Raw genomic sequence first — 72,089 nt, 5'->3', positions numbered from 1 at the left:
TCTAAATCAATAATCTGCTTATTAACTTTCTGTACACTGATACTATAAACTGTTTTGTAAATTTAATAGTATTCTATTCCATACTCTAAGCTAGAGAAAAGATTAGAAATTTATTATTTACCATTTATTCACACCTTCTGGTTATAAATATGCTCTTTTGTTTATAAAAATTTCCCCTTAACCCTGTCACTAAATCTTTCCAAATCCCTTATTTGCAACTGTATGTAAATTGACATCATTCCTAAGATATTGCTAGATTAAGCTGCAATATCTTATGTTATCCAATTCCAATCACTCCACCTACTTGAGTTTTTCAACACCTTGATCTATCATTTTCTCATGTCATTACAGTTGCTTCTCTGGAGTGACAATGTCCCACTTCCACTTGCTTGAGATTTTTTCATAGGTTTCCTTCTATCTTCTTAACATACAGCAAGTATCTGATTGCCTTCTTATCATTCATACCCTATCTATAAATAAAAATGGAACCAATCTTCAGAAACTTTGTAGTCACTGGTTATTCTATTAATATTTAATGAAAAGGCATTGCATTCAGTTTCTTGTGTTATGAACAGGAACTGAAACTGAGTTGGGTAGAGATGCTTATTTCCCTTATGTTTCTCAAGCTACACATGATTAATTTCTAAGAGAACTTCCAGTGCCTACACACAGTTTTTTTTTTTTTTTTTTTTTTTGGACAGGCAGAGTGGACAGTGAGAGAGAGAGAGACAGAGAGAAAGGTCTTCCTTTGCCATCGGTTCACCCTCTAATGGCCGCCACGGCAGGCGCACTACGGCCGGCGCACCGTGCTGATCCGAAGGCAGGAACCAGGGGCTTCTCCTGGTCTCCCATGGGGTGCAAGGCCCAAGCACTTGGGCCATCCTCCACTGCACTCCTGGGCCACAGCAGAGAGCTGGACTGGAAGAGGGGCAACCGGGACAGAATCTGGTGCCCCAACCGGGACTAGAACCCGGTGTGCCGGCGCCGCAAGGTGGAGGATAAGCCTATTGAGCCATGGCGCCAGCACACAGTTTTTTAAAAAAAATGATTTATTCATTTATTTTGAAAGAGTTACAGAGAGAGAGGGAGACACAGAGAGATGAGATTTTTCATCCACTGGTTCGCTCCGCAAAAGGCCACAAAAGCCAGTGTTGGGCCAGGCTGAATCCATTAGCCAGCAGCTTTATTCAGGTCTCCCACATGGGTGGCAGGAGCCCAAACACTTGGGCCATCTTCTGCTGCTTTTCCCAGGACATCAACTGGGAACTGGATTGGAAGTGCAGCAGCTGAGGCAGAAGTGGTGCCCATATGGAATGTCAGCATTGCAGATGGCAGCTTTACCTACTATAGCACAACCCTGGCCCCTACATACAGTTTTTTATGGTGAAAACAAAATAGGCTATGTTTTTCTCTGAAAGTATGGTAATTTTCCACTCTTAATAGCCTACAATCAAACAAAATAGAATTAGCTAAAGTAGTTATTGCTCTGCTGTTACTGACTTCCTAATTTCATTATTGTCTATACTAATTTTTTCTGTTACTTTCATTTTGTGTAATACCATAACTTTTATTATTACTTTTTGTACATAATAATTTCCAGGAGTTGGTATGTTGCACAGCAGGTTAAGCCAACATTTTTACTGATGCTGGCATCCCATATTGGAGCACTGGTTCAAGTTCTGTATGACTTCTGTATGACCTGCTTCTGACCTAGCTCCCTGCTAATAAGCCCGAGAAAGCACTGGAATATGGCCCAAGTACTCAGGCACCTGCCACCAGTGTGGGAGGCATGGATGGAGTTCTAGCCTCCCGGCTTCAGCCTGACCCAGCCCTGGTTGTTGTATCCTTTTGGGGAGTGAACTGATCTCTATGGAAGATCTCTTTCTCTCTCTGTCATTCCCCCTCTCTCTGTCACTCTGCTTTTCAAATAAAGAAATACAATATTAAAAATTCCCAGTCAAAATAATTATATTTAATATAAAAGACAAAATAAATATAGATATAACAGGCAAGTACAGGAATAAATTACCAGCCCAGTTAGCTGCACATCTCTTTAAAAAAGCCTGAATACACAGCCTGTACATTCTTTTCATTCCTGAAATCTTGTTTTTGTTGCATTTATTCATTGATACAATTTCCAGAAAGAATTTTTATTTCTAAGTACAATTGTCCCTCTCAAACCTTATTTAACTTAACCAAAAACAAATTTGGCTCCTTTGCCATAATTGGCTTTTCCTCCTACATTTTATCTGAGTACTGTCTTCTCACTCAGATATTGCTTAAAATATTCCCTTGTCTTTATTTTCTTCATGCAGATATCATTTCATTTAAAAAAAAAAAAAAAAACTTGATCCTAAACTAACTGTTGGAGAGTTTGTCTACTGAACAATAAAATGGGACATCCCTGGTTCAACTATTCATAATCTTCCATCTGTACTATTACAATAATCCTTTAAAATGCCATCTTGTGATGGTGTTTGACATAGTGGTTAAAACACTATTTGTGATGCCAATATCCCATATCAGAGTAGTTAGCTTTGAACCCCAACTCTGCTTCTGATTCCAGTGTCCTGCTAATGTTCACTCTGGGAGGAAGAAGTGATAGCTCAACAAGTTGGATCTCTGCCATCCATGTGGGAGTCCTGACCTGGGTTGAAGCCCCTACTCTTGACTTTGGCCTGGCCCAGCCCCAACTGTTATGGGCATTTGGAGACTGAACTAGCAAATGAAAAATTCATTCCGTCTGTCTGTCTCTCTCTCTCCCCTCCCACCCTTCCTTTCTTTCAAATAAATAAAAGGAGTAAATCAAATTTTAAAAAGTCGATAAAATGCCTTCTTGCTTGTTTCCTTCTCTTTCAAATCCACTGGATATTTACTTGTTCAAAACATTCAATGGATTTTTATTTAGAAGAAAATAAATTCCAAATTTATTAGGATAATATTAAAGATTCTCTGTACTTTGAACCTGACATAACTTTACAGCCTCAACTCATCAGCTTTCCCTCCTCTATATCCCCTAACTTCTAATTATATCATTCTAATGTCTGTGCCATGAACATTTCAGTCCCTAAAAAGCCTCTGGTCTTCATTTCTGCTATTGCCACACACACACACACACACACACACACACACTTCCCTGCTGAAATCCTACTTTTTCCCAAAGATTAAGGTAAAATGTTTCTTTCTGATGCAGTTATTCATATTGTACTAGTCAGAAATTATTGCTCATATGCTTGATAATACTATGTTTGTATTTTTTTATTATTTTACTCATGAACCTCTGCTTGAAATAACTTTGCATTTGTGAAAATTTTTCTCTCCTGTAGTGTGAGTCATTTGAAGGAAAGCACTCAGTCTCTCTATGAGGGCATCTCTGGTAGGCAGCATGTATTTTTATATTGTAGAGAGGTCTCAACATATGTGTGCTGAACATTTCCTATTTCTCCTTCTTCTTAATTGATACTTTTCAAAGCTATCACATTCTCAAATAAAACATATTGACTAGAAATATAGTGGAGAATAGTTCGCCTATTGAAAACTAAAGGGTTTGACATACTTGAAAGAATCTGCAAAGAACAGACCAATATACAAGGCTCCCTTTACTGTAGGTAAGGATGGTAGGCCCATGATACAGTTTTTGAACGAGGTCTGCGGTGAGGTTCACATTTAACCATTGAATAAACATGATGCTAGCAAACAACATAGAATACAGAACACACAAATTTTGCACCCTGTAAATTGACATTTAACAGTGAGTAAAGCTTTTGAGTTAGTGGTATTTAGGGATGGTTAGGGACCACTTTCTCCTGTATTAAAAAAGAGAGTATAATTGTCATACACTCTCTTAATATATCAAAAGAAAAACACCACTTCAGCTCACCTTTACCCCTGTGTAGTTTGATTACCTCTTTACCACAAATATGGGCTCTGGTAATTTCTAGCTCCTCATAGCATCCTGGATAGAACATCATATACAAGCAAAAAAAAAAAAAATCAACTGCCCTTTACAGTAATCATTGCTGACAAATCTCATCTGGTTGCATTTCCAAACGTGCAAAGTCATTAACACCACTGCATTTGGCTCAACTCTCATTAGAGATCACATCTCACATGACACTCGACCTCAGCCAGAGAACTGATCTGGGACACTTCCAGGGATTATCTTGTCCCTTGAATATTGAGGAAGGAGACTGGGTGACCTGAGATGCTGGAACTCCTTCCCATCCTAGAGCTCAGGATCTCTAAGATTTGGGCTCAAAACCTCTGCCAGAGTGAAGTTGTGGTTCTCTGAGAGATGGGGTCATTGTTATTATTCTTCCAGTCTCCAAGGCAAAATACATCGTGTGACCAGCCATGTAGGCAGTGCCAAAAACCACCTGGAAAAGACCCACAGTTGTCACAGGGCCACAATGAAATGTGAATCACTGAAACTGCTGACCACTACAAAACCATGACAGTTTTGTTTTGTACCCTCAGCCAGAGGATGGTTAAATAAAAGGACCAAAGTGAAGGCATTTAGAGGAAGAATTCAACTTGCTAAAAGTGACATTTATTTTCTTCTGACTTACTGTGGCCCACATGATGTTATTCTAACTGACCTATTTAGAAACATTTAAGAGTAATATAACAAGCAGTTGGTGGAGGATTGGCAATTTTCTTAAGCTGGTTCATGCGTCACTCTGCTTTTGTTTGTCCAGCTGCCAGTATAAATTATGATCTGTTGAAGTGGATCTTGCTTGGCACTCTCTGAGGTTGGCCCGAACATTTGGATAGTCACATGTATCTCTTTCTGAACAAGTGCATCATTCAATGGACTAATGTAGCTCAGATGAAGTACAGATATGCTGTAAGCATGGGGGCAGTCACCATTGGTGGGAAAATGAAGCAAGAACAAAGACCAAAGGACATTTGCGTCTGTCTAGTTCTAAGTATGACTCAGTGTGCTGGGACAGTGTGACACCAAGACCTCACGTCTAGCCATCAGGGGTTTCACAGATGTTCTAACCAAATCTCTTCATTGCCTATTACTGCCTATTGACCTTACCAGTTCCTGCTTACTCCCTCCCTTTCAGTTCCCTCCCTTTCCTTTCCAATCTTACTCTTCCTCAGGACTTGGCATATGCTCCTGTGGCCGTTAGTGTGAACACCTCACACTGAAGCTGACGTGGAACCGTCGTGGGAGGCTGTGTCCATTAATTATAGATAGTCATTTCCTTTTGACCTTTATCGCTTTCATTACACTATTTTATTAATACTTTTCAAAAATATATCTCTTTATTGTATTTATGATTATTGTCTCAACCATGTACATTAAAATTTAGAAAACAATAGAATGGAATTTTTTCCTTCATCAAAAATATGGAACATTCTCCTACTTCTCCTTGTCCTCCCCTTTTCCCACTCCTGTAATTTCTTCCATCTAATCAGGGATTCTGGGTACAGGAAGAATTGCCCTAAATGTGCCATGGAATGCATATGTGTGTGTATGTCTGTGTGTGTGTGTATGGGGGGGGGACAGGTAACAATGTATTAAATACCTTCTCTAGTTACTTCTAATTCTCACAGCAACCTTGTGAGATAGATGACTATCCCTCTTTCAAAGAGATAAAAAAAAAATTCAAGATTTTGCCCCAGGGCTAGGAGGAGCCAGGATGCACACTCAAATGTGGCTGTGTTTGCAAAAGGTATGCTTTCAACTGCTTTGTGATATCACAGCTCACTTTTCTCAAAATGCAGAGAGAAAATGTGGTAGATGTAAAACTGGTATTTGGACAAGCTTGAGGTATTTTAGAACTAGGAAGAGAGAAGGAAGACTCACTGCACATCTTAAGGTTTATTTGCCACCATCTTCTGGAAATGAAATACATAATTTTTTATGTTACAGGATTTTTTAGCTTTTGGGGACCACTTGTTATCTTCAGATTCTTGAAAAGTTGGCCTGAAGATGTGATCTTTGGCCAAGCAATAAACCTCGGCAGAGTTAAGAGATTACAGTGCTGACGTCATCCTGAAGAGGGAGTATGTACACATCAAAAAAAATTGCTTAAGGGACAGCTGAAAATTATAAGAAAAGTGGGTGACGTGGAATGACTTTCCCACCACAGTGCTGGGAACCTATTCTTTTTGCTTTAGTTAGCGTTAGTCAGAGATAGATATTGCACACAGTGGTTTGTGCAGAACATTTTGACTTCAAATATTAAATGAGCAATCACATAATAGAAAAAATATGTAGCTTTCATTTAAGTTTTGAAAAGCTAATGTTAATCACAATTGAATCCTTTTAATGTAGTTTTATTCTTATAGAATAATTATTACTTCTCACTAAGGATGTTTTCTTTACCCACGGATATCTAAATAACTATCAGTAGCTATTTATTGTATTCATACTATGTATAAATAATGTTTCTGGTAACTGTGGGGCTATAGAGGACTACAGTCTCAGTCAACATAGAAGGATGATTGTGTGGCAGTCGGAAGATTAACTCACATAAAACAAGGAAGAACTAATAAAGTCTTTAGTCAAATACAGACAAAATAATACAAGTTGTAGGACAATTCAGAGAAGTGAGATTAATATTGGTTTGTACATCCTCATCATGTCCCTCCAAGTATTTGAAACAAAGGAAGTAGTTTATAATGCTGGAGAGAAGAGTTGCAGAGCTGAGGAGTGAGTGAGCTGATGCAGTTGGGAGGCTTCCTGAGCAAAGTCAGAGACGAGGCTGAGCCTTAGACATCATCTCACATTGAGGCAAGTGGCCTGACCAGCCTGGTATTAGTAAGAAGAGGAACAGATGATACTACAGAGAAAGAAGAACTTATGTTCATGGAGTAAGAATCTTGAAACTTTATGTAGAGGAATAATTAGATATAAGAGTGTTTAGGAAATTGTGATAACGAAGAGTTGGTTATATAGGTATTGGGAAAAACTGACATCAAGTTGTTCATTAAGCATTTATTTGAGCATGCCATATCATCATAAATGTCTAAGATGGGGTGATTAAAGAAGGAAATAGATAAATGGGTAATGGCTATTTCACATGGAAACTAGAAGGTTTTGGTTACATTACATACTAAGAATGACTAGGGGAACAACAGTAACACCAAGAGTAAACACAGATATTGAAATAAAATATTTTGTTCCATATATATGTATAATAACTGGTCTATTCTGATAATTTTGAATTTTATTTTACTTATTAAAAGACAACATGGAATATGAAGTTGGGAGTGATAGGCAGTCTGAAGATAGCCTTCTTAGAGAAGTGCTAATGAAATAGAAAGAGCTTGATGACTGAAACTTAAGGCATGCTAAAGCTACAAGGTAAAAGGGGGGGCAATTAAAGTATTGGGAAAAATATTCAAACACTATTCTGAAATAATGCATACATATTTGACACAGAGAAAAGTAAAGAAAAATAATGAAAATGCTGAATGGGCAAAGGATGGTTGTAGAAATGACACACACTCACTTCCACAACTATCCTTTCCAGAATGTGGGAAGTCAAGGATACAAGTTTGAAGTTTTGTTTTTAAGAAAAGAAATCATTCCAAGAATAGGAAGAATTGGGAAACTAAATCAGAGAATTGGTATATAGGCACACAAAAATGTCGATATAGAAATGAAGGCAAATTCAACCATTCAGCACCAGACCCTACTGTCTAGTGAAGAAAAAAAAGTTAAAAAAAATTTGACTAGTGGCTATGATTATTTAACTACAGTATTCTTCTGAACGAATCATTCTTAAAGTTCTCAGACCAGCTGTATGATCAACACTTCAGAGGTAGATAAGCAAATTATTGGGTTCACTCCATTTTTACTGAATCAGAATCTGTGCACCATTAGTCTATTAATGAGCCCTCTGGACAGTTCTAATAAGTGCTAAAGATTGAGAACTTCTACATGAGAGAATTGGGCAGGTGAGGCCAGTTTTAAGCTAAGGGTGAGGTACGGATAGGAAAGTCCTTGGAGTCCAATTATAAATGGCTTTCTAGGTGAATACAGGCAGACTCCATATAGGAAATCAGTGCACCGATAGGAAAATATGATAGAAAGTTGCTTTTAAGTATTATTTTAATGTTGGCCTTTTGTACACATTTGCCTTGCACTTGTTGCCTATTTCATCAGGGACTCCAAGGATAAGCATCCCCATTGGTGAAGAGGTAATGGCTGATATCTCAATAGATAACAGGAATATTAAGTAGCAAACACCATCTTGAAATTTCCTTGAAACACACATTATAATCAGCTACTCTATATCCACAGAACACCTGCCTAACATGATAGCATCTTCGAAACAGTCAAAGGCTTTATTTTCTAACATGTTATATTACATAGTTTATAATATTGTATTTAAGTTTGTTAATATAATCCTTTAGTGCCTATAAGGCAAGGTAAAATATAATGTGTACGATTGCCTTGATAAATTTAGTGTGTAGCTCTGGCCTCAGAATCAGCCCTCAAGGCATTCAGATCTGGCTGAAGAGCCCATGAGAGTATAGCAGGCATGGAAAGCCAAGATATCATGGAAAAAAAAAAAAGACCTAAATGAATGATCTCTGTGAGTGAGATCCCAGTGGAAAGAACGGGGCCATCAAAGAAGGAGGTACCCTTCTCCGAAGGGAGGAGAGAACTTCCACTTTGACTATGACCCTATCGGAATAAGATCAAAGTCAGCGAACTCTAAAGGCTTCCATAGCCCTGGCAACTCATGACTAGAGCCTAGGGAGATTACTGACGCCATGAACAGGAGTGTCAAATTGTTAAGTCAGCAACAGGAGTCACTGTGTACTTACACCCCATGTGGGATCTGTCCCTAATGTGTCGTCTAAAGCCAAGTGATGCTATGACTGGTACTGAAACAGTATTTTTATACTTTGCGTTTCTGTGTGGGCGCAGACTGATGAGGTCTTTGCTAATTATATACTGAAGTGATCTTCTGTATATAAAGAGAATTGGAAATGAAAAAAAAAAAAACAACCTGGTGTTAAAATGGAAATGGCATAGAAAATTAATTAATTTGAAAAAAAAAATTATGTAGGATCTCTGTCTTTAATGTGCTGTACATTGCTATTTAATGCTATAATTAGTAATCCAATGGTAGTTTTTTCACTTTATGTTGCTATATGGGCAAAATGTTGAAATCTTTACCTAATATATACTAAACTGATCTTCTGTATACAAAGAGAATTGAAAATGAATCTTTACATGAATGGTAGGGGAAAGGGAGCGGGAAAGGGGAGGGTTGCGGGCGGGAGGGAAGTTATGGGAGGGGGGAAGCCATTGTAACCCATAAGCTATACTTTGGAAATTTATATTCATTAAATAAAAGTTTAATAAAAAAAATTTAGTGTGTAGGATCACCTTGATTTTCTTCCTTTTACTGTCTCCTTTGATTCTCTAAAGACTGTTCTCTGACCTATATATTTTTCTCTATATCACCACTTCCTCAAATGTCTAGTACTCTTTCAAAGATTGTATTAGCTTCTCTACTATCTATACTTAGTTCTAGTCTTTTAAAAATATTTTTGACAGTTGAGTGCTCTTTATAATAATAGCCTAAGAAATCTCATAGGAATCTGTATGTGTTTACATCTAAATGTGCACTTTTATCTAACTATCTAGCTAACAACAATAACTAGGGCCTTAAATGAGAGAATGGGGCTGGCACTGCGGGGTAGTAATAAAGCAGCTGCCCATGATGCTGGGATCCCATATAGGTGCTGATTCAAGACGTGGCTGCTCCAACTGCTCCAATTTCCATCAGCCCCCTGCTAATGCACCTGGTAATGTAGTAGAAGACAGACCAAGTACTTGGGCCTCTGCAACTGTGTGGGAGACCCAGAAAAAGCTCCTGGCTCCTGGTTTTGGATCAACTCAGCTTCAGCTGTTGCTGTCTTTTGGAGAGTGAACCAGCAGAAGGAGTATCTCTCTCTGTCTCCCCACCACCACCACCACCCACATAACTACCTTTCAAATAAATAAATAAACCTTTAAAAAGAGAGAGAGAGTGGGACTGCACATTCTAGTCTTGTTTTCTGAGGGTGATCCTGTGCCTGGCTTAGAGACTGCCTGCCTAGCCCATGCAGAATGTTAAGAGGGCATGGCACACCATGCCTCCCAGGAAAGACCCTGGTCAGCGGCTCAGGCACACTGAGAGCCACACATGACCTGACTGCTGGTAGGTGGCAGGAACCCCAGGCAAACCCCCACCCCCACCCCCCACCCCGCTTCCTGTTGCTGGGCCTTGTGATTGTCAACTAGGTAAACAGCTCCCGGATGTGGCGCAGACCCATGAAGGCTACTTAGGCTACATGACCTTCAAGCTGATTGGGGAAGCATAGAGGCGCCAGTATCTGCTTTATCATACGGAATTAGTGTTGCTACCCTGAACTAGCTAGTCTTCTTTGCTTGCCTTTTAAAAGCAGGAACCTCATTGTTAATAAACGGACATGGTCACCGAAACTTGTCTCAGGTGGTTCTTGTCAAAGAACGCCGCCACCCCACTATCCCGACAGCGTGGGCCTCGCAGGACAAGCCCACAGTCTTCTTCCCCTAGATTTACTTCTATTTCTCCCTACCATCTATGAGACTTAAATTTTATACCTGCTTCTTTGAATGACATAAAAAGATGTACTAACATACTTATTCAAATTAAATAATTCTCTGGTGTTAACAGGTTTTTGGACAAAAACTGATCTGCAATATAGTCTATGTCCTCCTCTCATCTGTCCCAGAGTAATAAATTCTGACAATTACCCAATTCCCAGTTCAATGTCTCCAACTCTACAACTCGATGTTTCCAGTTTGGATATCATTTCAAATTCAACATGTGCAAATTAACATTCTCATTTTATTCATCAAATGGGATTTTCTTTCTAAATTCCTGGTCAAAAATATTTTTTCTAAGCCTCTAAGTTTAGACTTTTTAAACATTTAAACCATATTATCGACCTATATCTTTGAGTCCCAGATTCCCTGGCTAGATCTAGTCACTATGCCTCATGACAATGGCATACATCATTTTTGTATTGTGCTTAATATCTAACTGTTTAGACGTATCCATCAAATTTCTGCTCAGCATCCATCACATTCAGTTTAATTTTCATTTCTTGAAAAGAAATCCCCAATTAACTTAATATTTCCAAAGTTCCTTCCGTGTTAAATTTCCAGATGTTTTTATTGCACTATTTTATACATAAATATATCTAGTTATAAATTCTCTTCTATAGTTTAAAAATGTTCTACAAAACTTTTACATAGCAGTAGAGAGACACCACAAGAGAGTGCATGAGAGAGCTACCATTTCCTCTTTTGCTCCTCCAATGCCTGCCATGGCCAGGACTGGGCTGGGACCAGGACAGGGCCAAAGCCAGGAGTGAGGAATGCAACCCAGGACTCCCATATGAGTGGCAGAATCACTGCTGCCTCCAAAGGCCTGCATTAGCAGGAAGCTGGTGTCAGGAGCCAGAGCCAAAATCAATTCCAGGTCCTGCCATGTAGGAGGTGGGTATCTGATCTGCTAGACTAAACACCTACTCCCATCTCTATAATTCTGATAGTTCATTTTAAATGTCATAATCCCACAACTAATATATAAGACTCTTAAGAGTATAAGCTAGAGGATTTTATTATTATTACCCTTGGTGTTATCTTTAGTATACCCATCTCCATAATTTTGATAGTTCATTTTAAATGTCATAATCTCGGGCCGGCGCCATGGCTCACTAAGCTAATTCTCCACCTGTGGCGCCGGCACACTGGGTTCTAGTCTGGGTCGAGGCACCAGATTCTGTTCCGGTTGCTCCTCTTCCAGGCCAGCTCTCTGCTGAGGTCCGGGAAGGCAGTGGAGGATGTCCCAAGCCCTTGGGCCCTGCACCCGCATGGGAGACCAGGAGAGGCACCTGGCTCCTGGCTTTGGATCAGCACAGTGCACCGGCCGCAGCGCGCCAGCCGCAGCAGGCATTGGGGGGGGGGGGGGGGTGAACCAACAGAAAAGGAAGACCTTTCTCTCTGTCTCTCTCTCTCACTGTCCACTCTGCCTGTCAAAAAAAAAGTCATAATCTCACAACTAATATATAAGACCCTTAAAAGTACAGGCTGAAGGAATTTTATTATTATGACCACTGGTGTTATATTTAGTATACATAGAAGATTAAAAATTAAGTAAATCTAATACTTGTTTGATAATTGACTACTTATATAAAACTCATTTTGTTTTAAATTAGTAGTATATTATAGAACTAACAGAGATCATTGCCCTCAGACAGAGGTTTTTTTAACCCAACTCAAGCATTCTTAGCTTTGAGAACTTGAGTAAATTATAAAACTTCCCAAATGTTAATTTTCTTAGTAGGAAAATAGGGAAAGACAGAATTTTTCACAAATTTTATGCATTGTTGTGAGGATAAAATTGTATTTTTAATAATTTCTATCATAGGAAGTCTCGATATGCTATTGTAACTACTATTTTCATCATTATTTGCTATCATTATTGAATACTGGGTAACATAAAAAATAAAAACAGTAAAGAAAAGGCACTAATTTAAAATCATGGCCAGGAAAAACACAGTGGACCAGGGACACAAAACTGGAAGGATACATAGATACACAATCCTAAAGTCAACACCAGATGCTAAAACTAGCTATCAAGATTCTGTTAACCAAGGCAGGAAGGGAAACACAATCAACTACAAAGTTTGCAATGGCCATAAAGGAAAAATACACAGTTTCATCAGAGAAACGAATCTTCCTATAGAAAATTAACATTATATTTTTTCTAGTGGAAACATCAAATGATGAGGTCGACAACAACCTTAACATTGGAATTCATGAGTTAACACCCTTCCTCTTTCAGAGAACACTTATATACCTTAGTTAAAGCATCAATGCACAAATCACCAAAAGCAATATTGTAGCACACTGGAAGAAATAAGTTCTAAAAGTGGGATGGGCTGGTGTGGTGGTGTGGTGAGTTAAGCTTCTGCTTCCTGGTGACAGGATGCTGGATCCCACACGAGCTCCAACTCAAGTCCCAGCTGCTCCACTTTTGATCCAGCTCCCTGTTAATGTACCTGGGAAATGCAGATGAAGATGGCCCAAATACCTGAGCACTAGCCAGCCTCATGGGAGACCCAGAGGAGTTCTAGGCTCCTGGATTCAGCCTGGCCAGCCCTGGCTTTTGTGGGTATCTGAGAAGTAAACCAGCAGATGGGAGTTCCCTCTTTCTCTCTCCTCACCTTCCCCTGTAACTCTGCCTTTGATATAAATAAAATAAATCTCTAAAAAAGTAGGATCCTTGTGGCCGGCACTGTGGCATAATGGGTAAAACTGCCACCTGCAATGTTGGCATCCCAAATGGTCACCAGTTTGAGTCCTGACTGCCCCACTTCCTCTCCAGCTCCCTGCTAATACACCTGGGAAAGCAGTGGAGAACGGCCCAAGTCCTTGGGCTCCTGCACCTACAGGGGAGACCCAGTGGGTCTCATGGTTCATGGCTTCAGATCAGCCCAGCTCTGGCCACTGTAGTCATTTGGGGAGTGTGCCAGTGGATGGAAGATCTCTCTGTTCTTTCCCCATCTCTCTCTTTCTCTAACTCTGCCTTTCAAATAAATAAATAAATCTTAAAAAAATAAGTGGGATCTTCTGTTGAATTGGCTTAATCCAGACATAACTCCAGATAATCTAAATAGTTCCTCCACCAATCATACATAAACATCTATACATGTTTGAAAGTTTACATATCACAACACAAGATTGTTCTAAAAATGCTTTAGTTCCTTTCTCCTCCCTAATCTTCCTCATAGCCCTTACACTGGTGAGGGCTCATTTGCTAAGGGTGAATCTTGAGCTCTTACAGGTCAATTCAATTTCTTTTGGGTAAATGCTCTGTCATTCAGGGTTTGCCCTCCATTTTCCTATCCAAGATGACATTAGTGCATAGAGGAAATCTGACATGAGAATAGAGCTTTTCAATTTGTCTATCTTTATGTTCCATGGATGCTAATTTTGTTAAGCAGAAAATCCCCCTGTTTTTCTGGTAGTGGAATGTTATGTTACTATCTCCTCTTGAAGTTGTAATGAATGCAACTCAAGTCTATATTCTTGGAATGCTCGGAATCATGGCCTTTCCATGTTGATTTGCCTCAGCGCAGCTCTCATTGGCAGAGCAGATACTCTGAACTGTAGTCAGGTTGGACGCCCCTGCTCATGGCTTTGGACTCCTCAACTTCTCCTGCAAGCTTCTGATGAGATGAACTCATTCTTCATTGATTTTCCTCCTGTCTCCCAACCTGCTACACCACTCCAGCATGCTGAAGAGTTTTTTTCATGACTGTGAATGTAAGGAGATTTGGCAAGTCCTCATACCTGCTCTTCTTTCTGCTCAAACATGGCGCAATGTCAATGCCACTGCTCCATTCAGGTGTGAGAATTACATATTGGTTTAAGGTACCCTGAAATGTATTCTAAAACTCAAATCAGAAGCAAGTCAAACCCATCTGCTTTTGGATTTCTTCTTTTCTTTCCATCATTTGTATCCCAGGATTGCAAGCTGGAATGGTGAGTTATGGTTGCAATTGAGTTATTTTTTTCTTATGTTTTCTCTTCTATGCTAGAACATACAACTGTCTAGAAGAGATTTCTCTTCTGGGATGGCCTTCTCATTTTTTTAAAGATTGATTTATTTATTTGATAGGCATAATTACAGAGAGAGAGAGAGAGAGATCTTCAATGGCTGGAGCTGAGTTGATTCAAAGCTAGGAGCCAGGAGCTTCCATTGGATCTCCTACATCGGTGCAGGGGCCTAAGCACTTGGGCCATCTTCCATTGCTTTCCCAGATCATAGCAGAGAGCTGGACTGGAACAGGAGCAGCCGGGACCCGAACCAGCACCTCTATGGGGTGCTGGCACTGCAGGTGACAGCTTTACCTGCTATGCCACAATTCTGGTCCCTTCTCATTCTTTTTTTCAAGATTTATTTTATTTATATGAAAGTCAGAGTTACAGAGAGAGAGGGTGAGACAGATTTTTTTTATCTACTATCCAGAGGGCTAGCTGCAAAGGCTGGGGTTGAGCAAAGCTGAACATAAGAGCATGTAATTCCATTCAGGTCTCCCACATGGGTGGTGGGGGGCCAAGCACTTGGGCCGTCATTTGTTGCATCCCCAGTTGCATCCCTCACAGCAGCACTCATATGGGATGTTGGAGTTTCCAGCAGCAGCTTAACAATGCTAGCCCTGGCCTTCTCATTCTTGAAGTATCATTAACCAGTTCCTTATCTTAGGGCCATAGTAGAAGTGTTGACTTTTCAGAAGCATAATAGGGGTTGGTGCTGTGACATAGCAGGTAAAGCTGCCACCTGCAGTGCCGACATCCCATATGGGTGCCAGTTCAAGTTCCACTTCTGACCCAGCTCTCTGCTATGGCCTGGGAAGCAGTAGAAGATGGCTCAAGTCCTTGGGACCCTGTACCCACGTGGGAGACCCGAAAAAGCTCCTGGCTCCCAGCTTCAGATCTGCCCAGCTCCGGCCCTTGTAGCCATTTGGGGAGTGATCCAACAAATGGAAGACCTCTCTCTCTGTGCCTCTGCTTCTCTGTAACTCTGCCTTTCAAATAATACATAACAAAAAGTATATTAATTCTTCCCATTTATTACTTAAACTATTAATCTATTATGTATAATTTTACTCTTTAATAAATATTGATTATTAGATAGTCTGAGGTAACTACCAAATATGTGTAACAACACATTCGCATGAGAGTCTAATGCTTTTTCCATCACCCTGCACAAGAGCAACTTGATTGCACACCTCTAATCACAGTACTTGTGAATGAGATGATGAACTTTGTGATACATAATCTGCCTGATGGCATGGAGAATCTTAATACCACTATCCCATATGTTCATTTCTAAATTTTTACTGGGCAGCTAATGTGATTTTCCCACAAAGTTTCTCCAGACTTTCTTTATAGTGAAAGGTCTAGGGAGAATTGATGACTCTGGCCAGAGCGCAGATGCCATTTGGAAAGCCCAAGTTTATTCTGGATGTTTTCCCATGTCTTGGATTAGAAAAAGGGCATACTGATAAAGCATTTGTTTATTTATCAACTTTAACAACATCTTTTGAATACCTACTATAGGCAATGTCTGGAATGATGCCATGAATATGTGCTTTAAAATCTATCAGTCTAATTTATTGTTGCATAGCAACCTATTGGATTTTACTTCAAGATCTTTTTAAAGGCAGAGTTACAGAGAGAAAGAGAGGGACTGAGAGAGAGAGAGAGAGCAAAAGAGAAGAGAGAGAGAGAGCAAGAGAGAGAGAGGGAAGGAAGGAGGGAGGGCAGGAGGGGGAGAGAGAGAGATCTTCCATCTTCTAGTTCACTGCCCAAATGGCCACAATGGCAAGAACTCAGCCGACCTGAAGTCAGGAGCTATGAGTTACTTCTAGGTCTCCCACGTGGGTGAAGGGACCCAAGGACTTGGGCCATCTTCTACTGCTTTTGCAGGAGCCTTAGCAGAGATCTGGGATGGAATTGGAGCAGCTGGGACTTGAACTAGTGCCCATATGGGATGTTGATACTGCAGGCAGAGGCTTAATCTTCTATGTCACAGTGCATACCCCTGAATTTCATTTTTTCATATAAGTATTTTAATTTTAATTTTTAACTGGTACATTAAAATGTACATATATTATGGTACCGTATGATATTTACTAATGTCCAATCTGGTTAAACATATCTACTCCTCCAAACACTTCTCACTTCTTCATGGTGAAAACATTTAAAATCCTTTATTATTTATTTATTTACTCATTTATTTGAAAGAGTTACAGAGAGAGAGAAAAAGAGAATCTCCCATCTACTGGTTCACTCCCTAGATGGTTGCAATGGCTAGGGCTGAGCCAGCCTGAAGCCAGCAGCCTCATTTGGGTCTTCCACTTGGATGCAAGGGACCAAACACTTGGGCAATTTGCTGCTGCTTTTCCCAGGCCATTAGGCTCCCAAAATCCTTTAACATTTTCTTTAAGAAAAATGCATAATACATTGTCATTATCTACAATTACTCTACTGTGCAGAATACCAGAACTTCTTTGTCTTATCTAACTATAACTTAGTGCCCATTAATCAATCTTTCCCCTTATCTCTCTCTACTCTACTGCTTTGTCTGTGTAAACCACAATTCCACTCTAAACTTATTTGAAGTCAGCCTTTGTAGATTTCACATATGAAACCATACAGTTACCTCTTTTTCTGTTATTGGCTAATGTCATTCAACAGAATGACCTCCAGTTTCATCCATGTTGCAGCAAATGATAAAATCCTATTCTTAATGACTGAATGGTATTGTTCATCGTGTTTGTACTTCATTTTCTTCATCCACTCATCAACTGATGGACATGATTCTCTTTTTTTTTTAATAATTGTTTTACTTGAAAGGCAGAATTACACTGGGAGTGAGGGAGGAGGAAGGCAGAGAAAGGGGGAGAAAGAATCAAGATCATCCATCTACTGGTTCACTCTCCAAATGGCTGTAACAGCTAGGGCTAGGATAGGTAAAAGCCAGGAGCCTGGAACTGCAGACTGGTCTCCCTCATGGGTGGCAGAGCCCCAAAAGTCTTGGGCCATCTTCTGCTGTTCTCCCAGGCACACCAGCATCCTTGCATCATCTGCTGATGATTTGGAAGTAGAGCACCCAGGACTTGGACCGGAACTCATGTGGGATGCCGGCATCACAGGCAGCCCACTTTGCCACAACACCAGCACCGGTTGTTTCCATTTCTTTGCTATTGTTAATAGTGCTGCAATGAACATGGGAGTAGAGGTGTCTCTTTGACATCTCCTTTGTATATATACTCTAGTGGAATTGCCAAATAACATGGAAGCTCTAGTTTTAATTTTCTGAGGAGCCTTCCACAATGACTGCACTAATTTACATTTCCAACGACAGTGTGCAAGGGTTCCCTTTTCTCCATATTCTATCACCAGAACTTGGTATATTTTTGTCTTTTTCTAACAACCACCCTAACTAGAGTTAGGTAGCATCATGTGATTTTGATTTGTATTTCCCTCATGATCAGTGATACTGACCTTATTTAATGTACCTGTTGGCTATTTGTCGGTCTTCCTTTGAAAAACATTCACTTATTTGTATTGCTCACTTGGGGATTTATTTTTATATATTCTTCTTTTTAAAGATTTATTTATTTATTTGAAAGGCAGAGAGAGGCAGAAACAAGGAGAGAGGGTGGTCTTCCATCTGCTGGTTCACTCTCCAAATGGCCGCCAACAGCCGGAGCTGAGCCCATCCAAAGCCAGGAGCCAGGGGCTTCTTCTAGGTCTCCCATGCAAGTGCAGGGGCCCAAGGACTTGGGCCATCCTCCACTGCTTTCCCAGGCCACAACAGAGAGCTAGATAAGAAGTGGAGCAGCCAGGACTTGAACCTGTACCCATATGGGATGTGGGCACTGCAGGCAGCAGTTTTACCCACTTCGCCACAGTGCCGGCCCCTTGATATATTGAAAAATAAATATCCTAACTTTGGGTTGCTATTTTTTGTTCTTTTCTTGCTTTGACTTTATTCTAAATATAGGCTAGAGTAGAACTTTTTGGCTTATCACCTCTGTAAGGGAACCATTTGATTTCTGATGGTCCAAGCATCCACATCTTTTCCCCTCCACCACATAACCAGCAACTGTACTCCAATTACAACTATCTGTTGTTAATTTGTTTTTGTTTCCTGCATGTGTTTCACTAGTTACAACTAATACTTAAAACCAGAGTTTTCCACTATAATTATACCTCGTATATACTTACTATGACTGTGATTTTGCACACTATCTGGAACCAGATTATTGTAAATATGATCATACAGTCTTTCAGATCCAATAAAGCTTAATAAATTTGCAATCCTCCCAGTGGAGAACACCACCTCTCTCCAGTGATTTTGCTGTTATAAACACAAATGCAATAGCCTTGAAGAGCTCCTACATAGCTGTCCTTCTTCAGGGCTGGCAAAATCCACAGATTGATGAAATCTAGTTTGGGGATCCTAGTGTCTCCAGCAGACACATTAGATTTTCTTAAGAGCCTTGAGTTTATCACCCAAAATTTCTGAAATAATTCTAATGAGCAAGAGAAAAACCTTCACTTATTCCAAGGTTTGATTATAAAACTGAATTATTAAGGCTATTCCCTGTATATCCAGGGATATACAAGATATATTCTAGCAACTGTTACATATAAATTAATCCAGGATCTCATTTCTTCTGTTGTACTACAAGAGAAAGGTAGAACTTCAAATTCATTTAGGATTAGTATGGTAGGCAAGACACATTTAAAACACAGAAGGTTTAACCTAGGAGTAAGGTTTCTAAATCATTATGGTTAAAGGCTTTAGTCAACTAGAAACATAACATAACTAAATGCAATGAGATGCTAGGCAAATTCTTTTTTTTTTTTAAAGATTTATTTATTTATTTGAGTGTCAGAGTTACACAGAGAGAGAAAGAGAGCCAGAGAGAGAGAGAGGTCTTCCATCTGCTGGTTCACTCCCCAGAGGGCCACAAAGGCTGGAGCTGCGCCAATCCAAAGCCAGGAGCCAGGAGCCAGGAGCCAGGAGCTTCTTACAGTTCTCTCACATGGGTACAGGGGCCCAAGGACTTGGGTCATCTTCTACTGCTGTCCCAGGCCATAGCAGAGAGCTTGTTCGGAAATGGAGCAGCCGGGATTCGAACCAGTGCCCATATGAGATGCTGGCACTGCAGGCGGTGGCTTTACCTGCTACATCACAGCACTGGCCTCAAGGCAAATTCAAATGTGGCTTCAAATTTATCTGTATCTGCAGTTCTGTTATCTATTTGCTCAGTACACATTTTAATCTATTCTGTTTAACTAAGTAATTTTATAGTTAATTAATTTTTATTTTAATTAAGTTGAAAATTTTTATAACTAAGTTAAATAGTTACACAGAAGTAAAATTTAAAAAATACAGAAATTCTATGTAGCTCACTTTCACATACATTTCGGCTTCTAAAAGCAAATACTTTCACTTCTTTTAATATTTCATTCTTGGTAGATAGCTCCATATTTCCAAGTAATACACACTTATCTCCTGATTTTTTTAAATAATTATGGTAAATTGTATTCAAGATGAAAATCATTATTTCTCAATAACTGGTTCATGGTCTTGTGTAGTCCTTTTCTACATTTACAAAGGTCTGAGTGACTTATGCAACTAATGGGATGTTGTGGGAAATGGTGGTGTGTGAGTTCCACAATTAGGCCATACAACACATTGTATCTTCCTGTGTATCTAGCTCTCCCTTGGATCATCCACTCTAGGGGAAGCCAGCTTCAATGATGTGAGGTCCACATGGTGAGACTTCCTGCAAACTGATCCAATTTGCAAGCCATAGAAATGAGCTACGTTAGGAAAAATAATTCTCCGAGGGCCAACTCTGCAGTGTAGCGGGTAGAGCCATTGCCTGCAGTGCTGGCATCCCATATGGGCGTCCGTTCGCGTCTCAGCTGCTCCTCTTCTGATCCAGCTCTCTGCTATCACCTGGGAAACCAGTAGAAGACGGCCCAAGTCCTTGGGCCCCTGTACCCACGTAGGAGACCCAGAAGAAGATCCTGGTTCCTGGCTTCAGATCAGCCCAGCTTGGGCGGTTGAGGCCAAGTGGGCAGTGAACCAGCGGATGGAAGGCCTTTCTCTCTCTCTCTGCCTCTCTGTAACTCTGCCTTTCAAATAAATAAATAAATCTTTAAAAAAAAAAAAGATAATTCTCCAGCTTCACTTAAGCCCAGTTGACATCCTGACTGCAATTTTAAGAAAGATCCAGAAGAACAAGTATCAGATAAGCTGTTGCCAAGTCCTGCCACACAGAAATCATATGAGGTAAGCGTATATTATTTATACTCTAAGTATGGGGAAATTTGATAGATGGTAGTTGATAATTTATCCATTTCCTGCAGTAGAAGTTGAGTATTTAGATCTCTTTCAAGTCCAACTTCTTTCCCAGTAAATTTACACATTCACACTTAATTTTTCTTCATCTTTCCAACAGAATAATTTCAAATCCTTGGGTTATGGCACTGTTGATTGTATATATATATATATATATATATATATAATTTAATAATGGAGTCAAGTAGTATCTTGTGATTTCTATTCTCCCACAATGTTTTATAAATATGATCCAAGTATGTATTAAAATATCATGAAATCTATCAATTTCACTGTTTTCCCTTGGTAACACTCCATCTTGGAACTCTTTGTGCTCTGTTCTGATCTAGACAGGCTGTTTTTTTCCTACTATAATAAAGTTTTTGCAATGAGTATTCCCTTCACCATCATCATATGGAATTCACCTTGTTTTCATTCTCTGATTGTACTTATTTAATTACATACCTACCTCTTTCTTGATTGAATACTTTGCTTTATTGTAGAAGATTCTTCAATAGGTTTCAAAAGAAAAAAAATGCATTAATGGTAGCTTTTTGAAGGCCTGTTTGAATGCAAAAACAATTTTATTCTAACATATTAAATATTCTCTTGAACATATATCCTTTATAATTTTGCAGAATAAGTTGTATATTTCAGAATCATGCTGCTTCAGCGCCTTAAGAGGCCACTGTTAAGCCACATTTTTCAGAACTATTTTCGATGTGAAATCTCAAGTTCTTCCACATTTAGAATTGTTCATTTTCTATGCTTTCCCTATGTAGAAAGTATAAAAATTGGTTTATATCATTTTATTTTTCTTGAGAAAATATGCACATAAATTTTGGAGCAATTACACAAAGGTTATTTGATATTTCTACCTAGCTTTTGCATGAAAGATTAAAAAATAAAACAATGAGTTAAAATAGATTTCACAATACTAGACAAAATAATATAAATGATAACATCACACATTTTCTGATCACATTAAATTAAACATTACAAATTGAACTGCCTTTGACATAACAGACATCAAAACTCTACCATTTTTGCAGTATTCACCTTTTGTTAAACTATTTCTTGCATCTAGTCTCGATTTATCTGTGATTTCTAATGGCTAGACTGGTGAAAAATTTTCCTTTGCAAAGCTCACATAACCATCTGTAAATGTGTATAACTCTAGAATGCTGATAGTTATAATTAATTAAGAAAGTAATTTGAAAAAGAGAAGTTAATATATATCTATGCAATGTGATTAAACTCTTTTAATAAAACATGTGCAATTATCTGCAATAACTAAATTGTAAGAGGCCAGAAGGCTGCCATCTACTCAATGAACAAACATGCATGAGCTTGATTTAGTGAAGTTAGCATGAAAAAAATAGACTGGTTAAGTAAGTATAGTTAAAGCATAAGGTATGGGAGTAGAGAAATAAAAATGGATGGTTATAGTAAATTAGGCTTAAAATTGATTTATATTTTGAAGGTCCTTGAACTATAAAGCCAATGAGATAGTCACTAGTATCATATGTACAGGAGTGAATTGATCTTGTTGTTTTGATAGCAAAGAGTTTTATTCAGGACTCACCAGAGAGACAGAAACAGTAGGAGGGGAGAGTTATTAGGAGAATCGGCTCATTTCATTCTAGAGTCTGAGAAGTCCCATGGTAAGCTGTCTACAAGCTGGAGAACAAGGGGGGGTTGATAGTATGCATCAGTTCAAGTCCATCAGTCCCAGAATTAAGGAAATTAATGGTGTAACTCAGTCTGAGACCGAAGGCCCTAGAGTTCTCCAGGGGCAAGTGAGGTTGGAAGCTTGTGTGAGTCCATGAATCCAGGAATCAAACGCTGGAGAACCTGGAGTTCTGATGCCCAAGGGCAAGAGAAGAAGGGACTGGCCCTAGGAAAGAAGAAATTGCCTCTTCTTCCACCTTTTTGTTCCATCTGCGCCTCAAGCTGATTGAATCGTACCCACCCACACATGGATAAATCTTTCCCACTCAGTTCACTGAGTCACATGCCAATATTCTCTGGAAACAGCACACCTGGCCCAGCTCAAACATTCTAATCAAATGCCAGACCACAGGGGTTTCTCTTTCAACAGAAGAGGAATGAGCTCAGAGCCTACTGAAGCATTGAAAATAATTAATGCAATGACTGAGAATGCATATGCCCCATCTGCTACCTGGGCATACCTTAATTTACTCAAGTGGGCATCCAAAATCAATAATCACAACAGATAACTGAAGGCAATGTGGTTAATGGACAGGAAGGAAAACATTAGCCAGAAATGTCAGCTAGAAGGCAACTGCACTAATGCTAGAAAAATAAGCTAGAATTAAGATTAAACAGTCATGATATTGATACAAAGAATGAGGAGTGGATTGGTAAGACGTTTCAGAGAAAAAAAAATCCCTACATTTTTCAGAGCTACTGGATGTAGGAAACAAAGCAAGAAAGCATGAGGAACAAAGGATAATTTGAACCTCTGCCCAGGGGATGACAGAGAAAAATACTAGTTTCTGTTTACATGGCATGCCACAGTTTATAAACTCCTCCACACATGCTCCATTCCATTGTTTCAACAGCCTTGTGATAAAGTAATATGTATTAAATAACAGGGTTATACAGAGCCATCTACAAATGCTTGACTACTAGTAAACAGCTTCTCTGCAAGGTGCTTTACACAAGTACTTTTCCGAGTCATCTTTTTTTCTTTTATAAACAGAAGTTAACTTGCGTTCTCATCTTCAAATCTATCGTGTGTGCCTATACTGTCGTTAATTCTCTGCAGGTTACTAGAGAGATGGACTTTTACTGCAGTTTATTTAATGGGAAGGTGTGTAGTGGATTGTGTATCTGTTTCTGAAAACAAAGTGATCGGTATGGCATGTCTCAAAATTTCGTGTGCATATGAATCATCTGGGTATCTGACGAAATGATGATTCTGATTCAGTGGCTCTTGGAAGGCTCCTGAAATTCTGAATTTTTAACAAGCTCTCAGGTGCTGCCAATGCTAGTTCATAAGACAGATTTTGACTAATCACACAAACACTCCCAAAGTACCTTTGTTGAAGCAGGTATGCCATTCTGGGACACTTACAACATTTGTAATTTAAATTTTAAAATAAAAACCATTTTCTCACAGGTTTCAAGGTGCTGCCAAATGTATACGTATTTATTTTCAGTAGTATGACTACATTTCATTTCTGTCTCTGTTGGCAAGCAGGCCCCTAAAGGTTTCAAAACATGTCAATGGTCTTTCTCAAGAAGAGATCTCATAAAGAACTACCTCATTGTTGGTTGTTCATTAATAGTTCTCTTACTGACAAGTTGGATGCATGCCTCTTAATTTTGCAAGTATTTTAAAATTAAAATGACTTCCAATGTATTTCAAATACTTCTTCTGGCAATAACATCTGCCTGGAAGCAGACATCCCAGATCTCCTCCCACAGGTCTTTTCTTTTATGATTCTGTAGCCTTGTGGGTTTCCTTAATAGTCCGAAATTCCACAATATAATCCATGTGTGCTGAAAGACATCTGAAATCATTGACATGCCTCAGGGTCTCAGGATTAAGCAACTATCAGCTCTGGATTTTTGTAATTGGACTCAGTGAGCTGGTCTTCTGTTTAGCCCCATCTCTGAAATTTCTTCTGTTCTCTTTTGCCTTCTTCCTCCCTCCCTCCCTCCCTCCCTCCCTGTTTCTTTGAGGAAATCCATTTATGGTCAGAACAAGTTTCTCAAGAGTCATATTTTTATCCCTATGGAAATCCCCCATGTCAAACTCTAGGAGGTGAACAATGTCTCTTTGTATACATGACAAAGGGATTAATCTTGAATGCAGTAGTTAATTTTTATAAGATTCTAAGAAATAACTGAGCCACTCTGGACAAAGGAAAGTTCCTATGTGCTATTCCAGCATTAGAAGTCCTTTAGCACCCTAAATGCTGAGTGGCTAAATGAAACATGTAGAAGTATAGATTAATCTGTGTTAGTACTAATTTTTCCAGAAGTCCAAAGTACTCAGAGTGGAGATATACAATTTAACCTGCTACTCCATTCAGGAATCCTTAATGTAACATCCATGAGAGTCATTCAAGGTGCCAGGAGTACTTTCCAAAGGGGTGAGACACTCGTTGGACAGCTCCACTTAAAAATCTGCAGCTGTGACCAACCATGTGCTTTCTTAAGGTGCTCTGATGTTTCACACTATACTTATTCACTTGCTATATGTATATGACATGCTCTTGCCTTTTCAAGTTTACAGTGTCAATTAATACCTTGTTTAATGTTCTCACTGTTGCAACTTAAACTCCCCTCAAATGATTTCACTTTAGTAAGGAGCTTAATATTCATAAAAATATAGCCTATTTTTCCTACTTAAGTCTGTGTCTCATCACTGTATCTTAAATGTCAGTGGCATTTCTGGTTTCAAACACCCTACTGCCTCTTAGGAGATTTGATGAAGTCTGTCTCACCATAAAGTATACACCTTTCCCCACCATTGTTGGATGCACCAATGAAGAGTTAAACAGTATGCAGTGGGCCACACATACTGCTGGTGATCCAACTGGGAATATATCCTAGGAAAATTGACTCCCAGTCTGGTGTGCCACATGACCATAATTTTTGATGCATCTAAATTCCCATACTATTTCTTCTGTTGGAACATGCATGAGACAATCCCATTAACAAACTGGACAAGTCAGTATATGTTAAGTAAGTTTCTTAACTGAACAGTGTATATTTTCCAGGATTCCTGTTGCTACTGACTATACATGGCCCAGATTTTGTTAATGAGATCACAATGCATGGCTATTTTGAGGGTCCCTCCACTACAACTTGTTCTAATATTCACATTCTTGGCTCTTGCTTTGCCTAACAGAGATTTGCTCCAAAGGCACCCTCCTAACAAGGCACTTCTGATTGTTGGCAGCTGCTGTTGCTGTTAAATTTTTCATGGCCTCTGTGCTGTGCCCTCCAATATGCTTTCTGAGAGGCTGAGCTATTCTCTGCTTAATATCTAAACTGTAAGCTTCTAAACCTGAAACAGATGTTATCTTGGCTGCTGTCATTTGCCATGAGCTTCTATATTCAGATTTTACAAAAGGCAGGTTAAAAAAAAGCAGATAATTTGCTGAACTCACTCTGTAGAGAAAGAAAAAGAGAAGGGAAGGTGAAATGAGAGAGAAAGAGAGAATAATATATAAATTAGTGGAATAAAGCCACATGAAGACAGAGTGCAACCAGTCAAGCATCTATTATCTTAATATCATATGCTATAGTTTGATGACTACTGATTTGCCAGGCATCTCTCTTCAATCATATTTGTGGCCACCCAGATTAACTTTGTGAGCTGATCTCTTGATTTAATATCAGCTTGCTCTTTTCAGCTCCCATGTCATTTACTGTCTTTAAAAAAAGTACTGCTTGTTACTCAGCCATCTGTGTTTTCAAGAACCCACAGTGTTTTTTTTTTTTTTTTCTTTTCTTCTTTTTGTATGGGAACCAGGAACTAGAAAGCATTAAATGAGAAAAAATGAGCCACTCAGAAAAGGTGAAAGCCCAGAGAAAAAGGGGTTTGTCTTTTATGGTTTGTACTTTGTAAGCTGTGGGTGTGACTCAATTTCCTCACCACCCACATAAAAAGGTTGCCACCCAATCACTGTTTTTTTTTTTTTTTTTTCCTATCCAAAACCCCTCCCCTTTGATTTTGGCTAAGAGAGACCCTTAGAAAGACTGCCCTTTCTGGACGTTGCAAACTGTGACATATAAAAGCTGTCAGCTGCTCCTGTAGCCAGCAGCATTCAAACCTTGCAGACTTTTGCTCTCTGAGAGTTTGTAATAAGACACACTCCTCTTACAAGGGTTTATGCTACAACATAGCAAAGAACTTTAAATTTTTGGAAGAACAGTTTATTCAGTTTGGCATTTTGCAGAGGTAAGCTATTTGGCTCAACAAGTTTATATTGCATGCATTGATTTTAAAGTAGCTCACATATTTTAAAGAACTGAAATTAGTTGACTATAACTTTTTTGTATATGCTCTATCACTTTGGGTACATATATGTATGGGAGACACTAGCAGCACATTCTCTGTTGTTACCTGTGGTGTATTTTTTTTTCCTCTTCACTTTCAAGATGAACTTCAATTCCTAAAAACTTCCCACTGAAAATAAATAATCAGTATTGCATTTTGTAGGTCAGGCAGTTGGGACAAATGGTTTACATTTATTTTAGAGCTAGGATCATGCTGTTTATTTTTTTCTAGCTCTGAAAATTCCCTCTTAGGGGTCTGCCTGGTAACAGCAAAATGAGTAGACTCTACTACAGTCATTTGCTAGGTTTGAGTTCAACCTTTACTTGGGTTTGGAGAAAGTCAAATCAAGCAATGCTTCCCAATGATGACTTTGTAAATTCATTTCCTCTGGCCCTATTTTCTTGAATATATCCTAACTCTACTTTTCTGCTTTAAAGCAAAGTAAACTTGGTGGCCTCTTCTCCAGCCCTCAACATGATAGCAATCTCTGCGGTCAGCAGTGCGCTCCTGTTCTCCCTTCTCTGTGAAGCAAGTACCGTCATCTTACTCAATTCCACTGACTCATCCCCGCCAACCAATAATTTCACTGATATTGAAGCAGCTCTAAAAGCACAGCTAGATTCTGCGGATCTCCCCAAAGCCAGGCGGAAGCGCTACATTTCGCAGAATGACATGATCGCCATTCTTGATTATCATAATCAAGTTCGGGGAAAAGTGTTTCCACCGGCAGCCAACATGGAATATATGGTAAGAGGAAATCTTTCTCTTTGAGTTCTGAGTGAGAAAGCTTTAAATTGTATGTTAGAAGAACCTAAAGGCAATGCGGGTGTTTACATGTCAAGGGAAATGGGCTTTCTACACATTTTAACTTAGGAAGGGTTCTTATTTGCCTAAAAATGTTAAATACTGTTCCATCATAGAATTAAAAAAGAATGATGTGCGTGTGTGTGTGATTCGACATAGAGTTTCTTCTCTGAAATCCATAGTCACTGATGAGTCAAACCCTACATAAGGGACATAAAGAGTGGGGTTGGTGGACTGATGACATTTGAAAAGGGCACTTAAAAAATTTCACATGGAACATTTTCTGTGCTTTCTTTACCTAATAGTCATATTTATCAGCTAAAATGTTTCTTGAAAATATTTCTTAAAATTACAGGTTTTGTGTGCATGATTTATTCTTTGGGTAGATGTCTTTTCCCTTTCTTGGACAAAGCTCTTACTGATGCTAATCTATTTGTATTCTAAAAGAACATGCTGACTTTTTCCTCCCTGTGATTTAGTGCTTTGTCATTCAGATAACAGTGAAGCCAGTGCACTTGTACACTGTTCCAACTTGCTGTGCACACATTCTTTTCTCTCTCTTAAAAATAGACTCTCTATGTTTAAAATCATTTTACTTAGGAAGTAAAAAAACAATTTTAAACCTAAGTTGGCACTGAAAAGAATCTTGTTAAAGTTTATTTTGGGTTTTGAATTTATTCAAGTTTATGATATAAAGCCCAAAGCAGCATGGCACACACCCTATTTACAGCAATGACAACCACCAATGTGGTATTTTCAAACAAGGGAGGGGGAGAGTGGTACCACTAACAGTTTTTAAAGGGTGAACAGAAATTTGGAGTTCCTATTGGATTTCATACAAGTAAAGTTTTCAAGCTTGACTAACTGCAGATGCCAGTATCTCGGAAAAAATTATAATAGTGTAAGAGAGTCATAGTTCATAGAAACACAACTCAGACTCTATGACAATGCATTTTCCTAGGTTTTATTAAAAAAAGAAAAATAATCATAACTGATGTATGAAGATCAACGTGGTCTTATGGTTAATATGGACTCTGGAATACAAACGTGAGGGTTCAGCTCCTAGTGTTGGAATATAAACTGTGTGAACTCATTACCTAGTACTTGCCATATAGGGTTGTTGTGAAGAATGACTGAATTGAGGAGCAATTAGACATGAACCTACAACTAAAAATGTTCAATATACATTTTTTCAAATTTAAATTCTTGTGAAAGGTAACCAGTGAAAATCCATTCAGTATCTAAAAACAGAAATATTTACTTACATAGAGAATAGGTGTTTTAAGTTGATCATAGATATGTAAAAAATAAGAGGAATGAATACATTTTTTAAATTAATATAAATCATGAAAGAAACATTCTATATGAGCTCAAAAAGGCAAAATATCTAGGCTACAGATTTAGGACATACTTTCAGGCAGGAATGACATCACCATGCAGACTAAGGTTATGGCCAAGACTCTTCAGTCAGCTTTGCAGGTGCACTCTTCTGGGTTCCAATCCTACCTCTACTGCTTCCTTTGTATCCTTTCACAAGCTTCTTAAGGTATCTAAAACCCAATTGTCTTATCTGTAACACAGTGATAATGATATACATAATAATCAGTTAATAAACGATGCCATTCACTGTATTAATGATAGTGAGAGCAGATAGATTACCATGGAGTAAAGATATAGGTGGGTATAAAACAGTAGGAAAGATTGCGAAAAGCTATATTTTTCTAAACATACATCCTCCACTTGTCAAAAATTAATTCATAATGCATTTGTAATTACTTCTCTGTGCCAAGGACTTAACTGTTTTCTTAGATGATCTCATTTGATAGCTCACATTCTCTGGGTGAGGTTGAGATTATGATCTTCATTTCACAAGTGAAATCACTTAGACCCAGAGAGGTTAATGAGTAGACCAAAGAGGTATGGATAATGGTATGCCTGGAATTAGAATTTAGGCCTGTCTTATTCGAAAACCCATGCTTGTTTTGGTGAACATCTTTTCATTTATTTGAGCTAATAAGTGCATCACTGGGAGAAACCCCTGGAGATATCAACATTTTTTCTTTCCTTTCTTAAAAATGTCAATTGAAATCTAATGGTATTGAGATTGTATTTGTCATTCCACCTTATGATTTTCTTCTCCAATATCAGAACCGCTATCAATGATTTATTTTGTAAGAACCAGATAGAATAATCATATTATAGATGCCTTATAAAGCCTCCTCAATTCAGTGAAACTAATGAGAAACAGTAGCCAAAGCAGTAAGTTTTATGAGCAAACTAGACACTGTCTCAGATATCCATGAAGATAATATGCATATAATTCATTCTTACATGTATTTGTTCATTTAACATTTATTGGGCACTATTATAAGCACTATGAAAACATCTTTGAATGAAAACATCTTGACTCTCCACCCACCCCAGATAAGGAGTCAGACAATTAATCACATAGTACCTTAGAAGGTGATGAGGTTATGAAGAAAACTAAAGTGGGTTGTGGTGTGGTTTTCATATTTAACAGTTTGTCATTGAGAATGGCCTGAAGGGCGATGCGGAAATGAGCCACACTAATAGATGAGGGAAGAGCAAGGACTCTTTAAGTTAATCAACAAATGAAAATCATTCATCTGAATCCTTTATGAAGACCCAGAGAAATGTGATGGTACATATGATGTAATAGGTAGACTGGACTGTAAGTAACTATTCCCTAGATTAGGTGAAAAATACAGGTCTCGACTGAACGCTGCCTACCTTTAACTTAACACTGGTTGGGCCTGAGAACAACTGGAAAACTAGCTCAGTTCCTAACCTGTCCTACATAGCTCACAAACCTGCCCCACAAATAGTTGTTCTTTGAGTCACCAGCTATGTGTCCAAATTAACCTCATCAGTTAGTGATATCACCCAAGGGAGCCTCCTAAAAGACCAACTTTGGCTTAGGGCTTTTTCTAATGACACTAGTCTCATTTGTAATCTTTTCCATCTATAACTCTCTGAATTTTCTCTCCCTTTAATGCTTTCTGCTTAACTTATTCCTTTATTTCTAATCATACCCTTTATGTTTTTGATATCACAATGCTGAGTCATTTCTTGGTATTTCTTACACCACATGTGATCTTCCCTATTGAAACCTTCTTAATTTTAAACTATGAGGATACTAAGCCTATGTTTATTTATCTTTTAAAATATTATTTAGTTAGTTAAAAGGCAGAGAGAGAGAGAAAGAAAGAAAGAGAAAGAGAAATCTTACTTGTGGTTTCACTCCTAAAATACGTGCAAAGGTTGAGACTACTGTACCAGAAACTGGGAACCCAATCTTAGTCTCCCACATAGGTGGCAGGAACCCAACTACATGAGCTATCACCACTGCCTCCCAGGGCACACATTTGTGGGAAACTGGAATCAGAGGCTGAGGCGAGTCTTGAACCCAAGCACTCTGTTATGGGATGCAGGTGTCCCAAGCAGTCCATGTCTTAATTGCTAGGCCAAACTCCTGCCCTCATTTTTGTATCTCTATTTTCTTTAGCAATTTGTTATGTATAGATGGTACATAGCACTACTAATTCAGTTTGGTTGATGTCTCTGAATTAATATAAGTAGTATCAACTTTGATATTATAAATATTTTAATACATTTTATCATCACGTATTTTATTCCACTAACCTGAAATAAAAGTTTTTAGCAAGTTTATAAATAGCCCTTAAAATTCACTTTATCTTCCTTAAGTACTTCATTATGGTAAATAATATAAACTTAATGGGATAAAGCAAAAGAAATTTGAACACCAGAGTGCTGACATTCATATTATGGTGCTTTAATGTTTTCTTTGGATATTGTCCATGATTTTCATTAAAAAAAAACTTGTTATTTGAAATATTTAGCTTTCTTCAACAGTGTGTTTACACAGAAATAATGCAGATAGAACTTGAAATATGCAAGTGGAACTTCTTTACTCTTGGCTTCTGTTCTATGATTAGTTTATTGACTAATTTTTCAGAGCTCCTTGGACACCAGCTGTTTTTCATTCTTCGTAGGGGCAGCTTAAACCAAGACTTGAAACCACAAACCACACTAGTTTCTTAGGATAAGAATTATACTCAAAAGAATGAAGTTGCAAGATTCACACATAGAATAAAATTTGTAAGATGTTCTCTGGATTCAAGGCAATTGAGCAAATTAATTTTAAACATTTTGAGGTCCCTCTATGAGAAGAAGAAATAACCAAAGACAGAAATCTTTGCCTTTAAAGTAGAAACAATATAGTTAAAAAGAAAACAAATGGGGGCAGGGAGACACCACTAAGCATATAATTCAGTATAATACACTGTTGCATAGGAATGACGCAATACAAGAAGTACAGACAAATACTGCAGAGAAGTCAAGGAATGGAGTGATAATCTCTTCCTGGCAGATCATGAAAGGCTTGTGGGGGATAGCTGCTTAGGAAGGGGTAGGGGTGGCTGCTACAGCAGGCAACACAATGTAAAAGCCAAATCACCAAAGGGGAAAAACCATAACATATAGCCATATTTCTTGAGGAATTTGAGGAAAGGTTGAGGATTACTGTATAGAAAAGCAACTAGAAAGCATATGAAGCTTTTACAGTAGGGGTAGACATACATTTTAGAAAGCTGTTCCTGGAAGTTTCGGGCTCAGATTTTGACAATTAAAGTGACCAGAGAGATGCTGACCACTGAGTAACTAATGCTATTCCTTAAAGAAATGGGAAGGAAGAAGTGTGTAGCTACACCTACATACAGTGACAAGCAGGAACAACTAAATGAATTGCTATGAAAGGGATCACAGTCTTTACAGATGACAGAGAATGGTAGACAAGCAGGTGAGGAACAATGTGAAGATAACAGGAATGATCTGAACACCTTAGAACTGGAAAAAATTTTTTTTGCAATTTCAAGAAGCCAAAATAGCTATACTGATACTGTGGCCTATTGCAAATAGAATTTGCAGAGCTCAGGGGATAAGTCTTTCTCAACTTTCCTGAGAAAGAGAAAAGTACTGGCTACCAAGTCACAGCAGGCGTAAAGTAACAGAATACATTTCTTGAAAGACAGAGTGAATGGAGAACAGATGAATCCATCCTCAGAAGAGCCAATAAGCTATTTGCCTAGATTTGTGACTTTGGAATAAAGAGGAATACTGATTTAGTTGATTTGGAATTCACGTGGAAGAGAATAATAGATAATGTAAAGTGGTTAATATAAACTACTTTTTTGCTCCTTTATTCAGTAGTTGACTAAACACTTCTGTGCATCCTCATTTTTCTATTTCTTAATGAAGCCACCTACTCCAGTTGTCCCAGATGACACATTTCTTCTCATTTGGGAAGGTTTTCTTGTTATAAAGCTAAGAAATTTGGTGTGTCTAATCTAAATCTCTTGAATGGATGCTTCTGTGACCACTAGAAGGCCTGCTGAGAAGAGTTGCCAACAAGCAGTGAACTGAGAAAGACTGCTGACAGGAAAGCATTTCTCCAGCACGTTTGGAACCCTGCATTCCTGTTGTCCTGGAGGCAGAACCTTTTAAGTGTCTTGGCTTCCAGTGAAGACCGGGCATATTTTGTAGGAGTTTTCTTCCAAGGTGCATGTTGCTTAGTATTACTTGTAGATGAACATAGAAGGTTGTAACCTTGAAGGTTATTTCCTTTTATTCAGCTCTCCACATACACAGCCAGCTAAAGGAAGAACATTTTGTTTGTCACCATTTTCAATATAAGCTCTAAGAAGCTAAATGTGAAAACACTAACACAAGACAATTCAGAACCTCACCATCATGTGGCAGACAGAAAAGCTGTTAATTATAAAGGCCCCTCTAAGTAACTACACTTCCTGGTACTTAACACTGCTTTTCTTAGTGGCAGACGCTACTTCATCACCTATGATGGTGTAGAAAGATAATTTACTGTCTCCCTACTGAGTTTATAGAACCCAACATGAAACCTGCTCCACAGATGCTTGGTAAATTGGATCAACTGAATGAAATCTTGTAACATTTTCTGGTTAGAATGTGTGGCTGTGGGAGCTCCAGCAGGCCAGCTCCATGTATCTACAACCACTCATTCGGCAATAGTCCTTCATCTGCCTGCCACTGGGCTGAGAGACTCAGCGAGGGGAAAGAGACTCTCTCTTTGGTCGGAAGTACTGTGAACGGACAAGTGGGTAAAGTAGTGTGCTCAGTGCTGAAGCAGAAAAAATACAGGGTACTTGGGATGGCATAAGCAGACACAGTGTACACTTGAACAAGGGGTAGGAGGGGGGCAGGGAAAGCTTAGGGAAGCAATGATTTTTAAATGTTAAATATAAACACTGGATGAAAGTTACACAGGAGGGAATTAAGGAGTGAGAAAATGTATATGAAAGATGTTCTGAGAGGGTACACGGTCCACTGAAGGCATGGATAAAAATGCAGTGTGGCAGGCTGGCACCGTGGCTCAATAGGCTAATCCTCCACCTTGCAGCGCCGGCACACCGGGTTCTAGTCCCAGTCGGGGCACCGGATTCTGTCCCAGTTGCCCCTCTTCCAGGCCAGCTCTCTGCTGTGGCCAGGGAGTGCAGTGGAGGATGGCCCAGGTGCTTGGGCCCTGCACCCCATGGGAGACCAGGAGAAGCACCTGGCTCCTGCCATCGGATCAGCGCGGTGCGCTGGCTGCAGCACGCCGGCCGCAGCGGCCATTGGAGGGTGATCCAACGGCAAAAATGAAGACCTTTCTCTCTGTCTCTCTCTCACTGTCCACTCTGCCTGTCTAAAAAAAAAAAAAAATGCAGTGTGGCTTGAATTTAGTGTGTAAAACAAAGAGTGATGTTTGATGAACTTGGGGGAAGCACTCAAAACCTTGCTGGAATTCTATTGGCAGATCAAACGACATTATTGCAGGTTTTAAGCAGGGAAGTTGTATAACATTTTCATTTCAGAAAGGTCATTTTGTCGGCAGGCATTTGGTGAAGCAATTAGGAAGATCCCTAGGACATCTGTATCCCATGTCAGAACATCTGTGTTGCAGTTCTGGCTCCACTTCCAACTCTGGCCTGCTGCTAATGTACCTCTTGGGAGACAGCAGGTAATGGCTCAAGTAATTAGGTCCCTACCACCACATAGGAGACCTGGACTGTGTTCTTAGTTCCTGGATTCAGGGTGGTCTAGGCACCAACTGCTGAGGGCATCTGGTGAGTGAACCAGAAAATGGGAACTTTCTCTCTCTCTCTCTACCTCTTAAATAAATAAATAAATAAATATTTCAAAAAAGAAAAAGTCATTTAGGGCTCAGGGTGAGGAAGGGATTGGAGAGAGGCAGAAGTCTGCTGTGAGATATAATTGAAGCTTCAACTGTTTAAGGCAATAGGGAAAGGGGTGACCAAGTGAATTAGAACTGTTCATTACATTAGAGGCGTCCAACGGGCATAAGTAATCCATATGATGAAGGAGGATTTATACGATGAAGCAATCGAGAAGAATGGCTCTGCTTTTGACCAGGACAACTGGATTTCTCTGAGTGACAGAACATAAGATAAAGAGCCAATGTCAGAAAGCCATTGAGTGGTTGCAGGTTCACCATTCAGGGTACACACCTGCAGAGGCTGAAAAAAGTAGCTAGTGTGTGGGAGGGAACATTCTTCTACTACAAAGAATTTTGGCTTGGAATATGCTTTGGTAGTCAAAATGGACCACTTTGCACAACAAAGGTACAGGAGGGTCATGGAGACAGCCTGGGTGGATGATTTTATGTCTGGGAAGCTACCCAAGAATTTTTGCAAGAAAATTTAAAAAGTTTTTAAGAATAAGTGCTAAGGTGTAAGTCGCCCCTCATCCAAATTTGTTTTAGGGTCTAGGCAACACCAAGCCTATCTAGTCTTCCTGACAAACTCAGAATAAAGTGTTTTTGGAAGCTACTCAAATGACTTCAAGAAAATAGAAGCTGATTAGTCTGGCTAGTTTGGTGTCATGAATTTAATATGTCTGAAAAATCACTTAATAATCAATGACCATTAAATAGTTATGAACTCAGGGCATTGGCTGTCTAGGATAATTTCTTCAGAATGGTGTGAGAGAGAGTCAGGGAAGATAACTAACTCCTTGAACTGGTCAAGGAAAATATGTGGCATAAAATACATCCCCAAATGAAGCTTGGAGGGATGGGATTTGAATGCTTGCAGTCTGCATTGTGTGTAGCTTCTAAAATCAGGGACCAGGGTGTTTGGGTGACGGACATGTGAAGGTGCTGGAAGGGTGGCGCACTCAGGAACCACATGAGAGCTCTGTGTTCTCCCCTGCCCCATAAAAATAAAACCAGGTTGCAAGCATTTTTTGACATGGAAATGGAAGGATGCCCAACAAATTGTGTTTTCAGACTAAATTTTCATGAAATCTGTTCAAATTTCACACCATGTACCCCAAACTGAAACAGTCCAAAAATGTTACTTAAGGACACAGTTTTTTTTCTTCTCTTAAAAAGTGAATTGAATTCATACTTCATAATTTAGTTAAATAGGAACATTCTACGAGATCTCCCTGTGCATTCCAGAGAGATCATGTTTTCAGCAGGCAGAAGGTAGGCGGAAAGGCATTTGAATTCTTCTGACTGAGTGGGCAGTGGCAAGATAAGAGATTTGTATGTGCATCACAGGAGAGTTTAACGATCAGGAAGTCCATTTTTAGAACATTGTAACACTGAGTTGTTGGAAAAAATTAACCTGAGAATGTCTTCCTGACTCATAACTTTAGTATTAAATGATAGCTGGTAGGTATGATGGTTCCCTGGAAAGACAGACAATTGCTAGAATCTGTCAACAAACGGTCTTAAAATTTAAGGATAAAACATAGCCAATGAGGGATTTAAAGAAGGGAAAACGATAAGTTCAAAAGCTTATAAACTATGCTTTAATTTCTAATTTTCTGCTGTCTAATAGTATTTTTCCATGAAGCAGATTCCTTATTATTTCTACACAATTCTTTTCTCATTAACTAGCTGCTTCAGGGTGTATCCTTTTCACTTTATCTGATCGACAGATTACTGGATATTAACGCTTGGTAACATGATCAAGAGTGTGTTTCTCACTGCTTCCTGTTTTAGATGACTGTCTGGTTCAAGACGCCATCACCATTCCTGAATCCCAACAATAACAGGAGCTACAATCCCTTGTAAAAATACATAAGGAGTATATGTTAATCAAATTTTTAAAATAGTTTTAAAAAGTACACTCTTTCCCTGTTAGAGCTGTACTCCTAACTCTCCATTCACTATTCTACCTAATCCTCAGAACAGTCTTCAAAGATAGTGACCGTTTTCCTTGTCTAGAGATAGGAACCTAAGCTTAGAGACCGCCAGTAACCTTTCCAATAGCACAGAGCAACTAAACCAAATGACCAGAGGTCACTTCTATCCGATATCAAGCCCATGCTTTAAACATGCTCCTCTTCCTGTGTTTCTCTCTCTTGTTCTGGATCCCATTGACTAAACACTTTACCTATAGGCTAAGTGTTAGATTTTCTTCATTTGCAATCAAATCTTTTCCTCTGCATTCTTTGTACCCTTGAAAAAAACCATGCAGGGAAAACTTACATTACAATAATGCTTCCAGTCTTTGCATGGATATTCAGAGGGAAGAAAACCTCTATGTCATGGACAAACTCTTCCTGACCCGTATGTTAAATAGCTACACATATCACCTCTCCCATCCAGAGTGCTGCCAACACAGGCTATGAGGGAAGGTTGTACAAAGATACCTGGCTTTTGAAAACTCTGGGAAAGGTAGGAAGTTCTGTCACAAAGAAAACAGAAAATTAAGGAACACACATATCCCTTACTCCACACATGCACACTTTAACTGTGCTAATGGGATCATCTTGGGAATTGGAAGCTGTGTGGTTCTGAGCAAGGAATGTTCTCCCCAAGTGTGTTACAATATTTGTGTGTTGTTCTGATAGTGAAGTATCTGGGACTGATCTGACATGACCACGGTAGTGTCAAGGGGACAAATTACTCTCCATTTGTGGATGCATCCTAAAGTTAGCTTGGCAGATCCAGTTGGCTCATTCTTCTGCTGATTCCTATCCTCATGCACAAAGTTACTTGTGGGTCAAATGTGTGTTTTAAATGCAAATTTGGTGTTATTAATGAAAAAGGATTGCTTTACATTTACAAATTCTTATCCTTTAAATTATCTTACCTTAAGATTTTGGATTTTCAGAAAGTTACATACACATTTTTTCCCACATGTTAATCTGATATCTCAGTAAATAAATCAATATTTGGCAGTTCCATAAATATAGAAACAATTTAAAAGAACACATGGAAGGTATTCAACTCCTGACATCTCCCTGGTCTCCTTGATTGATCCAGGGTTGGGCTAAGCCATCTGCCTTCTCAGAAGTTCAACAGGGAATATGGAGTTATTTCCCCAGTGAGACCCCCATGTTTAATGCAACTCAATTCACAATAGCTAAGGTGTTGAATCAACCCAGATGCCCATCAACTGATGACTGGATAAAGAAATTATGGTATATATACACTATGGAATACTACTTAGCTGTAAAAAGAATTGAAATCTTGTTTTTTTTTTTTTTTTTTTTTTTACAAAAAAATGGAAACCATTATACTCAGTTAAATAAGCCAGTCCTGAAAAGACAAATACTTTATGTTTTCCCTGATCTGTGGTAACTAACAGAGTTATGAAAAATGAAATATACAGGGATTAAATTGACATTTTGAGATTTTATGATTGTTTGTAGCCCTTATCTAGCGTTCAGGAACAATTTTTAATGTTTTTTTTTCTTCTACTTGTTGAACTCTTAGTGTAGGGGTAATCTTATGAGTATAAAGTGAATTGAAAGTAGATCATTGTAAAAATTAAGGGAGAGAATAGGAGAAAAGAGGAAGAGGAAGAGTGAGAAAGTGGACAGAAGGGAGGGTAGAGTAGGAAGTATCACTGTGTTCCTAAATCTGTATATATGAAATTCATGAAATACCTTAAATTAAAAAAAAATGAACTATCTTAGATTATGGTTCAGGACCTAAAACTGAGCCAAAGAACCTATTATTTGGTCAAGCATCCACTTAATTGTCACAAGACTATACATTAAAATAAGAGGTTAAATCAAAAGAAGAATTATTCCAGAGATTATGTCCCTATGGTCACGTAATTTCAATTCATTATTCATTTAGAATCTGCCTTTAGAAAAGAAGTAAGCACTTCAGCTTAGCTACAGAAGTCTACAACATGGAATGATCTTTACTTGGGAAAGTGCTTGACTAAGAAAACTTCAAAAGAATCAAAATTTTAAGTAGCATATTATTTTTTTGTATCTTCTTTATAGATTGTATTATACAGATTATACTTATATAAGAATCCATGGAACAAACGGTGACTTTGATCAAAGCAGTGGCAACAGTGGGGGCAGTCAGTGGTTATATTCTGGACATACAGTGCTTGAAGGCAGAGCCACCAAGATTTGCTGACTGAACAGATGAATCACCATTGTGAGAAAAAAAAAAGGCAAAGTAAAGATGACTCTGCTTGTTTTTGGCTTGAGCAACCAAGAACAAGTGTCAGCAAACTTCTTATGTAAAGGGTCAGCGAGCTAATATGTTCAGCTTTGCAGGCCTTATAGTCTGTTTTGCAACGATGTTCCTCTGCTTCTGTAGCAGAGCAACAGTCACGGACAAAATATAATAGGCAGTGGAACAGATGTGTCCATTGTGCCATAGCTAGCAACTGCTGAACCAGCAGAAAGGCATGATTATCCACCAAACTGAGGAAGGCGATAGGAGTAGCAGGTTTGAGGGGTAGAATTGTGAATATTTGGAATTCAATTCTGGACATGTTAGGTGGAGTTTTAATGTAGGCAGGTGAATAAACAGTTTGAAACTCAGCTGAGAGGCCTAGATATACAATTTGGAATAACACTATAGCATATATGTGAACAAATTTACCGAGCAGAGGTGATAAAACTCTGGCCTACTGGCTATATAAGCCCCATGAACTCATTTGTTCTGATCCTGCCAAGGCAACTGAAGATTCAATAAATCTGTAGCAGGCTTATTTTTATGCTGATAATTCTGTATGGCCTCCTAATGATATTTGAAATACTGAAAATGGATTTTGGCAGAAAAAAGTCTTCTCCATCCCTGAGGCTATGAATATAAATAAATTAGAGGAGAAAATAAAGAGAAGTAAAGGACATGGAAACTTGAGCACACAGAGGGTGAGAGATCCTCAACAAAGAGATGAAGCAGCAGCCGGAGGGTAAAAGTCAAGTGTGGGATCCGCGAACCAAGGGATGGAACTGTGTCCAGGAGGAGCAAGAGGACAGCAATGACAACAGCTGTTAATAGACCACAGAAGGCAAAGACCTGGAAACTGTCTTTGAGGACCTTGACAAGAGCAGTTTGGGCAGAGAAGTGTTGGGGCGGGAAAGCTGCCAGGGTAGGCTGAAGAAGGGACCTGGAGAGGAAATATTGGCAATTCCCAGTTAAGACCATTCTCTGGAGGAATTCTGTTGTGAAAGCAAGAAGAGTATGGCAGTTGGAACAGGAAAAGCATTCAAGAGAGGACTTTTAAAAATCACACTTTTTTAAAAGATATTTATGCTCCTGACAATGATTTAGTTCACAGCCCCTTAGAAAAGTGCACCCTATGACAGGATAAAGAAATTGTGGTATATATACACAATTGAATACCACTCAGCCACTAAACAAAATGAATAAAATCCTGTGTTTCACAACAAATGGATGTAACTGGAGACCATCATTCTTAGTGAAATAATCCAGTCCCAAAAAGACAAACGTCATGTGTTTTCCCAGATTTGTCATAAATAATATACAGAGTACAGAAAAATGTAATGTATATGAGCAAAAGTGACATTTTAAGAATTGATTATTGTTTATAGCCCTTGTCTCTACTCTTCAGGAACAGTGGTTTTTCTACTTTTTTTTTTTTTTGACAGGCAGAGTGGACAGTGAGAGAGAGAAAGGTCTTCCTTTTACCGTTGGTTCACTCTCCAATGGCCACTGCGGCCAGCGTGCTGTAACCAGCGCACCACGCTGATCCGAAGCCAGGAGAGGAGCCAGGTGCTTCTCCTGGTCTCCCATGTGGGTACAGAGCCCAAGGACTTGGGCCATCCTCCACTGCACTCCCGGGCCACAGCAGAGGGCTAGAGTGGAAGAGGGTCAACCGGGACAGAATCCGGCGCCCCGACCGGGACTAGAACCCGGTGTGCCAGCGCCACAGGTGGAGGATTAGCCTATTGAGCTGCAGCGCCAGCCGGTTTTTCTACTTTAAAAAAGTGCACCCTAAATCATCTCTTTATAGAGAAAGAAATGAATAAGAAAGATAGTGCTTTTCTCATGGAAAATTTCTGACATCTTTTTTTTTAAACTTTTATTTAGTAAATATAATTTTCCAAAGTACAGTTTATGGATTACAATGGCTTTCCCCCCCATAACTTCCCTCCCACCCTCACCCCTCCCATATCCCGCTCCCTCTCCCATTCCATTCACATCAAGATTCATTTTCAATTATCTTTATATACAGAAGATAGATTTAGTATATATTAAGTAAAGATTTCATCAGTTTGCACCCACACAGAACATAAAGTGTAAAATACTGTTTCAGTACTAGTTATAGGATTAGTTCACATTGGACAACACATTAAGGACAGAGATCCCACATGAGATGTAAATACACAGTGACTCCTGTTGTTGACTTAACAATTTGACACTCTTGTTTATGGCGTCAGAAATCTCCCTAGGCTCTAGTCATGAGTTTCCAAGGCTATGGAAGCCTTTTGAGTTCGCCGACTTCGATCTTAGTTAGACAAGGTCATAGTCAAAGTGGAAGTTCTCTCCTCCCTTCAGAGAAAGGTACCTCCTTCTTTGATGGCCCGTTCTTTCTACTGGGATCTCACTTGCAGAGACCTTTCATTTAGGTCCTTTTTTTTTTTTTTTTTTTCTGCCAGAGTGTCTTGGCTTCCCATGCCTAAAATACTCTCATGGGCTCTTCAGCCAGATCCGAGTGCCTGAAGGGCTGATTATGAGGCCAGAGTGCTGTTTAGGACACCTGCCATTCTATGAGTCTGCTGTGTATCCCACTTCCCATGTTACAAATGTGCCAGAGGATTCCAATACAATCCCATCAAGATTGCATGTACCGATGCCATCTCACTAGTCCAAGTGATCAATTTCAATTCACAATTGATCACACTGGTAGGTCTAAGAGTCAAAGAGTCAAAGAGATCACACAAACAAGACTAGTGTCTGCAAATACTAACTGATAGAATAAAAAAGGGAGAGAATGATCTGACATCTTTTAAACATCTAAAACATCTTCAGGATTATTCCTTGATACTTTTTAGTATAGTTCCATATTTTATATTTATTTTTGAGGCTGGAAGAGATACTGTTGATGTTAAATCAATTTTTTTAACACTGCCCTTTAATCTTGCCAAGCAGAACAATCTTAATATCATTTAATTAATCTAATAACTACCAGAAATTCCCTAGAGATTTCTTTCTCTTCCCCTTTCTCTATCTTTTTCTCTTTCTCTCCCCACAGTGCATCCCTCCCTGGCCTAACTAAGGCTTATTACTGTCTCTTATTTGGTTTATTTCTTACTTTTATTTTTGGAATTTATTTGCTTGAAAGGGGGGATTAAGGGAAGAGAGGGAGAGAGAGAGAGAAATAGCTCACTTACTAGTTCACCCTCCAAATGCCACCCACAGCCAGGGCTGAGCCAGAGCAGAATTCGGGTCTCACCAGTGGGTGGCAGAAACCCAACTATGTGAGCTGTCACCTGCTACCTCCTAGGTACAATAGTAGGAAGCTGGAATCAGGAACAGAGTCAGGATCTAAACTCAGATACTTTGATACAGGAATGTGAATATCTCAAGCAGCATATTAACTGCTGCACCAAATGCATGCCTGTAGCCTCCTGTTTAACATTGGTTCTTGTCTATTCACTCCCTGTTTTCTTCAGGAGTCATTTCATAAGCATTTGAATCTAATGAGGATAAGCCCGCTATTTTTTTTTGTGTGTGTGTGTGTGTGTAATTTTTGCCTCTTGATTTTTTTTATTAAACTTTTATTTAATGAATATAAATTTCCAAAGTACAGCTTATGGGTTACAATGGCTTCCCCCTCCCAAAACTTCCCTCCCACCCACAACCCTCCCCTTTCCGGCTCCCTCTCCCCTTCCAATCACATCATGATTCATTTTCAATTCTCTTTATATACAAAAGATCAGTTTAGTATATATTAGGTAACGATTTCAACAGTTTGCCGCCATATAGCAACACATAGTGAAAAAAAAATACTGTTGGAGTACTAGTTATAGCATTAAATAAGAGTGTACAGCACATTAAAGGCAGAGATCCTACATAATATTTTTTAAAAATTAATTAATTTTCTATGCCATTTCCATTTTAACACCAGGTTTTTTTTTTTCATTTCCAATTATTTTTATATACAGAAGATCGATTCAGTGTATAATTAGTAAAGATCTCATCAGTTTGTACCCACGCAGAAACACAAAGTGTAAAAATACTGTTTCAGTACTAGTTATAGCATCACTGCACATTAGACAACACATTAAGGACAGATCCCACATGGGATGTAAGTACACAGTGACTCCTGTTGCTGACTTAACAATTTGACACTCCTGTTCATGGTGTCAGTAATCTCCCTAGGCTCTAGTCATGAGTTGCCAGGGCTATGGAAGCCTTTAGAGTTCGCTGACTTTGATCTTATTCTGATAGGGTCACAGTCAAAGTGGAAGTTCTCTCCTCCCTTCAGAGAAAGGTACCTCCTTCTTTGATGGCCCCGTTCTTTCCACTGGGATCTCACTCCCAGAGATCTTTCATTTAGGTCTTCTTCTTTTTTTCTTTTCCATGGTATCTTGGCTTTCCAAACCCGCTAATTTTAAAACAGAGCCACAATTATGCCCATGAAGTGTTTTAAAGCTTTTGGCAGTCTTCAGGGGAAGTAATTTTGTCACCACTTAATTTTTATAATGGTTATTTCTCACTTCTTTATATTAGCACTCTTTTCAATCTAAGGAAAAGAGCAAATGCCTTAGTTAAGTTATTAAAACAAAAATGCAAACTTGACTATGTAAACAAGTTATGTTTTACCTAAATATGTGAAGTGACCACATAAATTTAGTCCAAGAGACTAAATATCCACAGCACATCCAATATTGCCTCCAATGGCACTGCTGGCATTGCTCAGAGCTATGACAGTAACCAGTTTAGAAATTTGTCTGCAAAACTTCAGTGTGATATTTCCATGTTTAACATTTTATGGCTTTAAAGACAGTTACCATGAGCACTGATTTTTCAAAGGTCAATTTAATATTCAAATTAATATTCTTTCTTCCTTAAATTTTTAGCTTCAATTTATAAATATTTTTGTTCTTTTCATAAAAATATGAAGTTTTGATGCTCATATGTATTTAATGTTTACCATTTACAAATTACATTTCTTTTTTTCTAAAGATTTATTTTTTTATGTATTTGAAAAGCAGTGTTACAAAGAGAGGAGGAAAGACAGAGAGAGAGAAATTGTCCAATCATGGGTTCACTCTCCAAATGGCTGCAAATGCAAGGGCTGGTTAGGCCAAAGCCAGGAGCCTAGAGCTTCTTATGGGTCTCCCACATGGGTGCAGGAGCCCAAGGATGTGAGCCATCCTCAACTGCTTTCTCAAGCACATTACCAGGGAGCTGGATCAGAAATGGAGGAGCTGGGACTAGAATCGGCACCTATTTGGGATGCCGGCATCCCAGGTAGAAGCTTAATCTGCTTAGCCACAATGCCAGGCCCACAAATTAAATTTCTCAATCTGCACTTATAGATTTAATTTGTTTCAATAATAGAATCTTCTTTTAGTGTCAGTTATTTTATTGATAACAATCTTTTTCATATAAATTAGTCTTAAGATTATGAGAAATACAGAATTTTAGGTTCTCCTAAATTTCGCAATACTATTTTTTTAAAGATTTATTTATTTAATTGAAAGGAAGAATTACAGAAAAAGAGAAGAAGAGGCAAAGAGTGAGATCAGTCTTCTGCTTCGTTGCCCCAGATGGCCACACAGCCCATAACTAGGCCAGGTTGAAGTCAAGAGGCTGGAGCTTCTTCCAGGTCTCTCATGTGGGTGCAGGGGCCCAAGCACTTGGGGCATCCTCTGCTGCTTTCCCAGCCACATTAGTAGGGAGCTGGATTGGAAGTGAAGCACCAAGGACTTGAACTGGGGCCCATATGGGATGCCGGTGCTGCAGGCTGCAGCTTTAACCTGCAAGCCACAGCATTGGCCTCAGCAATACTATTTTTAAATGTAAAAGACTTTCCTTATTTTCAACTTAAAACCATAAATTCAAGGAATTACTCATTGGTATTTCTTACTTTGAAAATATGAATGGGGCTGGCGCTGTGGTGCAGCAGGTTAAAGCCCTGGCCTGAAGTGTTGGCATCCCATACGGGCGCCGGTTCTAGTCCTGGCTGCCCCTCTTCCAATCCAGCTCTCTGCTATGGCCTGAGAAAGCAGTAGAAGATGGCCCAAGTGCTTGGGCCCCTGCACCCACATGGGAGACCCAGAAGAAGCTCCTTGCTCCTGGCTTCGGATCTGCACAGCTCCAGCTAATGTGGCCATCTGGGGAGTGAACCAGCGGATGGAAGACCTCTTTCTCTCTGGCTCTACCTCTCTCTGTTACTTTCTCTTTCAAATAAATAAAATAAATCTTTAAAAAAAAGAAAGAAAATGTGAGTAACCTGTTAGTATATTAGGTCACATTCTCTTAATAGTGCAAGTTATTAGTACAAGCAAATAAACACAGATTTCTTACTCTAAAATATGCCTAATTTTAAACTTTTACATGGGTCCTTTAAAGACTTCTGCACTTACTTTTTACCTTCAGAATTTAAAGAGGTTATCCACCTGAGGGAAAAAATGTTATCTCAAATTTAGGGTTATAGCCCCCAAGCAATTTATAGAATTGTCCTCCAGTTAGATTACATTTCTTATTGGTCAGAAACACTGGTTAGGACTGAAGAAGGGAGCTCCTGAGTTACATGATTCTGGCTTCTGCCTTGTTGTGGACCCCAATACTTAGGAAACGATAAGCCAAACTCATATCTGGGTTGCATTCATACCATTATTGAATTCTGTGTACTTATAGAAGTCAGCATGCTTGTCACACACAGCAATGTGTTTTGACTCAATTTTGTATTTCTTTAGCTCAAGCTCTAGAGATTTCTAAACTTGATGAAAAATTTGCATTCTTTTCATACCCTGCCTATCTCTTGGGATCACACTCTTCTAGATGTTTAAATGACATCACTTTGAATTTTGGATAGTTCTCAAGTCTTTGACTACGTGGTTTCAACTTCTTGTGATTTGCAGGCAAGGTACTGTGTCCAGCTGAAACTCTCTCTAACTTATTTTATAAGAAGAATAGGTCATGGGGAATATTTTCAGTCAAAGCTACTAAGTGATTAGTAATAACAAAGAATGGAAGAAAACAATTTGGGTGAATAATGCAGACCTACAAGCATATGCAGACTCCAGCACATCTACAAGCAATTCCATTTTGTAAATTATCTAGTTTAGTCATAATGTCTCCTTCTAGTGAGCCCTGTACATGTTTTTGTGCATTCATGAATATTAACCCTGATTTTTGCTCCCTTCTGTGGGAAGACAAGATTTTAAGTATTTACAAGTGATTTACCTCTGAAAGTATCTTATCTATTTAGAGGGAAAAGAACTAGATAGAATGTTGAAGCTGGTTGAATAAAAGCGAAGTTATCAGGTGTTCAGTTTATCCAATAAAAAGAATAATCCATTGCATTTTTTTTCATTTTTTAAAAGATTTATTTATTTATTTATTTTAATTAAACTTTTATTTAATGAATATAAATTTCCAAAGTACAGCTTATGGGTTACATTCCATAGAAATAAGTGCATACCAGTGCTCTTCTTTCTCCTGTTGATATACCTGCAGGGTGTGATATTAAAATCATTTTTAAAAAATATCGCAGATGCTCTGAAAAATGCGCATCAGCTGGATTGTCCTTCAGGTACCCAGTGATTTGTTTAAAAGATTCATTTATGTATTTGAAAGGGAGAGAGAGAGAGAGAGAGAGAGAGAGAGAGAATATCTTCCATCTGCTTGCTCATTCCTTAAATACCCACCAAAAATGGTTTAAGGTCAGGTTAAAGCCAGTAGCATAGGACTCCATCCAGGTCTCCATGTGGATGACAGGAACTCAAGCACATGGACCATTATCTACTGCCTCCAGAGCTGGATCAGAAGGGCAGAGTAACCAGGACTGAAACCAAGCACTCTGAGTAGGATGTGGCCATCCCTCTGAGCAGTTTGACCAACCTGACACAATACTCACACTCAGAAATTTATGAATAAATCAAATAGTTAGGCAAATTACAATTTCTTTACCTGAATTTTGGTAAGTTGTTAAATTATTTCACATGGTCACACTGACCAAATTCGTTGCAACTTAGTACTTCTGGACAGGAAGGAATGGATTATATTTCAGACTCCAATTTTTTTGTTGAAATTTCCTATGATTATTTTAAAAGTTTACATTGTTATTTTCAAACCTGAAGACTTCATCATATTAATAAATGGAAATACCAATGGAGATAAATAGGACAAATCATCCACTCTTCTTTTCCTGGGAATTGGAATGAATGGAGAAAGGCAGATAGTAAAGGCAGATCTCAATTTTACGAGAGGATATGACAGCATTCCCACATTTCAGTGCTCTCTACTCAAGTAGTACCTTTCTCTAGAGGATGTGTGTGAGTCCTGCCTTGGAACAAAAAAGCACAGAGGAGCCCAGGGCCTTCCACTTCCCTGGAAGCAGGCATCTGAGGGACAATCACATGCCCCCCCCCCATGGAGGCAAGGTCACCCATCTGTGTGGATGTGGCACTGTCCATCAGGCTTTTCTGAACCTTCCTTCAGGGACATAGAGACAGGCTAAAACCTCTACTTCCTAAAAGTAGATTCAGGGTGAGAAAGAAAGGAGTTATAATTGTCAAGTTATTTTCAGAAATATTTATTTATCTTACTGATTTGAAAGGCAGCGAAGCAGAGGCAGATACAGAGAGAGATCTTCCATGTGCTGTTTCACTCCCCAAATCCCTGCAATAGCTAGGACTGGGCCAGGCAAAGCCAAGTGTCCAGAAACTCATCTGGGTCTCTCACGTAGGTGGCAAGAACCCAAGCACTTGAGCTATCACCTGCAGGGTGATTGGCAGGAATCTAGATTAGAAGCAGAGGGAAGACTTGATCCCAGGCACTGTAATATGGGATCACCTTAAGTACTGTGCTAAGTTATTTTTATCCCAGTTTGTTTCCGGTTCATACCAATAAAAATTGTAAGTTTTTGTTATTATTACTAAGAAAGATTTCAATGATATCATACATCAAGTTTCACAGCATTTATTATACTCATATGGTTTGACCTTTGAAAGCTGCAATATAACATAAGGAATTGTTAATTTTGGCAAATCATTTTGAATAGAAGTGACTATTTTTGTTTTTAAAAGAGTTGAATAGCATGGCTGGCTCCTTGTTGTGTGAAGATGACCTCTAGGGAAATCCGTGACTTTAATGGATTCAAATTCGGTGGTCTGTATGAGATATTCTCAAGTTACAACTAGACATAGTATTTTTCTTAACCTGTCATTCTCTAAAACTGCAGCTCAGGTTTTGGATGCAGATGATAATATTTTGATAGAACAACCATACTTTACTAATGGAACTTTGAATAACTGTTATATGAATTTGCTTTCTTTCAGTTTAAATACTGTCAGGAATCAGAATTGAAAGAACTCTAGGAAACAGCACAGTTTCTTTCCTTTTTTCCCCCTTTGTTGCTAGCAAAACAAGAAAGCTGAAGGTTTTCTACCCCTACAGGTTTGGGATGAAAATCTTGCAAAATCTGCAGAGGCGTGGGCAGCTACTTGCATTTGGGACCACGGACCTTCTTACTTACTGAGATTTTTGGGCCAAAATCTATCTGTACGAACTGGAAGGTATGAAGCAGTTTCGCTGATATAGTTCATCCACATGACTTGATTAACTACATACTCCAAAAGGGAATGACGCCAATTTCAAGTAATACCAGCCAGTGTTTACTGAGTACTCTACTCATGTATGCTCTACTCATTGATATATGTGAATATCTTAGATGTCTTCAAGAATTACTTAATTAGTTACAAGGGCCTAATAAACCAGATTCCCTTTTCACCTTTGGAACACTCCCTTAAGCTGTGTTTTCTGCTGACCTCTCAGTAAAGCTATAAACATGTGACATATCCTGTATCCTCCCCTTCAGGAAAAATCCCATGACTGTGAAAGAAGCCATTTGTGTTTGTGTGCATGCACAATTTTTTCATCATTTCATATTCCTGCAACTAATGGATACAGAATTAAAATATAAAATATATATTTATATACATATGTATATATGCATGCATATACATGCAGGCTTACACAACTACAGGAAAAGTTATTTATATTCATAAGATAACTTTTCTACCATTGGGGAATGTTATTTAAAAAAATTCTCTTCTTCATTAGGGAGGAATGTTATTATTAAAATTAAAGTGATTCTGATTTAAGGGAAAAGATGGCCCCAAGTTCTAATATTGAGTCTACTTTTACATGTTTAACTTTGGAATGTTCATAAAACTTTATTAGAGGAAATTTTTCGTGCAGATTATATAAAATATGAATTATTCCTGAAATATTTGAATTTTATTTCCTCAAAATGACTAGGCACATAAACAAATATAATACTATTTGCTCATACCTGGATATTTTCATACTTGGTCCTACCTGTGGGAAAAGGAGCCTTTATGAGGTGGTGCTGCTAATTGTGATTGGTGGATGTGCTCTTCAGACATCATGAATAATCTTCAAAAAGAACAACTATTTACAATGTAACACAAATTCACTATCTGTATTCTAAGTTTTTCTGTATATATATATATATATATATATATATATATATATTTTTGCTTTTGGCATCTAGATACCGCTCCATTCTCCAGTTGGTCAAACCATGGTATGATGAAGTGAAAGATTATGCTTTCCCATATCCTCAGGATTGCAACCCTAGATGTCCGATGAGATGTTTCGGCCCCATGTGTACACATTATACACAGGTTTCTGCAATTTCTTTGTTAACTTTTGATTCATTGTTTAAAAAAAATGCTTTTACAATTTTGGTGGATATGCATTTCCTTAGCTCTAATAGCAATATGGTTATTTTGGTTTATTTTAACAGATGGTTTGGGCCACTTCCAATCGGATAGGATGTGCAATTCACACTTGCCAAAATATGAATGTTTGGGGGTCTGTATGGCGACGTGCAGTGTACTTGGTATGCAACTACGCCCCAAAGTAAGTACCAAGTGGGATTTTCTTTCCTGGGGCTATTGATGGTGTTAAATATCTCCAGCCTGACAGGTGCTTTTGACAGGTAAATAATATAAGGAAGACCTACAAAGGCCTGTAATCTTCAAGTCAACCCTCATCCCCACATTCCTGAAATGCAGATTATTTGAAAGTTTTCTTTTCACAAGGACAAGAATTCTAGGCTAAAACTGTGGGAAAAACAATTTGAGACACCAACTCACAAAATCCTATTTACTATCTTTCTTTAGTTGCAGTAATTGTAAAAACTGTATGTCACTTTTAAAATTTTTTTTTAAGGGAAAGGGTTTATTGGGGAACACCCAACAGTCTGGAGTGAAGGGGAGGTGAAGGAAAAAGAGAAAAAGAGAGAAACAGAGAGGAGAGGAGCTAGCAAGGAGAGAAGAGAGAGAAGAAAGAAGAGAGGAGCCAAGAGAGAGAGCCAAGAGACCAGAGGAAGAGGCTAGAGAGAGGAACCAAGAGAGAAGAGCCAAGAGAGCATGTGTTCAGGAACAGGCCCTTTTAAAACTTTGCCTGAGGGCGGGCAGGGAAGCAGGAGCATCAGATCCCATCAGGATGGGGGTGGAGCCTGGCTCAGGTAGCTGGGCCATGCGGCCACCTGGCTAAAACTGTGCCAGTTTCCTAACATTCCCCCCTTTTGTTTTTTATAAAGCAGGATTTGTATGGGATTACATTAGTCCCAAAGGTCCAGGAGGGGTAGAGGGATGATGATCTGTCTTTAGAGCTACTTCCTGCTGACATGGGGCGATGAGGTACTCTTCGCTGGTGTGGGGCGATGTCTCAAGCTGCTGTCTCCTGGGTGGGAGCCGAGTAAATCCTTGTGGCAGCATTTGGTTGACTGCCTGGTTGTTGAAGGCCTTAGTTTGTTCCATTATAACCTGCTGTAAACACTTAGACACTGTAGTATAAAAGACAGGGTTGAGAATATTAACCAATGATCCTAAGAGTAGCATTAACCAGGTAATGAAAGGATTTCATAGAGAGGAAATTTGGGGGGGGGGTGTCTCTGGACCCTTATGGGGACAGTTTGATGGATGTGGTTTAAGCTGATTCCAGCCAAGACTGGGAAAAAAGCCACTTAACTTTTGCAGGTAGTTGGGCTTGTCTGTAGAGAAATTGTGAACAATCATACAACATTAAGTGTGGGAGAGGACCATCAGTACACACATTGTCGGTAGAGTAGAGGCTATGGTTACAAAGGAATGAGGTCCAAGTATGCTAGATAGGGTCTAGAACAAAGGACAGAGTCATTATTAGAGAACCTAAGAAAGGTGCTGTCTAAGCTACAAATGAGTTTTCTGATTGAGAGGCAAATAGAACCTGACAGAATTGTTTTTAAGATTATTTATTTGAGAGGCAGAGTTACAGAGAGGCAGAGGCAGAGAGAGAGAGAGGGAGAGAGAGAGAGAGGTCTTCCATCCTCTGGTCCACTCCCCAGATGGCAGCAGATGGCAGCGCTGGCCCCCAACAGGATTTTAATAGCTATATAAAAGACACTAGAGGGGTCAGCACTGTGGCACAATGGGTAAAGCCACCACCTGAAGTGCCCGCATCTCATATGGATGCTGATTCGAGTCTTGGCTGCTGCACTTCCAATCCAGCTCTCTGCTGTGGCCTAGGAAAGCAGTAGAGGATGGCCCAAGTCCTTGGGTCCTTGTACCCATGTGGGAGACCTGGAAGAAGCTCCTGGCTCCTGGCTTCTGACTGGCACAGCTCCAGCCATTGCTGCCTTCTGAGGAGTGAACCAGCTGATGCAAGAACTTTTTCTCTTTCTCTGCCTTTCTGTAACTCTGCCTCTCAAATAAATATTTTTTTAAAAGGCACTGGAAAAAAGTATTCTAGGGGATTTATCAACATTATCACTGCTAGGATTGCTGGCTCACCTTTTTTCACTAGAAAAGCAAAATAATGGAAGAGATTTCCTTCATCTCTTTTTTTTCAACTAGGAAATATTCAGTAATTTTATCTGATTGTACACACAAAATGTCTTACAGAAATTTGTCACCAATGATAAAACATGGTCATATTTATGAGCATTCTTTATAATATGAGAATCAATAAACATTTGCCAACATGTGACAAAATGCCTTCTTGATAACAATAACTCTTTAGATGATAAAATTTTCCAATATTTATGCACAAGTCTGTTCCCATTTGGAATACATACCAAAATGTGCAAAGGATTTATGACACCCTTGCTGTCTTCCAAAGTAAGTCCCAAGCAAAGATTTTCTCCAGTTTTTCCAGCCCGGGGAGGGACTCAGGATGTGTCATGAATAACTACATTACTCATTGAAGTGCTGTTGTGCCAGGGGCAGTGTTCCTGCTGAGTTTGAGAACCAGTGATTTTTCCGATGTTCCCTCTTCATCATTATTAGGGAGAGTAAGTTGGAAAGTAGACTGCATATCTATTATAAAAAACATTAAATATGTGCATTTGTTTGATATTTTTATTCCAACATCATATTTTCCCATAAAGCCTTTATTCTTTCAACTTGACATAATTAGGCCAAGTAATACCAAATGGTCAGAGATTTTTCTTTAATTCAGTTAAATATTAGAATCTTTTGGCAATTATTGGAATTTTCTAATATTATTGAAGAGATATATTATTTCTTTACAGGTGCAAGAGACTAAGATATTGCATTAGCATGCTACATGTCAGTCATAATAAAAAACCATTTTTCTGGATCCTACATAATGAAAAAAAAAGTTCTAAAATCCTTACCTGCAGCTGAGTATAATTTTTCCAATGCCAATATAAAGTTATCACAAATGTAAATTCTTCAGTGGGAAAAACGTGTACATGAGAGAAAATTAATTTAATTAAATGGAATTGGACAAAAATAAAAATGAATAACATGTAAATTGACTAATTTACTGTTGAATTTAATAATCTTTTAATAAAATGTGATCTATGTTAAAGTTATAATAAACACAATTGCACTTAATAAAAAAAATCAAAGCTTCTGTTACCAAAAATATATATCCAAGTTTCAAAAATGTGAGATTAAGATAGCATAGACTAGGTCCATATACTTTTTTAATTTATTTATTTGACAGGTAGAGTTATAGACAATGAGAGAGAGAGAGAGAGAGAGAGAGAGAGAAAGGTCTTCCTTCTGTTGGTTTATCCCCCAAATTGCTGCTACGGCCAGTGTGCTGAGTAGATCTGAAGCCAGAAGCCAGGTGCTTCTTCTTGGTCTCCCATGCAGGTGCAGGGGTCCAAGCACTTGGGACATCCACCACTGCCCTTCCAGGCCACAGCAGAGAGCTGGACTGGAAAAGGAGCAACTGGGACTAGAACTCAGTGCCCATATGGGATGCTGGCACCGCAGGCAGAGGATTAACCAAGTGAGCCACAGTGCCGGCCCTAGGTCCATATACTTTTACAGTTTGGGGTAAATATAATTGGGATAGAGTGAAATAAGATTATAAATACATGACAGGACAGGATGGGGATAAAGGAGAAAGCTACCCTTATTACAAATGGGCCTTTTTGTTTCTATGCAGATAATATGACATCATCAAAATTATGCTCAAAGAAATCTTGTCCTTAGGGAAGAATGTAGAGTAACTTAAAATAATGGTGAGGGGCTTAAGATCACAACTTGGGGTGGGTTTTTGACCTCGTGGTTAAGATGCCTGAATCAGACTATCTGAGTTCAACACTTACCTATGGCTCCAGCTCCCTGCTAATGCAGACCCTGGGAGGCAGAAGTGATGACTTAAGAAATTGAGATCCTACCACTTGTGTGGGAGATCTTGATGAAGTTCCTGGCTCTTGGGCTTTGCAGGCATTTGGGGAGTGAGCTAGCAGATGGAACTATGCTTTCTCCACCCCAACCCCATCTCTCTAACTCTCTAATTAATTATTTTTAATTATGAATTCTTTGTAACAAAAGTCCCATTTTGTAATATTGGTAAATTAGCAAGTTCTTCATCTTATGGATAAATATTTCTTTTTAAAAAATTTTTATTTAATAAATATAAATTTCGAAAGTACAACTTTCAGATTATAGTGGTTTCCCCTCATAACCACCCTCCTACCCACAAACCACCCCATCTCCTACTCCGTCTCCCATCCCATTCTTCATTAAGATTCATTTTTAATTCTCTTTATATACAGATGATCAACTTAGTAAATACTAAGTAAAGATTTCAACAATTTGCACCCACATGGACACCCAAAGTATAAAGTACTGTTTGAGTACTAGTTTTACTGTTATTCTCATAGTACAACACATTAAGGACAGAGGTCCTACATGGGGAGCAAGTGCACAGTGACTCCCGTTGTTGATTTAACAATTGACACTCTTATTTATGACGTCAGCAATCACCTGAGGCCCTTGTCATGAGCAGCCAAGGCTATGGAAGCCTCTTGAGTTCACAAACTCAGACCTTATTTAGACTATACGAATAGTATATAGATAAAACTTTGAATTTTTGACGGGTCTATCAATATATTTTCATATCCCATTTGGTATGCCTCGTCTTTTCAGGTCTTACAGAAGACAAGGACCACCTGTTGTCATGTTTTAGTCCCTTTAATATTGCTTTATCTTCAACCCTAATTTCACCATTGATGACCAGATTTTCTCCTGATCTTTCACCTTTGTTCATGCTTCTGTCCAGATTAAAATTAGATTCTCTAATTCCTATCACCAGCTGACATTATTTTGTTAATTCTGCTTTATAATTACAAGAGCTAAATAACAGTACATCAAAGTGGCTATTTCTCACTATCCTAAATGGAAAAGTTGCTTTATTATATTGATCATTGCCATTAATACAGCTAAAGAAAAATACTGGTTGCATAGCATAGCCAGTTAAATGTGTTCATTGTTATAAAAAAATGAATAGCACTAAATAAAAAAAATTAGTAGCTACAACTCTATATATGTAGAAAGTTTTTGGAACAAACTTTAATCATTGCTATGGGCCATTATTCTCTTATTGTGAGAACAGTTTTTCTTATCTCATTTTATGAAGACTAGGAATCTAAGACATTTCAAGCTTTAGAAACATTTTTTTAAAGATTTATTTTATTTATTTGAAAGACAGAGTTAGAGAGTGAGGTAGAGCCAGAGAGAGAGAGAGAGAGAGGACTTCCATCTGCTGGTTCACTCCCCAAATGACCACAATGGCCAGAGCTGAGCTGATCCAAAGCCAAGAGCTTCCTCCAGGTCTCCCATGCAGGTGTAGGGGCCCAAGGACTTGGGCCATCTTCTACTGCTTTCCCAGGCCATAGCAGAGAGCTGATCAGAAGTAGAGCAGCTGGGACTTGAACTGGTGCCCATATGGGATGCCTGTGCTGCAGGCCAGGGTTTTAACATGCTGTGCCACAAGCGCTGGTCCCTGGAAACAAATCTTGTAAACATTTATAACATATTTCTTTTGTGTGTTCATGATGACTTGTTACTCATTACATCACTTCTAAGCATACCAGAAAACACTAAGTATTCCTCTTTATTTAACATCTTTTCACAAGCATTAGCATGAGTTTAATTTTTCTTACCTTTATTTGTTTGAGCTGCAGAAAGGGAGAGAAAGAGAGAGACATATAGACAAACAGAAGCGCCCATCCACTGGTCTACTCCCCAGATTCCCACTGAGCCATCACTGTTGTGTCTCAGAGTGTGCATTAGCAGTAAGATGGAGTCAGGATTGAAACCCAGGCATTCACGGGGCTGGAGCTGTGGCGCAGCAGGTTAAAGTCCCAGCCTGCAGTGCCAGCTTTCCATGTTGGCATTGGTTTGAGTCCCAGTTGCTCCTCTCCTGATCTAGCTCTCTTCTATGGCCTAGGAAAGCAGCAGCAGATGTCCCAAGTCCTTGGGCTACTGCACTAGCGTGGGAGACCTGGAGGAAGCTCCTGGCTCCTGGCTTTGGATCAGCTCAGCTCTGGGCGTTCCCATCATTTGGGGAGTGAGCCAGCAGAATGGAAGACCTCTCTCTTGCTCTACCTCTGTCTATAATTGTCTTTCAAATAAATAATTATTTAAGAAAGAAAGAAAGAAAGAAAGAAAGAAAGAAAGAAAGAAAGAAAGGAAGAAAGAAAGAAACCCAGGCACTCAGATATCAGACACAGTACAAAGCAGGTTGAGATTAACCACAAGGCCAAATCCCACTCCAGAATGAGTTTAAAAGGAGTAAAGTTAATGAAAATGTCCTGACAGTGTTCAGTAGAAGGCCTCTAAACTATAAGCCAGATGTAGTGAATGGAATGAAACTGGTGACGATTAATGATGTCATCATGCCCTGGAAGGTCTTATTTGTAAGTTAAAATAGCATTAACTTACTCAGAGAGAAGATATTTTAAAAGCAAGATGAATATAAATTACTGCTAAAATAAGAAATTGATATAACTTTCCATGTTTTTCTAAAATTTTCAAAAGGATTATAAATGTCTATACCCATGAGTATGTGCTTAAGAACCATCCAATCTTTTTAAATGCATGAGTATAACCAATGCTATCTTTTTTTACCCATTCTAGGGGCAACTGGATTGGAGAAGCGCCATATAAAGTAGGGGTGCCATGCTCATCTTGTCCTCCAAGTTATGGGGGATCCTGTACTGACAACCTGTGTTTTCCAGGAGTAACATCAAACTACCTATACTGGTTTAAATAAGCTTACTTTCCACCAGGAGATATAATGGTTTTGGGAAATCATAGGCATATATATATATTGAATTTTGCACATATTATACATATTTTATGATAATCTTTTTTCCTTTTACTATTCATTTGTATAAATGAGTGTTTGTCTAGTGTATTTGTTTTTATTCTTTTATATTCAAAATATCCATTTCTATTTCTGACCTCTAAGCTTGAATTGAAATATTTTAAAAACTTATTCCAAAGTATGTGTGAGGTGGTGAGACATCTTCAACACCTATCTATAATACAAAATACTCGACAGTGACATGTGAAAAAATAACTTACATAGGCAGCCATAGATTTTTATTCTGGAGATATTTTACCTTATGTTTGTTCACCAAAAGATATCCTTGAGTGATGTAAGCTCTCAAATCAAGACTTTTGCTTATTCTTACTTACGTAAATCAGCTAATTATGTGTAGAGTATTTATGACAAACTCCATTGGTTATGTTCTGATAGTACAAAGACAATGAGACATGGTTCCTGTCCACAAGAAGTTCAAAAAAGTCTTCAGGAAATAATATAGCCCAGAAATTTTGCTGTAAAAATCTTTTTTAAGATTATTTATTTATTTGAAAGTCAGACTTAAAGGGAGAGAGGGAGAGAGAGGGGAGGGGGAATAAGAGATCTTCCATCCACTGGTTCACTCCTCAAATGACTGCAGTAGTGGAGGCTGGGCTATGCCAAAGCCAGGACCCAGGAGCCTCTTCTAGGTCTCAAATGGGTACAGGGGCCCAAGCATTTGGGCTATTCTCTGCTGCCTTTCCCAGGCTATTAGCAGGTAGCTGCATTGGAAGTAGAGCTGGTGGGACTTGTACTGGCACCCATATGGATGCTGGCACCCATAAAGCTGCAGTCAGCAGCCTTACCCACTACACCACAACATAAGCCTCTGTAAAATTATTTTTAACAAATTAATTTTTACATAGTTTTGAGAAATTGAGCATACCAACAGTGTTCACCTATAGCTGGAATATGTGATCAGCCACCCTGTGAAATATGTAAGACCTCTGATTCCTACAAAAATTTAGCCACATTATTTAGAGAGAGAAAGGCGAAGGTAGAATTAACAACTGCCTGGAGATTTCAGAAGCAGATTAGGTAGTTTTGATTTCAGAAAGTGGAAAGCAAGATTCCCAAAAAAATGATAATGTTTAGGATAATTAAGAAGTAGAGGACAGGCATGAGAAGTCACAGAAACAGAGTAGTTGCACAGAAAGCCCGGGTGGAGAAGTTAAGATGGATGTGTATCCTAGGGCCATGGTGCATCTTAAAGACTGCTCAGGAGCAGCAGGAGGTGAAGAGATCCAAAGTGACATGAGGAATGCCAAAGACACCTCCCTCTCTTCATTGTTTTTGCCCCTTATGAATTGGTGAGACTCAATCTACTTGTCATGTTGGGCCTTTGAGTATTTAAAGATCCTTCCAGCACACCACATTCAGCCAGGGTTTGTTTTTTTTTTTTTTTTTTATGGAGCCCGGTACAGATGCTTTTTTTAAGAACTCATTATCAACTTTATTTCGTATTTATGTGGAGGAATAGTTTTCAGTTCTTCATTAAGGTTTTTGTTTTGTTTTATTTTTTTGCCAAGTTCTGTTGGTTCATTCCCCTAATGGCCACTACGGCTGGCGCTGCACCGATCGGAAGCCAGGAGCCGGGTACTTCCTCCTGGTCTCCCTTGCGGGTACAGGGATTCAAGCACTTGGGCCATCCTCCACTGCCCTCGTGGGCCACAGCAGAGAGCTGGACTGGAAGAGGAGCAACCGGGACTAGAACCCGGCACCCCAACCGGGACTAGAACCCTGGGTGCTGGCGCCGCAGGTGGAGGATTAGCCAAGTGAGCCATGGCGCCGGCCCTTCAATAAGTTCAACTACAAAAATCAATTCCATCACTCTGAAAATTTCATTAATCTGATTTGGAAATGTAATGGTTCCTTATTCATGAAGTCTGAGAGGATACATCTGGATCCAGACACCATCACATTAGCTTTCAAATGTGTGTGTATTTCATTCAGATTATAGAATGCCTCCAAAGGATTATGGAACAAGTAAACATTAGTTCCACAGTGCACATGGCAGGAGGGAGCTAGGTGTTTAAAATTTCACACACATTTGGAGTTTCTGAGGATGACAGAGTTAATTTAATCTATTCAATGTGCAACTCTCCCGTCTGGAGATTGGGTCTATTTGAGGACAAACAACCAGCCCAATTTCCTTTACAAATATGGTGACCCAATGTAATGATACTATACTACATTTTGTGGGCGCATATCAGACCCATTGAAAGTAGGTATTTTTAGAGAATAAAACAGAGAATAGAGTCATTACATAATCTAGGCCCCAATCCGACTTTTATCTATTGTATCAGGGCGACTGAAGGGAACGCTCATTGGTTGAACTTTTCTTGATTTAGGTAGGTAGCGTTTCCATCCACGATTTGACCAGGTCAGTTCTACAGAAACAGCAGAGAGTACTATTGAACAGGAGATAGCTGTTCTCAGTGTAGACTCAGTGGCTGTACTGCTTGTTTAGTTTCTTTCTCAGTTTTAAGGAAGAATGGTGGTATTTGCTATTTATTTCGTAGAGGTTGCCACCGAGGTAAATTTACATACTAATAGAAATACATGAATTATAAAATTATCATTAATATATGAGCTCTTCTTTGACAGGAACTCTGGCTAGTTCTTTGTATTTATCCCAATATTTCATACAGCGACTATAACATAATGTTTATATGAGTGCATTTTTACTATTAGCTGAAAACTCTAGAACTGCAACAGTTTAGAGAAATCCCACCTTTCCGTGACTTATTAGGACAAAAATGTCTCAAATAGAAAGCTTTGAGTGATAAACCATTAAGCATCAGATTGAGATTAGACTAGGGGTCTACACACTTGTAAATTACACTTTCATAAGAGTACTTTCCAAACCACAACTAGAACTGTAAGTTTATTTATAATTTAACAGCTCTGCTTAAAGTATAACGGGTATATTGTTATTCTATCTGTAATTTTTAAATTTAATAATATAAAGTGGCCATGTAAAATATTTTATTTTCCAAGCTAAAGCAAATGAAAATGAGCTACTATCAGCACAGTGAGTCATATTTTTTATCAGATTCAACAATGGTGCTAGCTGTTTCCCAGAGGCAGAAAGAGCCAGGGGATAACCTATTTCATAAGAGCAGCTTCACAGAGTAAGGACTGAAGTTTTTGTTTGGAAAGATTTCATTTAAAACAATAGTAATTGATATACTTACTTTATAGGATTGATCCTCTTTATGGTATAGATTTTTTTTTTTTGGTAGAAAAGAAATCTATCGTGATAATATTTCTGTGCCTCCTTGTCTTCCAAAAAACAAAGTAAAATTTTATCTATGATGCAATGGATTATTTTATATAACTTTCTGAGTTGTGTTGGCACACTCTTGATCATCCTGGTTTATGACAGATAAATCTGCTTTAAAATGTGGAAGAAACTGGTATTATTATTATCATTTTTGCTTCTGTTAAGTAGTCAAAACCTCATCACTTCACTGGACACTGCTACAATGCCCCCATGCAACGCTCATGGGACCTCTCATTCTAAGTTCCAGTGTGCAGATTTAGCACAGAGCTGACAAACGCTAGAGCAAGTTCGTCCAATTCAACTTACTCAGAATATTTGAATTGAAACAATATATAAGGAAAGGTCATAAAGTTTGTGGAAAATATAATTAAAAAGTTTACTTTTGTACAAAAAGTTTTGAAATTAGTGCAGTTTCTTCATAGAAAGCATTTTTCATGAACTTTTTGAGGACTCCTGATACGTGCAGATTCAAAAAATGCACCAAAATAAACTTATTTTTAATTTCATTTTCCACAAATTTTGAAGTATCTTCATGTTTACTATCTCCTTTATATGTACTTGTGTGAAATCAATTAACATAACTAAATCTAACTTAAACTAGAGTCAGTTTAAATGTTTGATGTTCCTACCATGCTTATGAAATAAATGCACAAGCTAAACAAATAGCTCCAATGTATCCACTAAAGGAGATTAAAGCTTGGGCTTTTGTTCCCTTTTCCCTGTGTGTAACAACATGTCTCAGTAGGCTCCCCAGCAGCCTGGAAGCAGACAGAAGTTTCTACCTACTGAAGTGTTGGGGACAACAGAGTTACCTTTCTACCAATATCTAACAAAATGTCTTTATAAGGTATTTTTCCCTGTATTTTCATTGTATGTGTGGGTGGAGCCATTTAAACACATGCAAATGACTTAAAATCATGCCATACTCTTGCTTTGACTTATGAAAGGTCAATAGAAAACTTAGGAAGTTTAACAATTCAATGATTAATGGTGCTGAAAACACATTACAATCACCATATTCTTGCTATAATTTTGAAGTTTGCAATTAAATTTTGTATTAATTTAATATCTATTCTGGTGCTAAATATATGGTGCTAAGTGAATTGTGAGTGCTAATGGCTTTAGTAATAATTTTAGCCATTGTTTAAAGTGTTATCTGTTCAATTCCTGATTCAGCCACATTAACACAATTCTAGGTTAAATTATTCACCAAAAATAGTACAGTTGACTCCAATTTCTAACTTAAAAGCCATATATTACTAAGCATTATAAGATACAAATATATTTATTTAGAAATTACCAATTTTCTTTTAAAAACATTTTTTAGTTTGGCAGTGTCTAAATTTAAATGGCACCTACACTAACAATGCTGTGGACACTGTCGCCCTCTGGTGGTTCTGAAAACAACTTATCTTGATGGCCACCTGGCCTGAGGTAAAAGTAATTTCTGATAGAAGTCATGGATGCTTCCTAAACTAATGATATGTAAAAATGCTTTCTCTATTGACTCACTAGTCTAAGAGGTATAAGATTTTTAATTTATACTGTCACCCACTTTCTAAATATGTTTCTCACAATTTCCCAGTTCTGAGGTGCTTCCTAAAGTTTGTTTTGAATCCAGTATGGCTGAAATATATTTTCCATTTTGTTTACATCACAAGTACAATTATAATAGTCAAAACTAATTTATCTCATTTTCAGGAATGATAATATATTTTTATTTAGCATAATACATAAGATAAAATGAGATACACTATAATAACAATGAATTCTGTACATTAAAAAGTTGTTCCTCCACATTTAATTGTTCACTATGATTCAAAAATATTATTCGGGTATACTATTCACTACTGAGCTAATATTCAATGATACTATTTCATTTAAAGTTCTTCCAGCTAACAGGTGAAAATTATGTCACCAGTAAATAATGAAGGTTACTCATATTCTCAGGTGAACATTCATTTGAATTACAAAATTGTCTGGAATGAATCATAATCTCTTTTCACAAATTTCTTAAACTGAACTAGAATAACCAAATAGATTTTCTTGAAGCTTTTTTTCCAAATCAATATTTTCAAACTTATCTGAAAGCAGTAGAACCCTTTCTGTGCTCTAAGTCCTATGCAAAAATACAACTTTTAATACACATCAAATGAGCCTCTCCGCCCCTACTCCTTCTCCAGTTCTTTCTTGTATGAGCCCTATGATTCTATTAACCAAAAAAAGTTGATCTAAATCATTGATTTTTATCATTTTCTCGAAAAACAATCAGCTAATAAAATAATACATAAACCAAAGATAACCTGAGAGCCTAGGTTACCGTTTGATGGTTCTTTTGACTACTCAATTAAATTTGCATGTGTTAGCAAACTCTTAGTTTTGTGAAGAATTAAATGCTGAGTTAAATTGGTGCTTGGTAACATTTTACAACATCCTGTGTTTTATTATTTGACAAACAGAATTTTGGTACCATTACATTTTGAGGAGTAGAGATGATTGTGGTGCACATAAGAACACAATATGCTTTAAATTACTTCAGTGTTTAAAATGTTTATATAATCTTAAAATATACTGTACGATGTTAGATACTTTAAAGAAACAGGTTAGTCTGTATAAGTTTTATTCACTACCTAATGCTGTGGCAGTGAAAGGTGCATTTGATATTGTAAAATAATATTCTGAATATGTATGTATGTAACACCTGTGTAAAACTCTGTCCTTATGAACCACATCAAATATAGCTTTTTCAGCTCCACTGTATTTTTTCTTTCAATAAAATATTATAATTAATTGTTCTGTTTTTGAAGTATATCTAATCATTTTAATAGAATTTTCAAATAGTTTCAGAACTTGATGACAATAATTTTGAACTACTTTTAGAAGCAGCAATGATTCTATCTTTAACATAGCATTGAAATATACCCAACTTTTTATTTTTATTTTTTATTTCTTCCCCTTCCCTTTTCCCACTAAATCAAAAAATATTTTGAGATATCAGTATAAAAGATGTTTCTATGGGTAGGTGGGATATCTAGAGATTAATATGCCACTTAGAAAGCCAGCCTCCTGTATTGGAGTGCCTGGGCTTATGTCACAGATCTGCTCCCAATTCCAGCTTCCAGCTAATACACTCCCTATGACGCAGCAAGTGATGGCTCAAGTAAAGTGGGTTGCTGCCACTCATCTGAAAGACCTGGATCAAGATAGGGAGATAGGGTGTTGCAGGCATTTGAAGAGTGAACTAGTGAACAGGAAAACTAATTCTCCCTCTCTACTTTCTGCTTTTCAAATAAATAACAAATAATAATTTCAATAAAAATTAATGACATTTTTATGGAGCAAGAGACAAAGAGCAATATATCAAGGATCTCTGGCTGATGACAATCATAGCAACTGAACACAAATATTTTATGATTCCCCATACAAAGGGCCTGAGGAGACACTAGGTGTTTCTGGGGGACAGACACCTTCCTGGGTCACTAGTTGGACCAAAGCTAGTAATTCTCAGAGGGACTCTGCCTTGTAGATTTAACTCCATCCTCTCTGGTGAGATGGTAGATCTCACAGGCCAGTCCCACCTAGGACTAACTAGAATGTAGAACTTTGAAATTTCTCATTAGCATACTGCAAGGTGGGAGAACCTAACTTTTCCAGGGTCTTCCACTCCAGCCCTGTAGCTGTCACAGTTCTTTCTCTTTTGCTAGTCATCTCTCTCATTCGCCATACCTCCTCCCATTTCAAGGCTCTATTTTCCTGCCCCAAATATCTGGGCACTTTGATTCACCTCCAAAGGATATGGGGTTCTGTGAGGAGGGTGAAAATTCTAGCCCCTCTGACTATACCTGACTGTTGTGAACAAAAATTTCATCCTCCTAGGAGTACAAACCCTTGAAAGTGAAGAAATGAGGGAGGGAAGGAGGTGATGATTCTAGTCTTCTTTCCTGCCAATGAGAGCTATGGCTTATGCCCTCATGAGAATCAGGCACAGCTTGTTGGGGCAAACATTAGCTTTCCCAAATAAGAAGATTATATTCTTGTGAGTAAAGTCTATTCCTTCTTCTATGTATTTCTGATTGAATACTGGGAATTGCAAGGCCAGAGAGCCCCAGCCCCTTCTTGAGCTATGCTTATGTGGTTGAATCACTACTGAAGAAATGACTAGCCCTGTCTCAGCAAACTGGAGAGATGGTACTGATCCTAGATGAATCTCTTTGACTTTAATTTTTCCCCTTGTTGCAAGCTAACCTAGGTTCTGGCAGTACCTTTCATTGATAGCCTACTAGCTGCAAGGAACATTGCAGATTTTGAATGGACACTTAAGTGCCAACAAGAATTTGTTCTCAGTTCTAAATAATATATTGAACATTGAACTCATTTCAAAAATGAGTTTTTGATAAAATGAATGAAAATGCTAAAACCCTGCTGTTGAATTCTAAAATTAAAAGATATGTAGAAGTTCTCTATACTCTAGAATTTGACAACGTCTTGAAAAACGACTGTATTTGCCTTTTGACCAAGTAATTCATCTTTTACAACTTTATTCCAGAAGTACACTGGCAAAATATGAATTTACACATGTAAATGTTAACCATGACAGCATTATTTCTAACACCAAAAGGACGGAAACATCCCCGATTTCCATCAGAAAAGGTTGGCTAAATGGTTTGTCCACAGGAGGGAGTGCTATTGTTCAGGCTGCTGTCACAAAGGGCCATTGATTGGTTGGTTTATACACCACACATGTTGATTTCTCAGAGATCTGGACACTGGGAAGCCTGAAAGCAAAGTGACAGCACAGTTGGGTTTTTGTAAGGACCCTCTTCCAGGTTGCAGACTACCAACTTGTTGTATCCTCACAGGGGCAGCTCTCTGAAGCCTCTTGTGAAAGGCACTGATCCCATTTGTGAACTGTACCCTCTTGACCTAACTACCTTCCATAGCCTCACCTCCTAATGCCACAACATTGGCAGTTAAGTTTTCAACGTAAGAATTTTGTGGTGACATAATCATTCAGTTCATAACAATTATGTGATTAAAACAAAAAGTGAGAAAAATTTCTTATAAAAATTGTGATGGAATGGTTTCCTAAGAGATACTGTTAAGCAAAAAATGAATGCTACACAAAATTGCTATGCTGCCTTGTAAGAAAAGTTGGGGGAAGCATATACACATCATGCATTTATAATACTAGTCATTTTTATTTGCAAAAGAAATTTGAAGGGCGAAGTTGAAATGATTACTTGTAAGGGCAAAACGGGAATAGGATGGTCAGACAAAAATTTCAAATGACTTTAAAACACAGTATTTTTAGTGGGCTTCCTTAATGGAATCTATTGGAAGGACAGATTTACAAGTAAATATTTCACTTTATTTAGTAGTCTGTTAGTATGATCAATGGGTATGTGAGAAATACAAAAAGAAAAAGAATTTTGCAAATAAGCAATTAAGTCAACTCTTTAAAAGAGTTAAAATTTTTCAGTGCATGAGAAAAAAAGTTATAATTTCCAAAAATGTTAAGTAACACTGAAATATTAATTTGAAACATTAACATTATTGCAAAATATTTTGTTTTTGAAAAAAAAAAAAACTTTGTAAGTCACTGGACAATGAAAAGTCCTAGAATCCCAGAAACAACCTAATCAGGATAAGCACCTTTGGTGCATAAGTTATTGTCTCCAATAACATTCACCATGCCAATTCATGCTTAGTCTCATCTCAGCTGCTATCAACCTAATCCAAGACATTATCTTCTCTCACACAGATTAATGGTATCCAAAGTCAGATCTGTGTTTCCTAGAATGGGTGCCAGAAGAACCACTGAGAATAGTGCTTCAAAACAAGAACTTATATTTAATTTTACCAGTTTTATTTAACCACAATTAATTTAAATTTAATTTTTAAAAGTAAGAATATAGAATTCCTTGCAGGAAAATATGTTGATGGGGCTTCCCTCCCTTGGTCCCTATGTCTCAGGACCACAGGTCCCAAAAGGGTGGCATACATAAAAGAATGGGGGGTGGTCAAAGGCAGTGCCTCACTTGGGCTCCTCATGTGGCTCTTCTCTTTAAGGCTTTTCCACTTGGTGCATTTTGATGAACCAGGTAAGAGAATCAACTAATTTCCAAATCCCAATTCCACTTCACATTCATAAATAGTCACAGGATGTTCCCACAAAGCTATGATTGAAAATAATAAACACAGCTAATACCAAGGAAATTTAACAGCTTATAATTACCTTGTTTATTATAACAAGTTTTATGTCAGCCACATTATGAGGTAAAAAAATGATGATCTAATTAGATATGACAGGTTGGCCAAAGAATTCAAATCCTTCAAGTCTACTTGGAATGACAAATGTGCTATTAATGATTCACTAATAACAAACATTTGCCTTGACAGACAAGCTAGTGACAGTTAAGCTATCATGATTAATATTTTAAACCAAAATAAATGGAAATGACATTTGAAATTAAGCAAAACTTTCCAAATTTAATGACTATATTTAACCACACCACTCCAAATGCTGATAAATTTTAAAATTAACATTATAATAATAGAAATACCAAAATAACATTTTGGTGAATGATATATTTTATAACTTTGATAGCATAAAATATAATAACATAAAAATATTTTTATCCTAAATATTATGTTATTTATATTTTATAATGTATGCTACATATTAGCTCATGGAATTCAAGTGATCTAATGACTAATAATGTTAGAATGTGCTATAATTCATACCATATATGTAGTGAGAGTCAAGATACAAACTTTTTTTCCAAGATCAAAGGAAAGATGTCACTTTTGAAAAAGATTTATTTTTATTCATTTGAAAGGCACAGGGAGTCAGAAAAAGAGAGCGAGATCCTCAACCTGCTGGTTTACTTTCCAAATGTCTGCAATAGCCAGGGCTGTGCCAGGCTAAAACTAGGAGCACAGATCTCGATCCAAGTCTCCAATGTGGGTGGCAGGGGCTCAAGCACTTAGGCCATCTTTCACTGTTGCCCTGGAGCATCAGCAGGGAGATGGATTGGAAATGGAGCAGCCAGAGTTCGAACCCACACAGCAATATGGGATGTTGGTGTGGTAAGCAGCAGTTTAACAAATGGCACCACAACACAGTCCTTGCGGATCCCAAATCACGGTTCACAACTAAAAATTTGGAAGAGGTTTGAAACCAGAGCAGCTACTTATTATGTCTTTCTGCTTCTACTTTTGTTCTTGGAATGCCCAAGCTGTGCAGTAACTGGATTGCTCTTACTTTTAGAAGAACTGTATCCAATGACTCCTGCGCAAAACCTTCCAATTATATCTCATCCATTCTTAAGAAAATATGAATCATTATCACCACTTATAACAGCTTATGGGGCTTGCTTCTATCTTATCTTTCCTCATCCTCCTCTGCCCTCCCTCCCCGCCGCTGCCCACTCACTCTCCACAACCTCTTTATGATTTCTTTCTACCAATTTCATCCCCTCCTCAGGGCTAGTTCAATTTGTTCTTCCCTCAATGTAGATACATAGCTGTCCTCTCTCACTTTAATTTGGCCCTTGTATTTGACACTTATGATGCCCAGTAAACACAAGTGCCAAGAGAGCAGGGGATTTACCTTGCTTATTGCTATATTCCTAGACAAGTAGTTAGCATTTTGTAGGTGCCCAGGGACTATGAGGATGCTTCAAAAACTGCATGAGAAATGTAATTAAGAATGCTCAGGGTGAGCACTGTGGCACCACAGGTTAAGTTGGCCTTTGAGACACTCGCATCCCATATGTGAGCTGATTATGGCTCAAGTACTTGGGCAATGGCCACAGTTGTGGGAGGCACTGATTAAGTTCTGACTCCTAGCTTTGACCTGGGCCAGCCTTGGCTATTGCAGGCATTTGGGGAATGAATTAGTGGATGGAAAATCTCTCCCCCTACCCCCGTATGTTACTCTTTCAAATTGAAATATATATTAATTAAAACTTTAACAGGGGGCGGAGCCAAGATGGCAGATAGTGAGGACGTGCGCCTTAGTTTGGGAAAATAAAGTTTCATAAAAGTGGAATTACTGTAGCCTCAGGAAAAGACTCAAGAAAAAAACTGCAGAGGAAACGCTTCCGGATCTAGTGGATGTGACACAGAGGACTTACAGGGAGCCCACCGCGTGGAAAATCAACCGAGACGAGACGAGCCGAGTGGCGGGAGACGAGCCAGAGCCACAGAATCTCGCCAGCGCGGGAACCAACGGAGGAGGGTAAGACAAAGACCTTAGAAACCCGAGACATTGCGGGGGGGGGGGGGGGACAGAGGCCTCTCCCTTCACTCACCAAGCAAAACAAAGAGCACCGCGATTTTACATATGTAAAGCGCAGCCAAACTCAGTAACTTTAGCGAAACAGGAGAACACATTGAGGGCTGCATAAACTCTTTGTGTGGTCCCAGGGGTAGATCAAACGAATACTCACAGAGGCCAGATTTCAACTACCCTCAACTCCACTCCCAACTGAGTCAAAAAAAAAAAAAAAAAAAAAGAGAGAGAGCGAGCCAGCAAGGAGCAAGGGAGTGAGCAATCTGGGAGAGTCGCTCTTTGCACAGCCTTAAACCTGAAGAATCAAGCATAGCTCTCTGGCCACACCCATCACAGCCCCTAAGGATCCAACAAAGCAGACAGCTGACTTAGAGGCATAGTATAACGAGAAAAAAAAAAAAACACCACAGCAAAAAACAAAAACAAAAACACCATAAATTATCTCCAACATGCCAAACAACAAACATAGAAGCCGAGGTAACAAGAGCAAGGAAGACACTATGACGCCCCCAAGTGAACAAGACACGCCAATGCAAGATTATGAAGATGAAGAGATAGAGGAAATGCAAGAAGCAGATCTCAAAAAAATGATAAGAACATTAAGAAGTTCTCAAAAACAAATTCTTGAACTACAGAAATCCTTCATGGACAAGATAGAAAATCTCTCCCATGAAAATGAAATATTAAGGAGGAATCAAAATGAAATGAAACAACTAGTAGAACAGGAAACTGAGATAGTGACAAAAAACCACAATGAAATGAAGAACTCAATAGATCAAATGGCAAACACATTAGAGAGCCTTAAAAACAGAATGGGTGAAGCAGAAGAGAGAATATCGGAATTAGAAGACAGAGAACAGGAAAGGAAACAGTCAAATCAAAGAAAAGAAGAAGAAATCAGAAATCTAAAAAATACTGTCAGGAATCTACAGGATACTATTAAAAAACCCAACATTTGGGTTCTAGGAGTTCCTGAAGGCATAGAAAGGGAGAAAGGATTAGAAGGCCTTTTTAGTGAGATACTAGCAGAAAATTTCCCAGGTTTGGAGAAAGACAGAGACATCCTAGTACAGGAAGCTCATAGAACCCCTAATAAACATGATCAAAAGAGATCCTCACCACGACACGTTGTAATCAAACTCACCACAGTGAAACACAAAGAAAAGATCCTAAAATGTGCAAGAGAGAAACGCCAGATTACTCTCAGAGGATCTCCAATTAGACTTGCAGCTGACTTCTCATCAGAAACCCTACAAGCCAGGAGAGAATGGCGAGATATAGCCCAGGTACTAAGAGAGAAAAACTGCCAGCCCAGAATATTATATCCTGCAAAGCTCTCATTTGTGAATGAAGGTGAAATAAAGACCTTTCACAGCAAACAGAAATTGAAAGAATTTGTCGCCACTCATCCAGCCCTGCAAAACATGCTTAAAGATGTGTTACAGAAACATAGAAACACGGTCACCAATATGAAAGAAGGTAAAGGAAGGACACCTCACAGCAAAAGATCACAGGAATCTCAAACCAGATATTAGAAAATATCTTTGGCAAATGGCAGGGCAAAGTTACTCCTTCTCAATAGTCACATTGAATGTTAATGGCTTGAACTGTCCAGTTAAAAGACACCGATTGGCTGATTGGGTTAAGGAACAAAACCCATCTTTTTGCTGCTTACAAGAAACTCATCTTTCCAACAATGATCCATACAGACTGAAAGTGAAAGGCTGGAAAAAGATATACCATGCCAACAGAAATGAAAAAAGAGCGGGCATAGCCATCTTAATATCGGACAACATAAACTTTACCACAAAAACTGTCAGGAGAGACAAAGAGGGGCACTATTTAATGATTAAGGGATCCATTCAACAGGAAGATATAATGATTATCAATGTATATGCACCTAATTACAGGGCACCAGCTTATTTAAAAGACTTGTTAAGGGACTTAAAGGGAGACTTAGACCCCAATACAATAGTACTGGGGGACTTCAATATTCCACTCTCAGAGATAGACAGATCAACAGGACAGAAGATCAACAAGGAGACAGCAGATTTAAATGACACTATAGCCCAAATGGATCTAACAGATATCTACAGAACATTTCATCCTACATCTAAGGACTTTACATTCTTCTCAGCAGTACATGGAACCTTCTCTAGGATTGACCACATACTAGGCCATAAAGCAAGTCTCAGGAAATTCAAGAGAATTAGAATCATACCATGCAGCTTCTCAGACCACAAAGGAATGAAATTGGAAATTAGCAACTCGGGAATCCCCAGAGCACGTGCAAACACATGGAGATTGAACAACATGCTCCTGAATGAACAATGGGTCATAGAAGAAATTAAAAGAGAAATCAAAAATTTTCTGGAAGTAAATGAGGATAACAGCACAACATACCAAAACCTATGGGATACAACAAAAGCAGTGTTAAGAGGAAAATTTATATCAATAGGTGCCTACATCAAGAAATTGGAAAGGCACCAAATAGATGAGCTTTCAAGTCATCTCAAGGATCTAGAAAATCTGCAGCAAACCAAACTCAAACCCAGTAGAAGAAGGGAAATAATTAAAATCAAAGAAGAAATCAACAGGATTGAATCCAAAAAAACATTACAAAAAATCAGCCAAACGAGGAGCTGGTTTTTTGAAAAAATAAACAAAATTGACACCCCATTGGCCCAACTAACTAAAAAGAAGAAGAGAAAAGACCCAAATCAATAGGATCAGAGATGAAAAAGGAAACATAACAACAGACACCACAGAAATAAAAAGAATCATCAGAAATTACTACAAGGACTTGTATGCCAGCAAACAGGGAAATCTATCAGAAATGGACAGATTCTTGGACACATACAACCTCCCTAAATTGAGCCAGGAAGACATAGAAAACCTAAACAGACCCATAACTGACACAGAAATTGAAACAGTAATAAAGGCCCTCCCAACAAAGAAAAGCCCAGGGCCAGATGGATTCACTGCTGAGTTCTACCAGACATTTAGAGAAGAACTAACTCCAATTCTTCTCAAACTATTCGGAACAATCGAAAAAGAGGGAATCCTCCCAAATTCTTTCTATGAAGCCAGCATCACCTTAATTCCTAAGCCGGAAAAAGATGCAGCATTGAAAGAGAATTACAGACCAATATCCCTGATGAACATAGATGCAAAAATCCTCAATAAAATTCTGGCCAATAGAATGCAACAACACATCAGAAAGATCATCCACCCAGACCAAGTGGGATTTATCCCTGGTATGCAAGGATGGTTCAACGTCTGCAAAACAATCAACGTAATACACTACATTAACAGACTGCAGAAGAAAAACCATATGATTCTCTCAATAGACGCAGAGAAAGCATTTGATAAAATACAACACCCTTTCATGATGAAAACTCTAAGCAAACTGGGTATGGAAGGAACATTCCTCAATACAATCAAAGCAATATATGAAAAACCCACGGCCAACATCCTATTGAATGGGGAAAAGTTGGAAGCATTTCCACTGAGATCTGGTACCAGAC

At 38.5% G+C, this 72,089-nt stretch overlaps 1 protein-coding gene across 1 annotated transcript; it reads left to right on the top strand.

Annotated features, from left to right (window-relative positions):
* Window positions 1-26,806: 26,806 nt before the first annotated feature.
* PI15 (peptidase inhibitor 15) lies at window positions 26,807-63,019 on the top strand. The gene is made up of 6 exons (XM_062188332.1): window positions 26,807-26,886; window positions 27,423-27,732; window positions 48,734-48,852; window positions 49,854-49,986; window positions 50,109-50,224; window positions 56,752-63,019. Exons 2-6 carry the CDS (start codon window positions 27,460-27,462, stop codon window positions 56,885-56,887), a joined length of 777 nt encoding a protein of 258 aa, XP_062044316.1. The 5' UTR covers window positions 26,807-26,886; window positions 27,423-27,459; the 3' UTR covers window positions 56,888-63,019.
* Window positions 63,020-72,089: the final 9,070 nt, after the last annotated feature.

Source organism: Lepus europaeus, chromosome 4, assembly GCF_033115175.1.
Source record: "Lepus europaeus isolate LE1 chromosome 4, mLepTim1.pri, whole genome shotgun sequence".
NCBI lineage: Eukaryota > Metazoa > Chordata > Mammalia > Lagomorpha > Leporidae > Lepus > Lepus europaeus.
Note: the sequence above shows the minus strand (reverse complement) of the source record. Positions and strands in the feature narration are given on the sequence as shown.

Coding starts and splice junctions, on each gene's coding strand:
- PI15 (XM_062188332.1), top strand. CDS start 27,460: ATGATAGCAATCTCTGCGGTCAGCAGTGCGCTCCTGTTCTCCCTTCTC. Junction 48,853..49,853: donor CTATCTGTACGAACTGGAAG/GTATGAAGCAGT, acceptor TTTGGCATCTAG/ATACCGCTCCATTCTCCAGT. Junction 49,987..50,108: donor TGTGTACACATTATACACAG/GTTTCTGCAATT, acceptor TTATTTTAACAG/ATGGTTTGGGCCACTTCCAA.